The sequence below is a fragment of the Lactuca saligna genome, chromosome 1 (assembly GCF_052625555.1).
Source record: "Lactuca saligna cultivar CGN05327 chromosome 1, ASM5262555v1, whole genome shotgun sequence".
NCBI classification, from domain to species: domain Eukaryota; kingdom Viridiplantae; phylum Streptophyta; class Magnoliopsida; order Asterales; family Asteraceae; genus Lactuca; species Lactuca saligna.
Genome location: NC_136417.1, coordinates 148,487,495 through 148,559,583, shown reverse-complemented (window position 1 = coordinate 148,559,583; position 72,089 = coordinate 148,487,495). Strand labels below are relative to the sequence as shown.

Below are 72,089 nucleotides of genomic sequence, written 5' to 3'. Positions count from 1 at the left end.
TTGAAATGTACTCAGAAATCAGCTGGACTTCTAGAAATCAATACTTTATTGACTTTCTTACCAAAGTTCAGATTTCTGATACTGGATTGTTTTGATAGAATTTTATCAAAATCATACACCTTCCCTTAGATAGAACACTTGTGTGTCTAAACAATTATGAAGAGGGATGCCGTAATCATAATGGTTAGACCTTCTTGCCACTTCTCACAAGTCCAGGTTAGTGTGTCGGTAAACCACACACGCACCACTAACGACTTTGAGAATGCAAATATCACAATTGCTATCTAACTAAAATCTACTTAGTGAAAGTGTTTCCTCACCATCATTTTCATGAATCGGAGAGAAACCTTATGACACTTAGATTTAATGGTGTATGTGTTCTTATCCATGTGATTGTCATAACCATAGTCACAAGACAAGGATAATGACTAATCCAAACTCATATGGATTGAACTCAATCTTAATTTCTTGCCACATGACAGCTCAAGGGCCTGCCATTGCTTCCAAGTTGTTGTGCAACAAACTCAGAACTCTAAGAACTCATATGCAAAGCCAACTTTAACTGGAATGGGCACAGATATGTCAACACGATAGGCTATAAACCTCAAGTCGTGTGCTAGTGAATGACTTCAGGTTTTATTCTTGATTAGTTCTTGAGACTTTCAAGACCTTTAAGACTCCCACTGTCCTCTTGACCTATAAGACTCTCTTGTCAAATATTCAAGGGATAGTGCGGATTCTTTATCAAGACAAACGCTTCACATAGTTGGCCTAAGTTAGTCTTTGTTTTATCCAAAACATCACAACTTACCAACTTCAAATGAACAAGAGTAGGAAACTTTTACTCTTACATTTGACATGTGTTTTAAACCTTCTTAAAGACATGTCACTCAAATTACAATCTTGGAGTATAACTCTAAGACTTGTATTGGAACAAAGTATGACTCATCTTCTTGATTTAACCATTTCAACAATTCAAGATCCCTTCTTCTTAGTCATAAGAATGCACTAAGACTTCCTTAGAGAACTAATTTTGATATGGTTTCTTAATCATTAAGATGATCACAAAACTGATACTAAAGTACTCTCCCATCTTTTCAGATTTGAGGAACTTCTATCCTTCTGCCTAATTTGATTCTTCTTATTCGCTCTGCCATGCATTGGAACCTTTTCCAATGTCTCATAGTTACACTTAAGCTTGTAAGTATAATCATATTTACTGAGCTTTAGTAAACTATGACGAATAGCCTTATATCTTTTGTGGTGGACTTAATCAGTGCACATGACTATGCACTCGATCCTTTAGTCCATTACTTGACTCACACATCCATGTGAATAAGTAGTTAGTATTAATTTTCCAATACTTGAAAGTTCTCATTCATCATGCTATACAACTTGCATGACTCCAAGTTCCAGTCCAATTGAGACTTGGGTGATGAGAATCTTTCCTTATTTGGTAAATTTAGACATTACCACAAATGAAGGAATCAATTTCATATTTCCACTCTTGCTATTAATGGAATCATATAAGCAATAATTTTTCCTCAAATGCCATTGTAAGGATATTTTAAAATAAATAAAATCAAAAAATTTCTTTTATTTTAAAACTTTGCGGAAAAACTTATCCTTACAATCCATATGAAAACTTGTTGTTATCTATTCCTAAGCAATATCTCATAACTCCTAAGAAGTAGCTCAAGAATCCGATCTTCAAACTACGCGATAGAAATCCATCTACGCGATCAGATTTAGCATATTCTTTCTTTAAGTTTCTTCACTTTTCTTTGATTCATAAAACATCACCATGTGACCCAGTCACATCATGTATCAAGAATCTCAGAATAGAAACTTAGTAGAATTAGATAGTGGACTTTACCTGAAGTAGAGTCAAACTTATTGACTTTAACATCCTTAGGTAAATTTGGCAGCTTCACAACTAATGACCCTTTCTTTGGCAATATAAACATATGGACCCTTTGATAATGGTACACGGGACTATCACAGACTTAGTTTTTCTCTTTACCATTTGTTCAACCGAGTTGACTATGGACGATCCCTTTCCATTGGGAAGAGAATGCTTTTCTGGATTTCCTGTGTCACTATTGTCAATGTCCATCAAGTTTTGAGGAAGTTGATCTTAACAAATAGATAAGATCATTAAGGGTCTTGTCATAGTCTGTTTCATAGGTGTTCCAAAAGAACTCACTATGTGACTTAGAAAGTAGTTGAACCACCACCTTTCTCAAGACTTTGACACCCTTCTCTCCCGGCTTGTCAATATGTGACTACATCTCCAAGATGTGATCACACCTAGACCTTGCCTTGCCAATAGGGCTCGAGTGACCTTAAACTTTTTAAGAACTTGTGGGTAGGGAGAATAATTGGAGGAGGTGAAAGAAGTATGATTTCCATGGAACATCATCTTCATTTAGGAAAGCTTGTTTCAAGAGATTTGGGAAGATCATAAATGTCTAAAACAGACATGTTTTGGGAGATATTCAAGATAGTTGATCTTAAAGTCCTTAATATAACACCCAATATGAAATATTAAGGCTAGGACCCAACAAACTATTTTATAACTTAGAAGAGGTATGCCGTAATCCAAGCTATAAAACAATTTGAAGGTAGGTGAATGACGATTCACCAATTTCCACCAAGATAAACGAAATGTATTATTACGTTTTAATTGGTTTTGAAACTCCTAGATCTTTTGAGATTCATTGAACTGTTCAATGGCATGTTTTAATCTCGAGTGTGCCCTTCAGGTTTTGTGACTGGGATGCCGAGGATCACAAAACAAGGTGTGAAGTAACCATGCAAATTACTTGGTACCCTTAAGTGTTTCCCCTCAATCGATGTGCCGGTTAACCACACACACTCCATCGATACTATGATAAATATTAAGTCACCCTTTACCTACCTTGTTAAGTCCAAGTTAGTGTGCCGGTTAACCACACACGCTCCACTAACGACTTAGACAAAGTGTAAAGTGTAATTTCATGGATTAGCACCTTATTCACATTTTTCCTAAGTAACTAAGATTGGGAATTATTAAGATTTTAGTTACTTACTATTTATCATTAATACTTTTAATGAAGGGAGAATTATAGTCCTGTCAAACCCGTTCGGCTAACGACCCTCCACCAGTCAAGCAAGCGGTGGGTGAGAGTGGACACCCATTAAGTTGCCATTTTATAGGCAACAACCTTATACCCACCTTATAGACCGGCTTCGTGAATGAGGCGTACTAGCGGTAAGACTAACTTTACTCTTATACATATATATATTATTAACTTATAATATTATAAAGTATAAGGGTTGAATTTTAACTTTTAAAATTCTAAGGGCTAACTTGGAATTAAAGTATTCATAAGAGAAAACTTTACAAATTCCAAAACTTGAGGGCAAGTTTTGAAACTATTCAAAACTAATTAATTCCATAACTTATGTGTTTAAAGTAGTTTTAATCCAAAAACTCTTCAAGTTCCATAACTTGAGGACAAGTTATGGAAGACTTTAAACTAATAAAAGAATTAACTTTTCTTTATTTTATAACTTATGGAATTAATTAAGGTTACATTTTTATTATTATTATTTTTTATTTAATGAAGAGACTCTTGGTCCTCCATAACTTGAGGACAAATTATGGAGTCATAACTCCAATTAATTAGAACTAGACTCTTCATTTTGTAACCTTTGCCAACTTTTATGAGTTTTATGAAACTTAAATGTGACTTTTCATATAACTTGAGGACAAGTTACAAAAACACATTTTAGAATCAACTCTTAAATTAATTTGGATTGAAAACAACTTTTTCACTCAACTTTCTATTAATCTAAGCAACTCATAAGAACAAGATAATTCAAATCAAACTTTTTCATGTAATTAGTCAAAACCTTAAACTAATACAAAACATGAATCTATTGACAATTATCTTTGAAATTGGATTAGCATGAACATTACCACATCAAAAACAAGTTTATAAGTTCAAAAACCTCTTAGGGTAATGTTCCTAGTCCAATTCCAGCCAAAAGGATCGAATTTATGCTGTCTGGGGGTCCAACTCGTCGAGTGCACTAACCAACTCGGCGAGTTGGATGCTTTTTGCCTTGGACTCGTCGAGTCCATTCATGGACTTGGCGAGTCTGCTGGGTAGACAGCAACAAAACTCGATTTTTCAGCTTCTATTGCAAGTATAACAAGAAAACAAGCCTAGGCTCTGATACCACTGTTGGGTTATGAGCATTCTAACACTCCTAAGTGTACATGCAACCCTAAATACCTTGGATCTATGTTTTCTCTAGTATACATGCAAATAAGAACATCCAAGGTATTATCCTAATCTAGCATACAAAGCTATCAATATAACAAGATAGAATACATACCTCTTTGATGTAGAATGTCTTCATGAAGCTTGAGTGCCTAGTGCCCCAAGTGTGACACCTCAAATGGTTCACACAACACCAAATACACTTGGAGTAACTTGAGAGAATTCTACACTTCATGAAAATCGGCTAGCCCTTTATTACTCTCACTAGTGGCCGATTTTGGTCAAGAATAAGATCTTTATATAGTGTTACAATTAGGGTAAACTCTAATTGTCATGACTTTCCATTTCCTTGGATCCATGGGTTCAAATACACCATGGAGCATCCATGGAGCATCATATGGGTTTTGGCCCAACTAGATAATCCATGGAGCATTAGCCCACTATATAAGTATGGATGATTTGTACAATCAACCCATATATTTAATTAGTCTTCTTTTGATCACTTAATTAATCCTAGATTAATTCTTGATCAATACTAATTAAATAATCTTATTATTCTTATTATTAATATACTAGAACTTATAATATATTAATAACCATAAGTGTCTTATTTCTCTCATTATAGTCTATCCAAGTGCATGATGCCATGCAACCCAAATGGACCATGCCGGGTCGGGTCAAGTCTTACCAATTATAGTTATGGACTTAGACATTAATCCAACAGTATATATAACACAGTCAAACTGATCTAACATATCACAAAGCATAGCTACAATCCTAACCATGATATCGACCAACCGGTCACTAACATAGCACCATCCTATATACCAGGATACTGACCTAAACCAGGTCACTAACATAATACCGTCATAATTTACCGCCGATCTAACATATCAATAAGCATATCAAACAAATACAAGTATATAACCCAAGAAAAGGGCCGACTTCGTGCTTTAGACCCTATTGATATAGTGAGGATAACTCACCTTGCAATGTCAGACTCAACCACGAAATCACGCTCCCGAAACACTACCCCAAACTCCAACACATATAACCATCAAAGATCCAATTCATAAATACCCTCTTACCAATTATCCTCAAATGTCAAAAAGGTCAACCCTTGGTTAAAGTCAAAGTCAACTATCAAGGTCAACAGTCAATGTTGACCTCAACTCGTTGAGTACACTTAGCTACTCGTCGAGTTCCTTGCATAACTTGCCAACTCTCCAAGTCACCATGCCACTCACCGAGCCCAATGCAATCTTCATCGGACTCGTAGAGTTGTTCATCCAACTCGTCGAGTTCATGACCATCTTCATGTGACTCCCCAAGTCTACCATGCGACTCGTTGAGTCCCTTCAGTCCCTCATCCATACAGATGCTTTTTAAGCCATGCTAAGGCTCCATACTATAGATCCAACATCCCAAGGAATGATTATCACGTAAAGTTGCAAATTTTACGTGCATGCAACGCTCTAATGACTCAAAATGCCAAACCAATCTTGAAATGGGCTTTTACACTTAAGGAGGGTTTCATACTTGCTAAAGCTAATAGCTTTATGGACTTACAAATCAAAGAAAATTTAGATCTGAAGTTACAACTTCAGATCTGAGCTCATACCCAAGAATAGCTTCACAACCAAGCCTAGAAGACCTAACTTCATCCAAAGAGATCTAGAAAGGAATAGGCCAAGATCATGAATTGATACCTCAAATGAAGCTAGCTGATATAGACTTCAGACCCAAATATGTTCTTGCCTCTAACTTGTTGATCTTCAAGTTTCTTGCATGAAGGTCTTCTTTCCACTCTTTCAATTTACACTAATATGGAGCACACACTTGAATTAGGGTTTCTGAACTCTCAAGAGGCTGCAAAGGAACTAAGGGAGGCTAATGATCCCTTAAATAGGATGCCAAACCCCAGAAATTAGGGTTTCACCCTCCTGCTCCAACTTGTCGAGTCACTCTTCTGACTCGGCGAGTTGGTCACTTAAACACGTGGCCCAAACCCACTGCTACTCGAAAAGTCAGACAACTAACTCGTCGAGTAGATCTTGAATTCATGAGAATTTATAACCATAAATTGGTATTCGAGAATCGGGGCGTTACAATTCTCCCCCACTTGAACTAGACTTTATCCTCGTAGTTTGATGCGGCGAACATCCTCGGATAGTGCTCCCGCAACTCTGCCTCCGGCTCCCATGACCACTCGGACCCTCTTTGGTGCTCTCACTGCACCCTTACCAAATGTACCTCCTTGTCCCACAGAACCTCCCCCTCTCTTGAAAATGGTTGGATGCCTCTCCACATAATCTAGGCGCTCACCGACCTGAATGTCATCCAACGATAATACCGCCTCCTGATCCATGACGCACTTTCACAAGTGTGAATTGAGAAAGGTGATGTGAATCCCAATCGAACCTTTTCATAAGGTCTACCCTTCATGCCACTTTGCCAACTTGACAAAATCCTGATGATCCAAAGCATCAGATACCCAACTTTCATTTTTTTTTCTGGAGCGAACCCTCGTTGCTGACATGATAATGCATCCCTCAACTCTCAGAATATCATACATAATCAATCCACTAATGAATAAGAACACTCATGCCTGGCCCAAACAGCCTCGGGATGGAATACCAAGCAAGCCTATGATGGCTCCAAGCATCCCTAAGAGGTAATACCCTCATATCCCTCACATGTTTGGCCCAAACAACCCCTGGGTTGGAATACCAACATATCAAATCCAGTCCAACATAGGGTCCAGTCATCCTTAGGATGGAATACCCTAGATTGGAAAACCTCCATGAACATAACTTGGGTCTACTCATAATTAGATATCCAAGGATCTATCCTTGCGTCTCATCCACCATCCTCAGATTCGTCACAACCGAGTGCAACTCCCTCGAATCTTCAACAATACATCCAACCCGAACACTCTCCTACAAAAGACATAACCAACAAAATCTCTATGCCTACAACCTATAATCGGAATACCCTTACGTGGTCCTCAACATAGGTTTGGATTGCCTCTGAGCCCACAGTATGAGTCTGGTATGCCCTCCCCAGCCCTCAGCTCATGACTGGAATGCTCCAGATGGCCGATCGACACTACTATTGTCATTTTAGTTACCCAACAATCCAATCCTACAGATATCCACTTTCCTCCGCCACTCGAAGACCCTAATCGATGCTCCTCTCATCAACGAACAACATAATGATACAAAAACTACTACCACACATGAATCCCGAGTCATAAACCTACTTCAACCCTTCCTGCTACCATGTGACGTTTCTTAAGCGAATTCGTTGGTCCCAACTTGTTTACCCACAACCCGAACATCGGACACCTCACCGATTACTGAACCAAAAAACACACACAAACAACAGTCCCACTCCCTGCCACCAACTCCTGCCAACATAATGAACGTTACATGACCCACGTCAGCCTCACATCCTACCTGGTCTTTAGTGACCCTTCTTCTCCTTACTTCAGACACACTATGGCTCTATCACGGATGAAACCAACCTAAGACACATCACAATAACTCAAACCATCATCAACATACCTACCACTACCGATCAACGAGTACGACACTCATATCTAACCCATATCACATCTTCTGGTTGGAATACCAATCATGTCTCATCAATTCAACTATCGAGCTAAAATTATGAGGGCTTGTTGGCCTACCACCTCAACCCTACCACTCCCTTTGAGCCTCCGTGTCTATGACTTATAGTCGGCCCGCACCGGGTATCTTGGCCTACTACATAGATCAGGACCGCCTCAACCCTATCCAAGTGCCATAGACAATCATGAGAAAGATCTGACCCGATTCCTAGAACCTGAATGACAGGATATTCTAATCCCAAACCTTCCCAAAACTGTCAAATACCCATACGGATCCACTCTTAGTTCCCACTGGAGTATTACCCGATCCCAGAAGATGAGACCTCTGAGACACTCTAAACTGATGAGATCACCAAGACCCTTTTGAGCTCCGTCCGACCACTAATAACAACTTCTGATCAACCAAAAATACACCGGAGTCTTCTTCCTACTCTAGCAACATGTTCAATACTTGGGGACATACCTTCTAATTGATATAGCATAACAGCCTACTCAATACCCAAACATAGATCTACAAACATATACAGAGTCTTCAGTATGACTGGACCGCCCTACCAGGCATTTAGTCTGTCTGGAACGTTCTTCGAGCCTTCGGTCTGACTGGTACGCCCCACTGGCCTTCAATCTATCTAGACCGCTCTAAATCGCTGAGCAACTTCCTAGATCCCCTACTAATTCTCTCTCTCTCATTCATCCTGTTCTCACCCACTTGGGGCTTCGAACTCTGGATCTACTCTGTGGACTATATCCCCAGCCTAACCCTAGGCCTCATGCTGATCATCCACCCTCTCAAAAATCCGTGGTCTGTTCCCTGACCCGCGTGTCTATCACATACGCTAAATAACCCGCACTCCCATGTGGAATACACTGCTGAGCCCTGGCAGCTAATAGAACCCTCAATCTATCAATCCAAAAACCCTCAGAGTCGAGCACTCCCTTGACCAAATACTCGAACCGAACTCAATTCTTGACTAGAACTCCCACTTAGTTCCCTAAGTTTTGCTATTAACCACCTAGAAGACGTGCTTCTTATGTTCGAGAGTTTTGCAGAACCCGCAATCAACACAACCCTCAAACCAAGCAGACACTAGGGACTCCATTCTCCCTTTCGGGTTATGAAACTTATCCATGTTCCAAAACCTCTCTCGCTTCTGCATCTCGGGGTAACACTCCCCTACTTAGATTCGGCTAAGCCTTCCTAATACATGAAAGTTGGAGGATTCTCAATCCTTCTCACTTCTTAACAACCGATCCGATGACAACTAACTCTTTCCCACTAGTGCTCCACATCTAGTTAGTTCCACATGATCATACACTTCTAAGAACCATATGAGCACTTCCTGAATCCCAATGAAACCGCCAGCAACTACTGCTTGAACGACCCCACACTCATGTCCTGAAGACCACAAGGTAAATGCTACAACTAAAACCTTGGCTACGAACCACTTCCCTTGGTGTTTTCGTCCGTTAACCACGAACAGTTGCTAAGACCACTGAGTCCTGACAATGCTGAATAACCATCCTGTGAAACCCTGTTCGTAGACTTCACATGTAATACCCCTTTTTCCAAAGGTGTTCTAATAAACTTCCCGCTCTTGGGCTCTAGAATCAGTTCAAACGTCCACAGCTAAACTGCAGCAGCTGAAACAACCTCTACCCTAAACTGGGCTACAACTACTCCCAATACATAATCTACAATCCCAAAAGTGCAATAGATTGTACAATCAATCCTTACCATCCGATGCAAGAGACCCATGGTGAACCGGACTCCACACTTACTTATGCCACATCGACCCACCTGTGCTCACTGACACTGAAATAATGATGCCAACCTCTACAACCAACTGGCCCCAAGTTAGAAGACAACCTGGCCCTAGGTCACAAGCCTACTCACTCCTTCAATCTCGAAAAACTGAGAGGGCACAATCCTTGCCCTACAAAACGACAATCCAATCCATCAACTAACCATCCCACTTCTAGCTGCAAATCCCCAATTGAACATTACCATTGCTCCCTTCTGGTGTCCATACGTCACACATTCCGGTCTCGAGCAAAACCCCCGAGCCTCAAATATAGATACCCACATATTAGCCTCTCCCGCTCAACCCGCGAAAATATAACGAGTACAGACCATCCTCCTGATCCCAGATAACTGCAGCCCTCTGCTCATCAGAATATGCAATAATAACAAGTCCTGAAAAGCTCGACCAGCTCCTCTCCCTTGCCGTCGTTACAATCGTTTAAGCTGTCGCGACAACTATCTCGGCAATGGCTGCACGACACTCGTCGAAATACTCAACCATGGCGGTCTTAATAGACTCGACATCTCCGGAAATGCCCCTGGACAATCTTGATCACCTAATCCTGAATGATATCACTAACACGATCCCCTGAAAATGCTGGCCTATCATGGCTGCTCACTCCCGATCCTAACCTGGATCCGATCTCAAGACGTCTCGAACATTCCATACCATAACTGGGAGCTGAATCCCCAACCCAACCCTAGGGGTTGTGACTTTCTTGATATGCATATGGGTCATGTGCTTTCAGTAGTACGGGACCATACTACCTTCCACACCTACCCATATTTGTCTCAAGTATCACCACAACACCCTACCATATACATATACATAGCGAGCAATAAATCCTCACTCCTAGAGGAATGCTAAATATCTCATAACTGGCCTCCTAGCCTCTCACTACCTACCCATCCATGAAACTTCCACCAACCCCTGCAGCACTAGTGTATACTAGCCATACATAACGTTGGAACCTATAGACTTTCGAATATCCAATCCTACCGTAAGCCCTAACCAATAAGAACAGAACATAAGGCTAGATCAAACATTCTCAAGCTATAAGATCTTAATTATATACAGTTGTGATGCATACACAAGTAATGATAGTAATGATGTTAATCTCATATAAGGAAAACCCTAGGCTAAGAGGCATCATGTACTCAGGAAATTCTATTATGCAATTCCTGAAGATCCCTAGCCTAGTAGTTGCTTCCTGTTCTAACATATCACAATATCAAATAACTGTATGGTCTTTTGGGGTCTACTTACTGGCTCCGGATGATCGTACACTTCGCATGCTCGTTACTTATTTTGAAAACCACTTAAAATCATTTTGAAAATCTTTCCTTGACTTGAGATTGGATTCACACGAGTATTCCTCCAATTCACTCAAACCAAGGCTCTGATACCAACTTGTAACACCCATAAAAATTCGATCAAATTTAAAAAAATTTAAATCATTTGAAACCATTCAATTATTATAATTTGTTTTCAAAAATAGTTTATACATCAGAGTTCCCAGAAATCATAATCGTCAATCGAGGAAGTGTACAGTCACACCTTCGCCTACCCGCAGCCATCAGCTGAACCTGAAACAATAAACTAAAACTATAAGCACGAAAGCTTAGTGAGTTACCCCCAAAATACCATCCTCATATAACCATAATCATATCATATCAACAAATATAGAACAACATGCATAATGAGCCATTAGCCTGACTGGACCGCTCCCGAGCCTTCGGCATGACTAGACTGCCTCGTAGGGCCTACAACCTATCTGGACTGCTCATCGGGAATGTTGGTCTACAACACAAAGCAGGACGACCTCAACCCAACCCCCAACCAAACAAACATGTGCACATAAGTATGATACTCTAGCTCATGTCATATAACAGTCAAACCGATCTAATGGATCACTAATCATAGCAACATCCCAATAACCGGGGTACAGACCTAACCAGTCACTAACATAGCATCATCCTATAACCAGGACAATCATGTGCACATAGATATCATATGACACTAGCATGTATATATATATATATATATATATATATATATATATATATATATATATATATATATATATATATATATATATATATATATATATGACAGTCAAACTTATCTAAGAGATCACAAAGCATAACAATAATCCTAACCAGGATATCGACCTAACCGGTCACTAACACAGCATCATCCTATATACTAGGATACTGACCTAAATGAGGTCACTAACATAACACCGTCATAATTTACCAAGACCCCAATCTAACAGATCAATAAGCATATCAAACAAATACAAGTATACAATCCAAGAAAAGGGCCGGCCTTGGTGCCTTAGACCCTGTTGATATAGTAAGGATAACTCACATTGCAATGTCAGACTGAACCACGAAATCACGCTACCAAAACATTGCCGCAAACTCCAACACCTATAAACATCAAAGATCCAATTCATAAATACCCGCTTACTAATTATCCTCAAAAGTCAAAACGGTCAACCCTTGGTCAAAGTCAAAGTCAACTATCAAGGTCAATAGTTCAAGTTTACCTCAACTCGTTGAGTACCCTTAGCTACTCACCGAGTTCGTTGCATAACTTGCCAACTCTCTGCGTCACCATGCCACTTGCTGAGCCCATGGCAATCTTCACCGGACTCGTCGAGTTTTTCATCCAACTCGTCGAGTTCATGACCATTTTCATGTGACTCTCTGAGTCTACCATGTGACTCGCCGAGTCCATTTAGTTGTTTATCCATACAGATGCTTTTTAAGCCATGCTAAGGCTCCATACTATAGATCTAACTTCCCAAGGCATGATTATCAGGTAAAGTTGCAAACTTTACGTGAATGCAAGGCTCTAATTACTCAAAATGCCAAAACCAAGCTTGAAATGGGGTTTTACACTTAAGGAGGGGTTCATACTTGCCAGAGGTGATAGCTTTATGGACTTACAAATCAAAGAGAGTTCAAATCTGAAGTTACAACTTCAGATCTGAGCTCATACCCAAGAATAGCTTCACAACCAAGCCAAGAAGAGCTAACTTCATCCAAAGAGATATAACAAGGAATGAGGCCAAGATCATGAACTGATACCTCAAATGAAGCTAGCTGAGATAGACTTTAGACCAAAAAAAGTTCTTGCCTCCAACTTGTTGATCTTTTAGTTTCTTGCATCAAGGTCTTCTTTCCAATCTTGCAATTTACGCTAATATGGAGCACACACATGAATTAGGGTTTCTGGACTCTCAAGAGGCTGCAAAGGAACTAAGGGAGACTAATGATCCCTTAAATAGGGTGCCAAACCCCGGAAATTAGGGTTTAACCTTCCAGCTTCAACTCATTGAGTCACTTTTCCTACTCGGTAAGTTGGTCACTTAAACACGTGGCCTAAACCCGCTGCTACTCGACGAGTCAGGCAACCAACTCATTAAGTGGATCTTGAATTCATGTGAATTTATAACCATAAATTGGTATTCCAGAATCAGGGCATTACATCAGTGTACGCAAGCCTCACATTGGCTGAATACGAGGAAGATGGCTGAGTACACGTGGCGTACTACCTCTTACGCATGGCATACCCTCGCAACTCCATTTTCTGTATTAAGTACTTAATGGCTTCAACATGTAACACCGTAAATTTCCAAAACAATTTTTCGCATTTATAAAAACATATTTCATTTGTAAATCATAAAACATCATTTTTTGAAACTCAATGTATAACATATAACAATATCTCAAGATCTCGTATCATAAAAATCCCGTGTGTGTACTAATCAAGCCGGCGCCTTCCCGCGATCCTCACTAGTACCTGAAACACATAACACAAAACACTGTAAGCACAAAGCTTAGTGAGTTCCCCAAAATACTTCATATAACACATATTAGCCACTCGAGGCTATAACTCTGTGGGTCTGTGCACCCAAACTCTGTGAACCCTCAGGTTCTAACTCTGCAAGCATGCACAGCATAAATCACATAGAAGAATGCAGTACAACAAACAATATATATAAAGCACTGTATCACATGACTCTATTTACCTACTCAAGGTAAAGTATAGTGAGAAGACTCACCTCGCGTATCTCGGTAACTCGTAAATCCCTGAAATCACTAGTGCTCGATCTCCCGAGCTATAGACCTCCTATAACACAATACATCTCTAATTAACACTTTCCCAACTAAGGTTGACTAACCTTATCAAGTCAACATCGGTCAACTCTGGTCAATGATCAATGGTCAACCCCAACTCGCCGAGTCTGGCATGGACTCGCCGAGTCCCTACGAGGACCCCATTTCCTCTGAGTCCCTTCCGACTCACCCAGTGACTCACCCAACTCGGTTACTCAACCCCTGGTTCGAAATCTATGATCAACCCACACCAACTCGTAGAGTCTGTCAATGGACTCGACGAGTGCATTCCATGCATAACCCCAAACGACCTTCTGAGGTCAGACCTGTTCCACTAACTCATAGATCCAGTCCTTCCAAGCTTCTTTATCACGTAAAGTTCATGTCTTAGCGCTCATATCACACTTAATGACTCATAAACGGTGTTTTGACCTCAAGCACAAAGATCCCAAACCAAAACCTCCATGGATTCATAAAAAGCTTGGACAAAGGGACACTCTGGACCTCCAAGGGTCCAGATCCAGAACCTAACTCGCTTAAGGGACCAAATGGGCACTAGATCTAGCCACAAAAGGGCTCAATAAACCCTAAATCAACATGAACATCACCTCAATAGAAAAGGGTTCGAATATGGTACCTCAAATGTGATGTTCTGGACCCCAAATCTTCAGGAAGTTGTTCCTCTTGCTTCCTCTTGGCTAAAACTTTCTTTCCCTTGCTAGACAACACCTCCAAGGTTAATAGTGGCTCCTTCTCTCACTCCACACGCTCAAATGCACTAGGTTTTTGCTTTGGGGATGATGATCACAATGACGGCCATAAGGCCCTTTAAATAGGCCCCAAACCCGAGAAATTAGGGTTTTATTAAACAGCGCTGACTCGCCGAGTCCATCAATGCGACTCGTCGAGTCCGGTCATTAATCCGGAAGAGAAATCGCGCCCCTACTCGGTGAGTCTACGCACCAACTCGCCGAGTTCTTCCTCAAAACTCAAAATAAAAAGAATAAATATAATACCTGAAATTTCGGATGTTACAATTCTCCCCCACTTGAATCCGACTTCGCCCTTGAAGTCTCATCCCTGAAATAGCTTCGGATGCTGCACACGCATCTCACGCTCCGGTTCCTACGTAAGCTCCGACCCCTTCCGATGTTACCACTGGACCTGAACCAGAGGCACCTCCTTGTTCCTCAGAGCCTTGATCTTCCAATCCACAATCGCAACTGGTCTCTCCGCGTAGTTCAGGCTCGCATCCACCTGAATGTCCTCTAACAGCAGTACTTCCGAGTCGTCGGCTATACACTTCCTCAACTAAGATACATGGAAAGTATTATGAATCCGCTCCAATTCCGCAGGTAGCTCCAAGCGATATGCTACCTTGCTCACCCTCGTGATTACTTTGAACGGCTAGATATACCGGGGCCCTAGCTTGCCCCTCTTCCTGAATTGAATCACTCCCTTCCAAGGAGATACCTTTAGGAGAACATAGTCACCGACCTGGAACTCAAGCTCGGATCATCGTCTATCCGCATAACTCTTCTGGCGGCTCTGAGCGGTCAACAATCTCTGTCTAACCCGCTGTATCTGCTCTGTCAACTGCAGTACAATCTCTGTACTTCCCATCACACGATGCCCTAGTTCTCCCCAGCAAATGGGGGTCCGACACCTCCTCCCATACAACAGCTCAAAGGGCGGCATACCAGTGCTCGAATGATGGTTGTTGTTGTAGGAAAACTCTGCTAAGGGCAAATACGTGTTCCAGCTTCCGCCGAAGTCTAGCACACATGCTCGAAGCATGTCCTCGAGCATCTGAATCGTCCACTCACTTTGTTCGTCAGTCTGCGGGTGGTATACGGTACTAAAATGCAACCACGTACCCAAATCCTCATGGAATTTCTTCCAAAATCTGGAAGTGAAACACACATCTCGATCTGAAATAATCAAGATTGGCACCCCATGTCGCGATACCACCTCTCTCACGTATAATTCTGCCAACCTCTCAGCAGAAGAGCTCTCACTAATGGCAAGAAAGTGAGCGCTCTTCGTCAACCTGTCCACAATCACCCAAATTGCATCAACACTCGTAGCAGTCTTCGGCAACTTGGTGATAAAATCCATGGTGATCTGTTCCCATTTCCATTCGGGAACCTCCAACGGCTGCAACTTACCATGCGGTCTCTGGTGCTCGTCCTTAACCCTACGGCAGGTTAAGCACCTCTCAACAAACCACGCAACATCCCTCTTCATACACGGCCACCAATACTCTCTCCTCAGGTATAAATACATCTTAGTGGCCCCAGGATGGATCGAGAATTTCGACCGATGAGCCTCTTCCATCAAAATGTTACGCGTCCCTCCCACAAACAACACCCATATACGCCCCTGAAATGTCAAAAGCCCCCGACCATCGGTAGCGAACTCCGATACCACCCCAACAACTCGCTCTCTCTTCTGGTTCTCCGACCTCACGGACTCAGCCTGTGCTCCACGAATGGTATCCAACACCGGAGCCATCACGGTCAATCGCAAACATACATCTCGCAATGGGGCACTTTCCACCCTACGACTCAGTGCATCGGCTACGACATTAGCCTTGCTCGGATGGTACAAGATCTCACAATCATAATCCTTGACCATATCCAACCACCTCCTCTGCCGCATATTTAGGTTAGGCTGATCCATCAAATACTTCAGGCTCTTATGGTCCGTGTATATCATACACCGAACCCCGTACAGATAGTTATGCCAAATTTTGAGGGGAAACACCACTGCCCCCAACTCTAGATCATGGGTGGGATAACTCGTCTCATGAGGCTTCAGTTGCCTCGATGTCTATGCTATCACATGCCCTCTCTACATTAGCACCGCTCCCAACACCAAGATTGACGCATCACAGTATACCACAAAGTCCTCCATTCCCTCCGGGAGGGCTAACACCGGGGCTTCACATAACTTTTGGCGAAGCGTCTCAAAGGAGGCCTACTGCTTGGGGCCCCATGAAAAAGCGACAACCTTCCGGGTCAACTTGGTGAGTGGCACTACAATCTTAGAGAAATCCCTGATAAATATTCGATAATAACCTGCCAATCCTAAGAAACTCCTGATCTCGGAGCGTGACCTCGGCACCTCCCAACCCATCACTGCCTCAACTTTGGCCGGGTCGACCAATATCCCTTTCTGGTTAACGAGATGCCCTAGGAACTGGACCTCTCGCAACCAGAAATCACACTTGGAGAATTTGGCATAAAGCCTCTCCGATCTCAGAACTCCGAGGATCTCCCTCAAATGCTCCTCATGCTGCTCTCTAGATCTCGAATATACCAAAATGTCATCGATGAATACGATCACCGACCGATCCAACATCGGCCTGCACACTCGATTCATGAGATCTATGAATACTGCCGGGGCATTGGTGAGCCCGAAAGGCATCACCACAAGTTCGTAATTCCCATAACGCATCCTAAACACTGTCTTCTAGATGTCCTCATCTCGCACCCTTACCTGATGATATCCAGACCTCAAATCAATCTTGGAGAACCAAGATGCTCCCTGTAACTGATTGAACAAATCGTCGATCCTCGGCAATAGGTAACGGTTCTTGATCGTCAGCTTGTTCAACTCCCGGTAATCAATGCACATCCAATGTGAACAATCCTTCTTTTTGACAAAAAAGGATAGGCGCTCCCCACGGCGAGCTGCTCGGCCGAATAAATCCCTTTCCCAACAGCTCCTGAAGCTGCGAGGATAACTCTTGCATCTCTGGAGGTGCAAAGCGATAAGGCACCTTGGCGATAGGCGCGGCCCCGGGAACCAAATCGATACTGAACTCTACTTGCCTCACTGGAGGCACACCCGACAACTCCTCTGGAAATACATCGGGGAACTTACGCACTATCGGAACCTCCTCAACTGACCTCGGCCTCTTTGAATCAACCCGCGTATCCATTACGTACGCCACAAATCCCTCACAGCCCTGTTGTAGACACTGCCTCGCTCTAGCGGCCGAACAAAATGCTGACCTAGAATGTGTACCCTCTCCGTACATCGTAAGAACTCCCCCGCTAGGATCTCGTATAGTCACCAGCTGTAGCGCGCAGTCGATAACTGCTCCAAATCTACTCAACCAATCTATGCCTACGATGACACAGACATCCCCCATCGTAATCGGGACCAAATCAATAGGAAGCTATACACCGAAAATCTCGAGTACACATCCTGGAATCACCTCTGTGGCATATACTGCTCTCTCATCGGCGATGGAAACTCTCAGAGGTCGACTCAACACCTCTCGACTAATGCTGATGTGCTGACTGAAAGCCAACGATACAAAAGATTGACTTGTACCCGAGTCAAATAACACCAAAGCAGGTACAGAATTCACAAGAAAAGTACCTACGCATATCAAAATATAAGCATAAAATCTTAAACATTAAATAATTACATGAAAGAATACATACTCCTGAGCTAACCGATCTCGTTCCACCGGAGGAACGTACTCATCATGAAACATGGTGGTGAACCTCTCCCAGGTCACCGCAGCAAGCTCTGCTGGAGAATAGTGTCCTGTCGTGAACTTCCACCAGTCCTTCGCCCCTAGGCGAAGCTGGTTCAGCGCAAACCGAACCCTCAAGTGCTCCGGGCACGAGCATGTGTAGAAACAACCGTCAATATCATACACCCATCTCATCGCTGCAATCGGATCCTGCATCCCATCAAACTCTGGTGGCTTCGTGTTGCTGAACTCTCGGAACAGCAACGCATCACCACCCTGCGGCCTCGCAGCAGCAACAGCTGCGGTGGCCGCTGCAATAGCAGCCTCAGAAAGAGCAACATAACGGTCGTCAAAAGTCTCAATCAGCGTGGTCTTAATAGACCCGAACATCTCTGGTATCTCTTCCCTGATGGCCGCAGCCACCTCCTCATGGATGATCCGGCGGATCTCCTCATCACTAGCCTCGCTACTCCTTGGCATAAGACGTGTCCTCACCATGATCTACCTCTGAAATACAACATACGATATATTAGAAATTCACTCGAGTATACTCGCACTCGATAACTCATCCCTCCTTGATCCCTAGAATTCCAAAGATTCTTACTTGGATTGTACACCGCCCCGGTGTTTTCAGTAGTACGGGCCCAATACTACTGTCCGCACCGTATCAGTATACACCCCAAGTCCTCCTCTTTGGATCCCAAATCCCAAGTACTCTACTATGCATAATCCACTCTCTAACAGATCTCTCATAAGCTCCTCGCTGCTACCTACTCATTCTCAAGTATCTCATAGCAGCTCACCTCTCCCTAGGCTAGGGCATCATAAATCAGTCCACTCTAATCCTAATAGGAATACCTAGCCCACTCTAGCAAGAGAATACATCATATCAATCTCATAAACATATAACATCAGGGTATTTTAGGATATCACCGTTCGGGCGCGGACTGATCGTACACACGTTTCTGTTCTGTCTTTCTGTAAAAATCTTTAACTTCTTTTAGAAAATTTGGTTCTCTTTTGAAAATATTTTCCAAATCCTCAGTTTGAGTTCAAATACTCCCGAAGGTGTACCCGAATCCCTCAAACCAAGGCTCTGATACCAACTTGTAACACCGTAAATTTCAAAAACAATTTTTTGCATTTATAAAAACATATTTCATTTGTAAATCATAAAACATCATTGTTTGAAACTCAATGTATAACATATAACAATATCCCAAAATCTCGTATCATAAAAATCCTGTGTGTGTACTGATCAAGCCGGTGCCTTCCCACGATCCTCACTAGTACCTGAAACACATAACACAAAACACTGTAATCACAAAGCATAGTGAGTTCCCCCACATATAACACATATTAGCCACTCGAGGCTAAAACTCTGTGGGTCCGTGCACCCAAACTCTGTGAACCCTCAGGTTCTAACTCTGCAAGCATGCACAGCATAAATCACATAGAAGAATGCAGTACAACAAACAATATATATAAAGCACTATATCACATAACTTTATTTACCTACTCAAGGTAAAGTATAGTGAGAAGACTCACCTCGCGTATCTCGGTAACTCGTAAATCCCTGAAATCACTAGTGCTCGATCTCCCGAGCTATAGTCCTCCTATAACACAATACATCTCTAATTAACACTTTCCCAACTAAGGTTGACTAACAATATCAAGTCAACACCGGTCAATTCTGGTCAATGGTCAATGGTCAACCCCAACTCGCCGAGTCTGGCATGGACTCGCCGAGTCCCTACGAGGACCCCATTTCCTCTGAGTCCCTTCTGACTCACCGAGTCACTCACCCAACTCGGTTACTCAACCCCTGGTTCGAAATCTATGATCAACACGCACCAACTTGTCGAGTCTGCCAATGGACTCGGTGAGTGCATTCCATGCACAACCCCAAACGACCTTCTGAGGTTAAATATGTTCCACTATGTCATAGATCCAGTCCTTCCAAGCTTATTTATCACGTAAAGTTCATGTCTTAGCGCTCATATCACACTTAATGACTCATAAATGGTGTTTTGACCTCAAACACAAAGATCCCAAACCAAAACCTCCATGGATTCATAAAAAACTTGGACAAAGGGATACTCTGGACCTCCAAGGGTCCAGATCCAGAACCTAACTCGCTTAAGGGACCAAATGGGCACTAGATCTAGCCACAAAAGGGCTCAATAAACCCTAAATCAACATGAACATCACCTCAATAGAAAAGGGTTCGAAAATGGTACCTCAAATGTGATGTTCTAGACCTTAAATCTTCAGGAAGTTGTTCCTCTTGCTTCCTCTTGGCTAAAACTTCCTTTCCCTTGCTAGACAACACCTCCAAGGTTGATAATGGCTCCTTCTCTCACTCCACACGCTCAAATGCACTAGGGTTTCGCTCTGGGGGCTGGTAAGCACAAATGACGGCCATAAGGCCCTTTAAATAGGCCCCAGACCCGAGAAATTAGGGTTTCATTAAACAGCGCTGACTCGCCGAGTCCACCAATGCGACTCGTCGAGTCCGGTCATTAATCTGGATGAGCAATCGCGTCCTTACTCAGCGAGTCTACACAGCAACTCGCCGAGTTCTTCCTCAAAACTCAAAATAAAAAGAATAAATATAATACCTGAAATTTCGTATGTTACACAACACTTGAGCTCATACTTCAGATCTAAGGTCCAAAGGTATACTAGGATCATAAAGTCCCCAACTTTTTGACTTTCCTTCCACACCCAAAAGTCCTTAATGTGAGGTGTTAATCCGTTAAGACCTTCTACAATCCCCTTCATCTTTTGGTTCTTGGGTGGCTTGACCTTACCATGGAGTTGAGACTCCAAATCTGGATAAAATAAGGTCCCATGAGCCGAAAGATCCAAACTTTATTAAGCTATGGGCAAGCTTCCATGCATTAAACCCTATATAAATTTTGTTTTGGCATTCAAGCTCTAGATGTTATGCATGGACGTAAAGCTTGCAGCTTTACATGGTATTTCAGCCTTGGGTGGCTAGATCTAGAGTTTGGTGCATTATTTCTGCTTAGAAACGTCTGAATGAGATTTGGTCTAGAGGGACTCGACGAGTCACTTAGGGTTTTCCCCGATAGACTGGACGCGCTACAATTCGGCGAGTTGATGAGACAACTAGACGAGTTGAGTTGGATTTTCCTGATACTTCTGAGAAAATGAAGGAACTCAACGAGTCGCATAGATGCACTCGACGAGTTTAGTCAACATGGACTGTTGACTTTCGTTGACTTTTAGGGTTTGGTCAACTATGGACCTCGGAGATCATGGAAGGGTAAAATGGTCTTTTCACCCTTTTTAAGATTTAGTGAAGGAGTTAGTTTAACATCTCGAAGAGGTTATTACAAATTGCTTATTAGAGATAATTATATTATGTAGGCAAAATTTTTAATAATTATATTATCCAGAAAAGTCCCGATATTTTGGGCAAATTTTTAATAAAGTCCTAAAGTTTATTTTTCGAATAAAAAAGTCCTGCGTTTTCACCTTTTGAATAGAAAAGCCCAAGAAACCGGCTAATTTATTCACTTTAGCCCTTTTTGACCTGTTCAGCAGGTCATGGGACCAAATTGTTAATCTTTCGAAAATAACAGGACTTTTTTGTAGATTTCATCAAAAATTTTATATAATGCATAAACATATTTTTTTTTACATATCAATATAAAATTTTACGTATTTGTGTATTTATTATGTTTTTATATGTATTTTTTACGTACTTTAATGTATTTTAAATGTATAAACGTATTTGTTTTTACTTATTTATATGTATTTTAAACAATTTTACATATTTTTTTATGTATTTTTATGTGTCATTTTTTATGTATTATGTATTATATATTTTTTAAGCTTTTTTTTTGTATTTTTTAAACTTTTTATATACATGTTTATGTATTTTAAATGTATAAACGTATTTTTTATTTATTTAAATCTATTTTTTAGTATTTTACATATTTTTTATGTATTACGTATTTATGTATTCTTTTAAGTGTTTTATATAGATGTTTTTGTATATTTATGTATTTTAAATGTATAGACATATTGTTTTACGTATTTATATGTATTTTTTTATAAATATTTTACATATTTTTTTGTGTTTTTTTATGTATTATGTATTTATATGTATTTTTGCGTATTTATGTATTCTTTTAGTTTTCTTATATAGATTTTTATGTATTTTTATGTATATTAAATGTTTAATTGTATTATTTTTACGTATTTATATATTTTTTACGTAAAAATAATACACTTTAACATTTAATGTACATAAAAATATATAAACATCTATATAAGAAAACTAAAAGAATACATAACTACGCAAAAAATATATATATAAATAAATAATACATAAAAAAACACATAAAAACACACAAAAAAATATATGTAAAATACTTAAACAAAATACATATAAATACGTAAAACAAAACATTTATACATTTAAAATACATAAATATACAAAAACATATATATAAAAAACTTTAAAAATATATATATAAATACATAATACATAAAAGATATGTAAAATACTTAAAAATAGATATAAATATGTAAAAAATACGTTTATACACTTAAAATACATAAACATCTATATAAAAAGCTTTAAAAATACATAAATACGTAAAAATATATAAAAATACATATAAATACATAATATATATAAAAAAAATAACACATAAAAATACATAAAAAATATGTAAAATGGTTAAAAATACATATAAATAAGTAAAAAATACGTTTATACATTTAAAATACATAAAAATACGTAAATATATACTTATAAAAATATAAAAAATACAAATATACTTAAAAATAGATATAGATATGTAAAAAATATGTTTATACATTATATAAAAATTTTGACGAAATCTGCAAAAAAAGTCAATTTATTTTCAAAAAATTAACAATTTTGTCTCATAACCTGCTGAACAGGTCAAAAGGATTAAAGTGAATAAATTAGCTGGTCTCTTGGTCTTTTCTATTCAAAATGTGAAAAAGTTAGAATTTTTTTATTCAAAAAATAAAATTTATGACTTTTTTAAAAATTTACCCTAAATATTGGGACTTTTCTTGAGATATCCCTAAAATAAAATCAAACTAGGTGTTTTGAATTTTTATTGTCATGTCAAAAAAATAAACTAACAAATCTTATACATTTTAATTATATTGTATTTATATAAAAGAACAAAATATAAAAACTAAATATTTTGTAGACGTTTAATTATAAATAATATTTGAATTATTTATATTATCTTTATTAGATGGATAAAACGGAAAATTAAATTAAATGAAATATCAATAGTTAAATTATAATTAAAAATAATAATAACAATAAATCTAGTTAAATAAGATATTCTAAAAAATATCAAAAAAGTAAACAAAGGGAAAATTGTAAAAAAAAAAAAAAGGAAAAAAAAATATTTACATATTAGCTTTATAAACGATTTAGTTTTTATATATTATTTATTTAATTAAGTCTCCAAAACCGATAATAGTGTTCAATTTAACTATTTTACCCAGCCAACAGGTCATCCAACTTTTAAAAATTACATTTTTTCTCAAATTTCAATTATTTTTAGAAATTTGGTCCAAAGAACTATTTTAGTTTAGATTTTAAATTTTATTATAAATATGCTCTAAATTTTACTATTTTTGCCCAAATTTTAGAATTGTGTTATTTTCATTATAACTTTAGTTTTTTTATAACATTTTTCTCAAAAAATAAAATCAAATATATTTTTCTGTATAAAATCATATTTATACAAAAAAATAAATATTTTCACATAAAAAATCTTATATTTTCTATATAAGAACTTTTTTTTTTTAACTTTTTTTATACGAAATAACTATTTATAAAAATAGGTATTTATTAAGTACATATATATATATATATATATATATATATATATATATATATATATATATATATATAACCATTTTTATAAAAAAAAATATATACAAACACGTATTTTACAAGAAAAAATGTGCACAAACATCTATTATATATATATATATATATATATATATATATATATATATATATATATATATATATATATATATATATATATATATATATATATATATATATATATTTGTAATAACATATTTATATGAACCAAATTGTAACACCCAGTTTCCCAAGTATATTGATTTATGTTGCATTTCTTTAATTATGTAGGGTGACTTAACGAGTTAGTGCTCAGACTCGTTGAGTTTGGTCGCGACTGTATGACGTGGTTAATGAGGGGACTCGACGAGTCAGGGGAGCGACTCTCTGAGTCAAAGCTGACAAAAGAAACACTAATTTCTCGGGTTTGGGACCTATTTAAAGGCCCTTATGGCCTTTATTTGCGGCTATCAGTCCATAGAGAGAAACCCTAGAGTGCTTGAGCGTTTTGAGAGAGAAAGGAAGCCATTCTTGACCTTTGTGGTGTTGTGTAGCAAGAAGAAGGAGGTCCTAACCAAGAGGAAGAAAATGAGGTTGCTATTCTGTGGATTTGAAGCTAAGATCATCGCATTTGAGGTATTAATTTGGCTCATCTCTATTTTATGAAGTATATTTGGATATAGGTTTCTTGTGGCCTTTTTTAGGTTCATTTGATGTCCAAATAGTCCCTTTCTGGTGATGAGGCTTTGGATGTGGATCCATAGAGATCCAGACAGCCTCACTCATCAAGCTTTAAGGAGAGCAATGGAGGTTATAACCTTGGGTTGTGGTATTTGGGGCTAAATCATCATATATGGTCATATAGATGTTGCATGTACATTAAGATAGAGAATTTACGTGATTATTGAGCTTGGAAAGGTTAGATCTAAGGATTAGAGGAATAGATATGACCTCAAAAGGTTGTTTGAGGTTGTGCATGAAACAAACTCGCCGAGTCCATGAGCAGACTTGACGAGTCAGAGCGGGTTGTCCCGTGACTCAGATCAGTGGATAACTCGTCGAGTTTGGTGAGTTACTCGGTGAGTCAGAAGGGATTCAAAGGACTTGAGTTCACGTATGGAATCGACGAGTCTATGCAAGACTCGACGAGTCGGGTCAAAGGTTGACCGTTGACCAGGGTTGACTAGTGTTGACTTAATAGTGTTAGTTAAACTAAGTCAGGAAGGTATTAATTAGAGATGTACTTATGATATATGAGGCTATATGTCGGGGAATCAAGCTCGAGTGATTATCCGACATCAGCAATGTGAGTCTTCTCACTATGCCATACCCGATGGGGTAACTAGGTGTGACCGGAAGGTCTTATGTGTATGATGTTTATGTGATGCATGTTATATATGTGATATGTTATGAGTATGTTCATTTAGACCGGAAGGTCAACAGAGTATGGGCCGAAAGGTCAACAGAATTATGGGATGGAAATCCCCTGAGACACTTGGATCGGAAGATCCTGTAGAGTTATGGCCTGGAAAGGCGTATGTGTTGTATGTGGTATTTTGGGGAACTCACTAAGCATTTATGCTTACCGTTTGTGTGTTATGTGTTTCAAGTACCAGTGATCATCATGGGAAGGCGCTGACATGATCAGTACACACTTGCAGATGACATGTTTTTGAGATCTTGGTATATGGATTTTGTATTGTGTTTTTGGTGAAAATATTGGATATATGATTTTGGGATGATTTGGAAATGAAATGTTTTATTAAAATTAAATGAAAAATGTTAGAAATTTAACGGTGTTACAAGTTGGTATCAGAGCCTTGGTTTGAGGGATTTGGATTTACCTTTGGGTGTATTTGAACTCAAACTGAGGATTTGAGAAAGATTTTCATAAAATAAACAAATTTTCTAAAGAGTAAAAGAATTTGGAAGATGCCCAAGGAAACAGTGTGTACGATTAGCGAGCGCCCGAACGGTGATTTCCCAAATTACCCTTACATTATGTGTTATGATATATATATATATATATATATATATATATATATATATATATATATATATATATATATATATATATATATATATATATTGAAATGTATTATGCATGCTAGAGTAGGCTAGGTATTCATATTAGGACTAGAGTGGCCTGATTTGTGATGCCTTAGCCTAGGAAGATTTCTGCTGCCATGGGATGCTTTAGAATGAGTAGGTAGCAGTAAGGTGCTATGAGAGTCTACCGAAGGGTAGTTTGTGTGTGGCAAGAGATAGAGAACTTGTGACTTGGGATCCTTGGAGGATGACTTAGGATGAATACTGGTGCGGTGTGGAAGGTAGTATTGGGTCCGTACTACTGGAAACACCGGATCAGTGTGCAGTCCAAGTAGGAATCCTTAGGGTACTAGGAATCAAGAAGGGTTGGGTTATCGAGTGTGAGTATACTCGATCGATTCCCTGATATTTTTTATGTTGTATTTCAGATACATCATGGTTGGGACGCCACAGAACAGAGACCAGCGAGGTAGGTGTGAGTGATGAGGAGCTTCGCCAGATGATTCATGAGGAGGTGGTTGCTGTCGTCCGAGCTGAGATTCCAGAGATATTCGGGTCTATTAAGACCACACTGATTGAGGCCTTTGATGGGCGGTACGCTGCTCGTACTTATGTTGTTGTTGCTGCGGCCACTACAGCTATCGCTGCCGCTAGGCCACAGGGGGTGACTCATTGTTGTACCAGGAGTTCAGCAACACGAAGCCACCAGAGTTCGACGGGATGCAGGATCCGATTGATGCGATGAGATAGATATCTAACATTGAGGGATGCTTCTACACCTGTTCGTGTCCAGAGCATCTGAGGGTTCGGTTTGCGCTGAACCAGCTTCGCTTGGGAGCGAAGGACTGGTGGAAGTTTGTGACTGTGCATCTTAGTTCTGCGGAGATTTCAGTGGTGACCTGGGAGAGGTTCACCACCATGTTCAGAGACGAGTACGTTCCCCCGGTGCAAAGGGAACGGTTGGCTCAGGAGTTCTTGACCCTCAAGCAGGGTATCGAGTTAGTTACTGTGATTACTAGGATATTTCATGAGAGGGCGATGTTGTGCCCTGAGCACGTGTCAACCGAGCAGGCATGCATGAGCCGATATCTGAGCGTTTTGAGGAGAGACATTCGTGAGTTCGCGGTGAACTCATCATACTGGACATTTGATGAGCTCTAGACAAATGCTCGGAAGAGGGAGATTAAGCTGGAGACTCAGGATAGGGAGGAGGCCGAGTCTCAGAGCAGGGATCGCCGACGGGCACAGTCTCAGCCGGCGGCCAAGCAGGGAAAGCCTGCCGATTCAAGATCGAGGGGACAGAAAGGCCGCACTTGCGGGAAGTTTGGCAAGGGTCATGATGGGGTTTGTAGCTCTGGTGCTTGTTGCAAGTGTGGCAAGGAGGGTGTAACGCCCGTGTTTCTGGGTTTGCTGTTTTTAGCAATGTAATAGTCTAGGTTAACCTTTGTTACCCAAATTTGAAATAATAAGAATGTATTATTTGTTAATTATGTGAATTATGTGTTTATTTTCTTAATTATTATAATTTAATGAATTAAGAATAAAATAAGCATCAAAATTAAAGTGTGAGATATGCCCGATATCTTTGCATGAAGATGTAGTGGTTGAAACAAAAATTCCGGAGATATAATGAATGCCGAAATCCGAGATATAACGAAGAAGTTATGACCTGTCGAAGTTTTGCGACAAAACCGGTGTGGCACAACGTGATGTAAATAATGAATTTACGAAGGAGTGATATTTAGCCTTAGTGATCAACACGAAGGATGTAGATAATGTTGAACCGAGAGTGTGCATAAAAATAACGCCTAAATCTGACTTCGTATGAGGAAGTTATGATTTTTTGAAGTTTCAGCTTAGCAGTAGACAGCCCAAAAGTTTGAATTAAGATCGAGCGAGTTTTAGCCAAAACTTTCTAAACGTGAATCGAAGATCTCGTCGATATTAGTGCATTGGTGAAAAGACAGACGAAAACGAACGTTAGACGAAGAAGTTATGAATTTCTAACGAAGTTTTTCTATCTCGGCCTACTAAAAATAAACAATAATAAATAAATCAAAATTAGCCGACGGAGTCTAAATGAAAGTTGTAGTGTATGGTCTGAACTATGCGTGGATATAAAGAATGTCGAAAACGGAGGTCGTATGCGAAAGTTACGCAATTTAGAAGTTTGACGAGTCAAATTACGCCGAGCGTAATTTGAGTACGCCCAGCTTACTCAGAGGAGTGCAAGTTGTCTGACCAATACTCGAGTGCCGCCAAATGACGCATGCAGTGACGTCGAAGTACGCCCAATGTAACCAAATTACGCACAACGTACTTGGAAATTACGCCCAGCGTAATCCCAGACCCAACAGCCTATAAATAGAACTCGAAATTAGCCATTTTCTTTGCGATTTTTCTTCCTTTCTCTCTAAGTTTTGCATCGTTTTGCGTGCCAATCATATCCCGAAGCCCCGGTATCATTCCTGAGCCTCGAAGCAAGTTCCGAAGCCCCGAGGATCCCGAGAAGTGAGATTTCCGAGCCGAAGCCCTGCCCGCGAGGAGCCCGGTTTTTGTGAAGATCTTCCAGATCTATCGGAGAATACTACTTCTGCAAGTCGTAGTGTTGTCCGATCATCTTCTGATCAAGTGAGTGTATAGTCCCTTTCAATACACGATATTATACAAGTAATCATTGAATGTATTTAAGAATATGAGTTGTGTGAGGGTATTATTATTACCTTCTAACACATAGACTTATATGACTCTCCTTGAAATTTCTTGTTATGTGTTTACGTATTACTTGCTATTTGGATGGAGTATTGAAAGAGCATGATATACAGTTTTTCTTTTAAAAATTATGTATAAAACATGTATATTTTATCTACTAATATGTTGGGTAGAACATGGGTAGACAGTTGGTGTGCAATGAAATAAATTGATGAGAGGCCTTGTTGTTGGTGTTATTCTAGTCATTCAACAGAGTATGGATGACGACCACAGACTATTCTAGACAGTCCTATGGAACGCTAGCATGCTCATAACCTGTAGGTGTTGTGAACGATGTGTTCACCGGTGTACTCTATCCCCCACATGGTTGCCTTTAGGACAGTTATTGTGAGGAAGCCCCTCTGCAGTAATGTCCGTCCCGATGAAAATCCTAAATTAGATTCCTTATAAAAGATGTTGTTTTTAGGGACGTAAAGTGAGGATAACGGGAATGGGTAATCGGGTTATTGTTGATTGTTGAAATTAAATATAATTATTTATTGTGGGTGAAAACCCTATATGCTCACTAGGCCCACAAGCCTGACCCACTCAGTTTATTTGTATTACAGGAAGTGGCGTAAGGGCATAAGATGGATGAATCATCAAGTTGTTTTGTTTACAAGTTTGTATATGTATATATTTGTTGAATGACTTGTAATGTTATCGTTTATGCTTTATGGTCTGTATCGGAACATGACATCCCGATTTTTTATTATGAAATGAAATTATATTTCTTTATGAAATGTTTTGATAAAAATCTATTTTATCATGTTTTTTTTGGGAACAAATATATTTCGCATCTCTTTTAAAATCAAAATGATTTACTCTGAAAATGTTTAAAAAGCATAAATGAAACTGGTCTTTTTTGGCCGAGATTTTGGGGATGTCACAGAGGGGCATATCGCCAAGGATTGCTCCAGGGGGTTCATGGTTTGCTTTCATTGCAACCAGACCGGACATCGGAAGGCTGAGTGTCCGCACTTGAGGGGGACAGAACAGGGGACGTCGCAGGGGTCTGCCCCTGCTGCTACTCGAGCTATTGAGGGTCGGCCGGTGAAGGCCGATGCGCCGAAGGCGCGAGGGAGAGCGTTCCGACGTCGTGGTTGGTATGTATTCTTTTCATATTTATTTATGTTGTAATAATATCATGTGTTTATATTATGTTATGCATTTGTACCTTTCTTGTGAATTATGTACCTCCTTTGGTGTTATTTGACTCGGGTGCGAGTCGGTCTTTTGTGTCATTAGCATTCAGTAAGCACATCAGCATCCAACGAGAGGTGATGAGTAGACCTATGCATGTTTCTACAGCTAACGAGCGAGCAGTGTATGCCACATATGTGATTCGGGGGTGTGTACTTAAGATCTTCGGCGTTGGGTTTCCGATAGATCTGGTCCTGATTGCAATGGGGGACGTATGTGTTATCGTGGTTATGGATTGGTTGAGCCGATTTGGGGCAGTAATAGACTGCGAGCAGCAGCTGGTGATGATCCGAGATCCTAGTGTGGGAGTGCTGATAGTTTATGGTGAGGGGACTCGTAGTGGGTTAGCATTTTGTTCGGCTGCCAGGGCGAGGCAGAGTTTGCAGCAGGGCTGCAAGGGGTTTTTAGCCTATGTGATGGATACACGGGAGGCCTCTGGGAGGCCAAGTTTGCTTGATGATGTCCCGATAGTGCGAGAGTTCCCGGACGTATTTCCAGAGGAGTTTTCGGGTGTGCCTCCCAAGAGGCCGGTGGAGTTTCGCATCGATTTGATTCCCGGGGCCGCGCCTATCGCTAAGGCGCCTTATCGTCTAGCACCGCCGGAGATGCGGGAGTTTTCCTCACAGCTGCAGGAGATGTTGGGGCATGGGTTTAGTCGTCCGAGCAGCTCGCCTTGGGGAGCACCGATCATGTTCGTTAAGAAGAAGGATGGTTCACGCCGGATGTGTATTGATTACTGGGAGTTGAACAAGTTAACGGTTAAGAAGCGTTATCTGTTGCCGAGGATTGATGACTTATTTGATCAGCTGCAGGGGACATCTTGGTTCTCCAAGATTGATCTGAGGTCCGGATATCATCAGATGAGGGTGCGTGATGAGGATATCCAGAAGACGGCGTTCAATACACGTTATGGGCACTATGAGTTTGTGGTGATGCCTTTCGGGCTCACCAATGCGCCAACATCATTCATGGATCTCATGAACAGAGTATGTAGGCCAATGTTGGATCGATAGGTGATCGTGTTCATTGATGACATTTTGGTGTATTCTAGATCCGAGAGCAGCATGAGGAGCACTTGAGAGAGGTTCTTGAGGTGTTGAGATCGGAGAAGCTTTATGCCAAATTCTCCAAGTGTGATTTCTGGTTACGGGAGGTCCAATTCCTAGGGCATCTCGTTAATCAGAATGGGATATTGGTTGATCCAGCCAATATTGAGGCAGTGATGAGTTGGGAAGTGCCAAAGTCCGCCACCGAGATAAGGAGTTTACTGGGGTTGGCCGGTTATTATCGTAGATTCATTCAGGATTTCTCCAAGATTGCAGTACCACTCACTAGGTTGACCAGGAAAGGTATTTCATTCTCATGGGGTCCAGAGCAGCAGACCTCGTTTGAGGCTCTTCGCCAGAAGTTGTGCGAAGCCCCGGTGTTATCCCTTCCAGAGGGAGTTGATGATTTTGTTGTTTACTGCGATGCATCAATATCTGGGTTAGGCACGGTGCTTAAGCAGAAGGGGCATGTGATAGTGTATGCATCGAGGCAGCTGAAGCCTCATGAGGTGAGGTATCCCACTCATGATCTGGAGTTGGGGGCAGTAGTGTTCGCCCTTAAGATCTGGCGCCACTATCTGTATGGGGTTCGATGTACCGTATTCACGAACCACGAGAGTTTGAAGTGTTTGATGGATCAACCCAACTTGAACATGCGGCAGAGGAGATGGTTGGATGTGTTAAAGGATCATGATTGTGAGATCCTGTACCACCCAGGCAAGGTGAATGTGGTAGCTGATGCCTTGAGTCGGAGGGCAGATAGTGCCCCGATCCGAGGTATGTGTATGAGAATGACTGTGATGACTCCGGTGTTGGATGCCATCCAAGAGGCTCAGACTAAGGCTGTAAGGCTGGAGAACCATAATAAAGAACGGGTGATTGGTCAAGTATCTGAGTTTCTGACTGATAGCCGAGGGCTTATGACATTTCAGGGTTATATTTGGTTGTCGTTTATTAGTGGGGCACGTAGCATCTTGATGGAGGATGCGCATCGATCGAGGTTCTCGATTCTCCCCGGGGATACCAAGATGTACTTGGATATGAAGAAAGATTATTGGTGGCCATGCATGAAGAGGGATGCAGCGTGGGTTGTAGAGAGGTGCTTGACCTGTCGGCAGGTTAAGGTTGAGCACCAACATCCGCATGGTAAATTGCAGCCACTCGAGATTCCCCAGTGGAAGTGGGAATAGATCTCTATGGATTTCATCACCAAGTTACTCAGAACTCCAAGGGGTGTCGATGCGATTTGGGTGATAGTGGATCGACTGACAAAGAGTGCCCACTTTCTTTCTATCTGTGAGAGCTCTTTTGCGGAGAAGTTAGCAGAGATATATGTGAGGGAGATAGTGTCTCGGCATGGGGTACCGATTTGGATTGTGTCGGATCGGTATGTACGTTTTACTTCCATTAGAGGACATCGAGGTGTATCGCCAATGAGTTGGTAGTGGTTCCATTAGAGGACATCGAGGTGGATGCGAGCCTGAATTATGTTGAGAGGCCGATCGCGATTCGGGATAGGAGGATCAAGGTTTTGAGAAACAAGGAGGTGTCATTGGTTCAGGTCAAGTGGCAACATCGGAAGGGGTCCGAGCTAACATGGGAGCCAGAGTTAGAGATGCGTGAGCAGTATCCAGAGTTATTTGTTGAGCGAGACTTCGAGGGTCAGGTCTGATTCAAGTGGGGGAGAATTGTAACACCCAATTTCCCAGGTATATTGATTTATGTTGCATTTCTTTAATTATGTAGGGTGACTCGACGAGTTCGTGCTCAAACTCGTCGAGTCTAGTCGCGACTAGATGACGTGGTTAATGAGGGGACTCGACGAGTCAGGGGAGCAACTCGCCGAGTCAGAGCTGATGAAAGAAACCTTAATTTCTTGAGTTTGGGACCTATTTAAAGGCCCTTATGGCCTTCATTTGCGGCTACCAGTCCATAGAGAGAAACCCTAGAGTGCTTGAGCGTTTTTAGAGAGAAAGGAAGCCATTCTTGACCTTTGTGGTGTTGTTTAGCAAGAAGAAGGAGGTCCTAAGCAAGAGGAAGTAAATGAGGTTTCTATTCTGTGGATTTGAAGCTAAGATCATCGCATTTGAGGTATTAATTTGGCTCATCTCTATTTTATGAAGTATATTTGGATATAGGGTTTCTTGTGGCCTTTTTTAGGTTGATTTGATGTCCAAATAGTCCCTTTCTGGTGATGAGGCTTTGGATGTGGATCCATAGAGATCCAGACAGCCTCACTCATCAAGCTTTAAGGAGAGCAATGGAGGTTATAACCTTGGGTTGTGGTATTTGGGGCTAAATCATCATATATGGTCATATAGATGTTGCATGTACATTAAGATAGAGAATTTACGTGATTATTGAGCTTGGAAAGGTTAGATCTAAGGATTAGAGGAATAGATATGACCTCAAAAGGTTGTTTGAGGTTGTGCATGAAACAAACTCTCCGAGTCCATGAGCAGACTTGACGAGTCGGAGCAGGTTATCCCGTGACTTAGATCAGTGGATGACTCGCCGAGTTGGGTGAGTGACTCGGTGAGTCAGAAGGGATTCAAAGGACTCGAGTTCACGTATGGACTCGACGAGTCTATGCAAGACTCGACAAGTCGGGTCAAAGGTTGACCATTGACCAACGTTGACCAGGGTTAACTAGTGTTGACTTAATAGTGTTAGTCAAACTAAGTCAAGAAGGTATTAATTAGAGATGTACTTATGATATATGAGGTGATATGTCGGGGAATCAAGCTCGAGTGATTATCCGACATCAGCGAGGTGAGTCTTTTCACTATGCCATACCCGATAGGGTAATTAGGTGTGACGGGAAGGTCTTATGTGTATGATGTTTATGTGATGCATGTTATATATGTGATATGTTATGAGTATGATGATATGGACCGAAAGGTCAACAGAGTATGGGCTGGAAGGTCAACAAAGTTATGGGATGGAAATCCCTTGAGACACTTGGATCGGAAGATCCTATAGTGGGGAACTCACTAAGCATTTATGCTTACCGTTTGTGTGTTATGTGTTTCAGGTACCAGTAATGATCGCGGGAAGGTGCTGGCATGATCAGTACATACTTGCAGATGACATGTTTTTCAAATCTTGGCATATGGATTTTGTATTGTGTTTTGGTGAAAATATTAGATATATGATTTTCAGATGATTTGGAAATGAAATGTTTTATTAAAATTAAATGAAAAATTGTTTGAAATTTAACGGTGTTACACAAATAAGTATCCGTATACATTTTTTTTATAAAAACATATTTATATATTGTTTATAAACACCTATTTTATAATAAATGCATTTGTTTTCAAACACGTTTATATATAAAATGTATACAAACACGTATTTTATAAAAATATATTCAAACACATTTTTATAAATAAATATATACAAACATGTTTTATAAAAATATATACATATATACAAACATTTTTTTGATAAAAAAACATCATTTGAGAAAAGTAAATAATCGACAATTAAATTATCCTTTTAAATAAATATCCTAAATAATGGTTATATAAGAATTAATACCATAAAATAATAATTCATATTCAAAATTCAAAAAGAATTTTGATCACTGATAAAATATGTGTGTCTTCAAATTAAAAAATAAAAGTTATTGTTATACAACTTTTTTTTCAACTCACATAACGTTATATTTTTGTTTTAAACCCAAAATAATATATCAAAATGAGTTAATTTCCAAGTTATAAGTCACCATATTTCAAAGTAAATTAGATTTCACTGTTAGAAGTTCACATTTTCATTACAATAGTGTTAAAGTGGGGTATCAAATCATACATGTTATCGAATAAAAATAGGTGTTTGTATACATTTTTTTATAAATATGTGCTTGCATACAAATATATTTATAATAAAATAGGTGTTTGTATAGATTTTTTTTTGTAAAATAAGTGCTTGTATACATTTTTTTTATAAAAGCGAATTTGTATATATTTGTGTACTTAATAAATACCTATTTTTAAAAAATAAGTAAATAGGTATTTATTTAAATAGGTGTTTGTATAGATTTTTTTTGTAAAAAGTTTTTTTTTATTTTTTATATAGAAAATATAAGATTTTTTATGTGAAAATATATTTTCTGTATGAATATGATTTTTTTTTAAAACAAATTAAATTTTTTTTAAGAAAAAAGGTTGTAAAAAAGCTAAAGTTATGATGAATTCATAACAAAATTCTGAAATCTAGACCAAAAGGGTAAATTTTTTTACCAAATTTGTAATAAAATTTAAAATTTAGATCAAAAGCATAAATTTTGGATGAAATTTGTAATAAAATTTGAAATATATGCCAAAAGTGTTATTTTTGAAAGTTAGATGATATCCTGTAAAATTGTTAAATTAAATATGATTACTGATTTTTAAGACTTAATTAAATAAAAAAAAATATAAACACTAAATCGATTATGAGACTAATATGTAAAGACTTTTTTTATAGTTTTTTTCTTTTCAAAAGCATAAAGATAAATAATAATGATAATAATAACCTAATATTTTAAATTTTATAAAAGTGAATTAAATATAAAGAAAACTAATAATTACATTTTTTAAAAAGAAAAAAGAAAATATGATTGTAAGTTTGATAGGACTATGCGTTTTTTTTTTAAGATTAGAAGTGTATTTTAAAAAAATAACTAAGGAAGAATCTCGCGTTGCATGTGTTGGAGTTGCGGGGGTTGGACGGTCCTTCATAGTCTTTTATTAAAAAACAGAAAATAACAACAAACTTAACAATGCGTTACATATATGACTCTAATTTTTCCCATGTTGCTATGAAAATGTACACCACTGAATCAAGAAAAAATATATTAAAAAAAAAATGGAGAGAGCATCACAAATTAGCAAAATACACAACCACATACATCCTACTAACCTAAAAGAATTGAATTACAGCCTCCACATCCATAGACCAAAACTTCTAGTGGATATAGAAGGACTTTCTGGCATCTTGGGCATCAAACTAACCCTACTTTAGTGTTTACCTTAGATTGTTTTAACAAAGTTTCATCTGAACTTTCAGGGTCAAATGGAAGTATATCATGAGTATAAATTTTTGCCTTTTTAGCAAAATCCATGTGTGCTACCAATATCTATGTATACACAAACATAAATAATTTAAGAAAACCGTGTCAACAAATATAAGCAGGCTTCAAATTTTTCCCTTCATGTTCTTCCTGCATGATAGGTGATAAATGCACCAATGGAACCTGAGAAAAAAAATAGAATAAGCATTTTAATAATAATTTATATTAGCAGCAAGTCAATGAAGTGAGGAAAAATATTAATTTTACCTTACCATTTAAATTGAAATTCATGGTTATATGGACAGCTAACGTTGCCAACAAAACACTCCCTAAACTTAGATTTAGGTACGGGACAACATAAATCACTACATGTGAGTCTGATGTACAAAAAGATTGATTTTAGAATAATTGAATGAAGTATAAAAAATTGGTGTGAAGTGAAATAAAAATCGACCTACATGTTACACTTGAGGAAAATAGGGAAAATAAAAATGTAAAATATGACTCTTATAACTTGGCTTACCGTTTATCTAGAGTCATTTTTAAGGAAATGGAAGATTGTTTGTTTTCCTTTGCGGTGGAGTTCCATGACTCTATTCCAAAACCCAATAAAAATTAATCAAGTTCATTTAATAGTATACTACCTTTTTTTTAAATAGCTGCCTAAAGAAAGGGTAGTCATGTAATTTCACAAATTGAAATAGGTAATAACATGGATTAACTTACATTGAGTAGCTTTTTTGGGATGTTAATTCTTGAAACATGGTAACATTTCTTTTCACTCACAGCTTTGTCTGTATTGCACTTCATGAGCTTTAATTGCGGATTTAGTGAGTTGTTCATTAGTTAATACTCCTCTAATAATGACCACCACTATGACACCTGCTAAAATACTGTATGGTTTAGAAATATTAAGTTAAGATGACGGTACCATTTCAAGCGGACACACATGATAATAAAATCAATAATAGAATAAGATAAGTAATATATAAATAGGAGATAATAAAATCATGATAACTAAAATGAAATCAAATAACCTTGTGAATTTCTACAAAACATAAAATAAAATTTTGGCATTTAAAATACTATATGGGGGGCTGTAATTCACATTTGTTTGAGTATTTCAAGGAAAGACAACCGGCACATTGCTACTTGTATCAACGAAAGATAATAATAAAGAGTAGTAACGAATTTTTTTTAGATGAAATTTGGTCTTTCTTACCCTGGAATCAGGAATGATGGGATTCAAAATGGAATATAAGTTATGGGGGAGTGGTGAGAAGTTACTTGGAAGGAATATGCCTGCATAGGTTTGAAGGCACATTTCAGCAGAGCAACGGGAATCACACACAAAATCCAAACCTTATTTATAGATAGAATCATAGAACGATAGAAAGTATGAAATTTGTCTGAGCGATAGCAAATAAATAAAGGGGAATATGTAACATCCCGAAATATCAAGAGTAGAGTTGAAGGGCTAAAAGTGAAAATGTATAAGGGCAACTCGGCGAGTCCATGGGAGGACTCGGCGAGTAGGGTCGCGACTCAGGTCGCGTGTTAAGTGGCCAACTCGACGAGTCCAAGGCTAGACTCGACGAGTAGGTTTTGTGTGAGGAAAACCCTAAATTCAGGGGATGAGCCCTATATAAGGACATTATACCCTCTCCCCAGCCTCCTTACCTTCCCTTGAAGTCCAGAAACCCTAAATACGCGTTTGTGAAGGTTTTTAGTGCATTTGAGCCTTGGAGAAGAAAGTTGGAGGAAGATCTTGGAGAGTTAGGAGGCTTGGAGCAAGGGGCTTTGCTTAGATTCGGATTCCTTGCTGTTGGGGGCTTCATTTTGAGGTAATATCTCGTTCTTGGGTTGTGTTCTTCTAGAGTCATCATTTTGGGGTTGTCTGGGAAGCTTAGATTGTGGTATCTTGAGTTTGAAGGATAGATCTGAGGTTGCTACCTCAGATCTAAAGTGGAGAAGGTCTAGAGTGCATTAAAGTCCCTGTTATTGAGTGATTGGTGAAGCTATCTTGTCCCAAACCCTAGCCCTAGAGTGTAAAATGCCTAGATCTCTTTGGGTTTACGTAAAGTTTGCCACTTTATGTGATGGATGGGTTGTATAAGGGTAGATCTATGTTTTGGATCATCTGCATGGCCTGGAAAGCTTCTGCATGGGTTAAGATCTAGTGGTACTCGGCGAGTCACAAAGGTGTACTCGGCGAGTTGCTTGAAGATGGACTGGAACTCGGTGAGTTGGAAGAACAACTCAGCGAGTAGGTTGAAGATAGCCTCGGACTCGGCGAGTCTGGTCGTGAGGTCCTAATATTCTTTTGGTTGAGTCATGAATCGGCGAGTCAAGGGAGGACTCGGTAAGTTAAGTGCGACGGGACTCAGAGTTGTGAGACTTGGCGAGTTGAATCGCGGTTTGGGGAAGTTCTGAGCATGGGGACTCGACGAGTCATTAGGTTGACTCGGCGAGTAGAGTCAATCAGGAGGATGAGTTTGACTTTGACTTTGACCAAGGGTTGCCAGTTGACTTCCAGGGGTAATTTGGTATTTATTGGTATTTATTGGATTCAGTCTTTTTGGGTATTGACAGTGGTGGAGTTCCGGTCGGAGGTTGCAGCAACGTGATCTTATCCTTTTCAGTCAACAGTTGCGAGGTAGGTTATCCTCACTATATCGACAGGGTCTAAGGCACCAAGGCTGGCCCTTTATCGGATTGAGATCCGGGTAATTGTTGCTATGTTATTGCTTTGATATGTCTGCATCCTGGTAGCTAGGATGATATATGTTAGATACCTGGTTAAGGTCGGTTTCCATCAGATATATAGGGTGATACTATGCTAGTGACCGGTTAGGTCGGTATCCTGGTTAGGATGATGATATGTTATGTGATCTGTTTGATCGGCTTGTTGACTGTGAACTCTTATATGATTGTATGTTTATGTGCACATGGTTGTTTGGACTGGAGTTGGGTTGAGGCGTGTCCTGCTTTGTGCTGTAGGCCAAGATACCCAGGGAGGACCGGTTGTTCCGAAGGCCTAGCGAGTGGTCCGGATAGGCTGTAGGCCCCATGAGGGTGGACCAGACGTGACGAGGCTCGGAGAGTGGACCAAGCCGACTGAAGGCCCGATGCGGGCGGACCAGTCATACTGTAGACTCAGAGAGTGGACCAGGTGGGTTGAAGGCCCGGTGCGGGCGGACCAACCACACTGCAAACTCGAGGGACATGACTAGACGCGGAGGGTGGACCCGATGGACTATTGGCCGGTGCGACGGACCAGTCACACAGCAGACCCGATATGCATGGCTGTTCTGTGATTCGATATGATATAGCATGTTATGTGTATGGTATATGTGGTTGGTATTTTGGGGGTATCTCACTAAGCTTTCGGGCTTATAGTTGTGGTTTAATGTTTTTCAGGTTCTTCAGGAGACCGTGGCAAGGCAAAGGCGTGATCGTACCGCTCCTCGTGTTTATGTTTTATAATATGGACCTGGGAATACTTTGATAATAAATGTATTGAAAACCTTTTTGTAATAACTTAATGAATTGGAATGTTTTTGAAAAGTTTAAATTTTGATGAAATTTTTGGTCATTACAAGTTCGTATCAGAGCCTTGGTTTGAGTGAATTGGAGGAACACTCGTGTGAGTCCAGTCTCAAATCGAGGAGGGCTTTCAAAAGAGAATTTAAAATGGTTTTCAAAATAAGTAAAGGAGGACGCAGAGGTACGATCAGCCAGAGCCAGTAAGTAACACCAAAATACCATACATGATATTTGTTTTTATTGAGATTTGATAGAACAACATGCTAGTGCTAGGCTAGGGATCTTCAGGATTTCATGATATGTTGCCTGTTTTATGATGCCTACTAGCCTAGGGTTCCCTTCTGTATGAGATTTTCAGTGTTCCTCTAGGAGTGAGGATTGAGCGCCTGCTATGTATATTTGTCTCTAGGGTGTTGTGGTAGTACTTCATACAAATATGGGTAGGTGTGGAAGGTAGTATGGGCCCGTACTACTGAAAGCATAGGACCCATACGCGTATCAGGGAAACCATGACCTCTAGGGTTGGGTTGGGAGTTGGTCCCCGGGTTAGTGGGAAGTATCTGAGATTTTGTGATGTTTTTCAGTATGGTGGTTACGAGGCATACTGGGAGTGGATCCGGGTCAGGATCGGGAGCAGGAGAGGGAGGTCAGGGCGGGTCTATACCACCCGAGGTTATTGGTCAGACGAGCACAGGCGAGTTGGATGTCAGGATTCGTGAGATCTTGCACGATGAGGTTGTTGCGTTGTTCCAGGCTGAGCTGCCGAAACTGTTTGGGTCGATTAAGACCGCCATGGTGGAGTATTTCGATGAGCGTTATGCAGCTCTCATAGAGACGGCTGCCGCGGCAGCTACAACAGTTGTAGCAGCGGCAGGGGGAGGAGTTGGTCGGGGTTTTCAGTATCGGGACTTCGTTAATACGAAGCCTCCCACCTTTGATGGAGTTCAGGACCCGATTGTTGCTATGAGATGGTTATCGGATGTGGAAGGGTGTTTCTTCACGTGTTCATGCCCTGCTGATCAGAGGGTGAAATGTGCTCTGAACCTGTTGAGGCTCGGGGCGAAGGATTGGTGGAGATTGACCACAAAGTCGTATTCGGATGCGCAGAGGGCTGCGGTTTCATGGGATCAGTTCAGAGAGATGTTCAGCACTCGTTATGTTGCGCGAGTTGAGAGAGAGAGAGAGAGAGATTGGCTCAGGAGTTCTTGGAGCTGAAGCAGGGTTCGGATTCGGTGACCGAGATCACCCGGATGTTCACTGAGAGGGCGATGTTCTGCCCTGAGTTCGCTTCGGAGCAGGCTCAGATGTCCCGATATCTGAGTATGCTCAAGAGGGATATCAGACAGTTCGTGTCTACGCAGAGGTGTGAGACCTTGTTAGAGTTGCAGGAGGCCTCCAGGCGGCGTGAGTTGGAGATTGAGTTGCAGTTGCGAGAGCAGAGGCAGGCTCCGATGCAGTCGCAGCCGACACCGAAACGGTCTAAGACCGTCGATTCTAGATTGGGAGATTAGAGCAGCCACACTTGTGGGAAGTGTGGGAAGGGTCACACCGGAGTTTGTCGGTCCGATGGTGCATGCCGCAAGTGCGGAAAAGAGGGGCACTATGCGAGGGATTTTCGGCAGGCAGTCTTGAGTCGGGATTTGAGGATCTGCTATCATTGTCATCAGGTTGGGCACTTGAGGGTCAACTGTCCACAGCTTACTGCAGGACCGATGCAGGCTCCAGCACCGGCCACATTGAGGATCACGGGTGGAGGTCAGGGTGGAGCGGAGCCCCTAAGGGCTCAGGGTCGTGCTTTTCAGCTTACAGCAGAGGAGATCAGGGCAGTGCCAGATGCAGCTGTGGGTAAGTTCTTCTTGATGTCTTATTATTTTATGATTATTGTGGAGTATTGTTTATCTGGTAGTCTCGTTGCATGGTTTTAGGTATTGTATTCTTTGATTTTGAGGGTTATGGCATGGTTATGGGCTTAGTGTTAGAAATTTCGTTGGTTATCATTATTGAGGGTTGTTCGTGGGAATCAGGTGTTGGTCTGGATATTGAGAAACATTTTCAGTCTGAGGAGTGGTTAGCTGAGGATCGAGTTCTTTCGTGCCGGGATCATCAGTATTGTTATGCGATTGGTGAAGGTTGTTCGTGTTAGTGGGAAACGGTTCGCGTGAAAGGCGACCGGTGGTTGATAGTCAGTGCACTAAGTGGGGGAGAATTGGAGAATTCTCCAGAAAAATCGATGAGTATGAAGGGTCATTTAGCTGCATGGGATTCAGTAGTGTCTCGGTCAGCCAAAAGCGTGAGCTGGTATGAGTAAGTGGCAGACGTGCGGGGCGGGATACAGACCAAGAGCGATTGATTGCGGAAGGCCTAGGATCGGGCCGGGACTGAGTATATGGGATGGAGGTAGAGTTCGGAACCCCTAGAGGGCTAGAACAATATGCATGGGAGGAGTTTCCCGAAGGAGTAACTCGGAATGTTGATTGCTAGTCGAGCGGTCCGGATAGACTGAAGGCCAGTAGGCATACCAGTCAGGCCGAAGGCTCGGAGGACGGTCCATCTAGACTGAAGACCCTGGAGGGCGGTCCAGGTCTGCTGAAGGTTATGAGAGTGGTCCAGTCTGGCTGAAGGCCTGGTAAGGTGGTTATTGTTAGACCGGTTCGAGGAAATAGGTTGAGTATATCGCGATATGTTAGCATTAGAAGGTCTGGCCCCGGGTATTGATCTTGATTAGTGGAGGTAGTGCATAAACTTGAGAGTCTTCGCGAGTGGATTCAGAGTATGTATGGTGCATGGGATAACGGCTGTGCCATAAGGAAATGGTGTAGTATTGGGTGAGCATCGTGGCACTTGTGGTAGTGTCAGGGCAGCCAAGTGGATCTCCTTGGTAAGGAAAAAGGGAAAGGAATGTAGCTCCGAGAGGGAGTGTAAGTCACGGAAGTGAAATCAGTAGTGCGAAGTTATGACTGAAGTGTTACAATTATGGTAATTGCACAGTGTGTGCGGCGGTGATATGGGATCACATCCGGCTTGGATGTCTGCCGATGTCGGAAGGAAATTCCGAGGGTGTAAAGTCAAGAGGCTCGTAAGGGATGCAGAGATGGAGTCCTGGATTCCCAACTCAATTTTTGGTTAAGAAATTGTGTATGCAGTGGTAATTCATCCTGGGGGATGTTTGGAGGTGTTGTTAGTGTATCGGGCTTTCCAACCCGAGGATGCTAGAGTCAGTTCAACATGGGTATGAGATTGTGGAGAGGGACTCATGAGAGTTGCTATGAGATTAAGGGATGTATCATCCTGTCAGCATAGAGTGGGTAAAGTTGAATTCAGAATGGGATTCTGGTGGTTCAGGGATTATCTCTAGCTCGTATGAGTCAAGTGAGTGTTGTGACTTGGATTGAGCGAAGTATCATGGAGGGGTACTCAGTTGTTAGGTGTGGTTATCAGAGGGTAAAGCCGGTGGCCGGCTTGTGACGGTGGTCAAGACACCGCGAGAAAGGAGAAAGTGAGTTTCTGGTTTCTATGGTTGTGCTTTGTGGAACCTGGTTGGGTTAATGCCAGGAGTTGTAATTCGAGAGAATTTCTAGAGTTGAGTTGCCGCAGGCTTCGAGGACGAAGCCTACTTTAAGTGGGGGATATTTGTAACATCCTGGAATATCAAGAGTAGAGTTGAAGGGCTAAAAGTGAAAATGTATAAGGGCAACTCGGCGAGTCCATGGGAGGACTCGGCGAGTAGGGTCGCGACTCAGGTCGCGTGTTAAGTGGCCAACTCGACGAGTCCAAGGCTAGACTCGGCGAGTAGGTTTTGTGTGAGGAAAACCCTAAATTCGGGGGATGAGCCCTATATAAGGACATTATACCCTCTCCCCAGCCTCCTTACCTTCCCTTGAAGTCCAAAAACCCTAAATACGCGTTTGTGAAGGTTTTTAGTGCATTTGAGCCTTGGAGAAGAAAGTTGGAGGAAGATCTTGGAGAGTTAGGAGGCTTGGAGCAAGGGGCTTTGCTTAGATTCGGATTCCTTGCTGTTGGGGGCTTCATTTTGAGGTAATATCTCGTTCTTGGGTTGTGTTCTTCTAGAGTCATCATTTTGGGGTTGTCTGGGAAGCTTAGATTGTGTTATCTTGAGTTTGAAGGATAGATCTGAGGTTGTTACCTCAGATATGAAGTGGAGAAGGTCTAGAGTGCATTAAAGTCCCTGTTATTGAGTGATTGGTGAAGCTATCTTTTCCCAAACCCTAGCCCTAGAGTGTAAAATGCCTAGATCTCTTTGGATTCACGTAAAGTTTGCCACTTTACGTGATGGATGGGTTGTATAAGGGTAGATCTATGTTTTGGATCATCTGCATGGCTTGGAAAGCTTCTGCATGGGTTAAGATCTAGTGGTACTCGGCGAGTCACAAAGGTGTACTCGGCAAGTTGCTTGAAGATGGACTGGAACTCAGCGAGTTGGAAGAACAACTCGGCGAGTAGGTTAAAGATAGCCTCGGACTCGGCGAGTCTGTTCTTGGGAGTCTGGTCGTGAGGTCCTAATATTCTTTTGGTTGAGTCATGAATCGGCGAGTCAAGGGAGGACTCGGTAAGTTGAGTGCGAGGGGACTCAGAGTTGTGAGACTCAGCGAGTCTCGGTGTGACTCGGTGAGTTGAATCGTGGTTTAGGGAAGTTCTGAGCATGGGGACTCGACGAGTCATTAGGTTGACTCGACGAGTAGAGTCAATCAGGAGGATGAGTTTGACTTTGACTTTGACCAAGGGTTGACCAGTTGACTTCCAGGGGTAATTTGGTATTTATTGGTATTTATTGGATTCAGTCTTTTTGGGTATTGACAGTGGTGGAGTTCCGGTCGGAGGTTGCAGCAGCGTGATCTTATCCTTTTCAGTCAACAGTTGCGAGGTGAGTCATCCTCACTATATCGACAGGGTCTAAGGCACCAAGGCTGGCCCTTTATCGGATTGAGATCCGGGTAATTGTTGTTATGTTATTGCTTTGATATGTCTGCATCCTGGTAGCTAGGATGATATATGTTAGATACCTGGTTAAGGTCGGTTTCCATCAGATATATAGGGTGATACTATGCTAGTGACCGGTTAGGTCGGTATCCTGGTTAGGATGATGATATGTTATGTGATCTGTTTGATCGGCTTGTTGACTGTGAACTCTTATATGATTGTATGTTTATGTGCACATGGTTGTTTGGACTGGAGTTGGGTTGAGGCGTGTCCTGCTTTGTGCTGTAGGCCAAGATACCTAGGGCGGACCGGTTGTTCCGAAGGCCTAGCGAGCGGTCCGGATAGGCTGTAGGCCCCACGAGGGCGGATCAGACGTGCCGAGGCTCGGAGAGTGGACCAAGCCAACTGAAGGCCTGATGCGGGCGGACCAGTCATACTGTAGACTCAGAGAGTGGACCAGGTGGGTTGAAGGCCCGGTGCGGGCGGACCAACCACACTGCAGACTCGAGGGACATGACTAGACACGAAGGGTGGATCCGGTGGACTGTTGGCCGGTGCGACGGACCAGTCACACAGCAGACCCGATATGCATGGCTGTTCTGTGATTCGATATGATATAGCATGTTATGTGTATGGTATATGTGGTTGGTATTTTAGGGGTATCTCACTAAGCTTTCGGGCTTACAGTTGTGGTTTAATATTTTTCAGGTTCTTCAGGAGACCGTGGCAAGGCAAAGGCGTGATCGTACCGCTCATCGTGTTTATGTTTTATGATATGGACCTGGGAATACTCTGATAATAAATGTATTGAAAACCTTTTTGTAATAACTTATGAATTAGGATTTTTTTGAAAAGTTTAAATTTTGTTGAAATTTTTGGTCGTTACAGAATACCTTGAAACCGTTATTGGTGAACCCCACTACCTCCATATAGGACGTCACTGATTGAATCGTAGCATAAAGAAGGTCGACGATCTTCAAAAGGAAAGAGTGCAGATGAGCAAATTGTTGACGACGATACCTGGTTGGGATAACGATGGTGTCGTCTCTTCTCTTAAGCACAAACAGTGGAGAAAGAGAATAGAGCCTGAATGTTAGAGAGTCATTGAATACAATGAAACAGTGAGAATAAAACTTTATATAAGAAACAGGATTCGACCTTAGCCGAAAGAAATCAAAAAAATCGCAAGTAGATGACGAATTAGTGACCTTGTCGATGAGTTATGGTTGTGGTGGTTGAGATTGGTGCTGCCGACGCCGTTGATTTTCCTCCATGTCTAACATGAATGCTCGTAGGGTTGTGGTTGCTGGCATTCATAGCGACTGAAGAGAGAAGGTGGAGGAAGAAGCAAGCGGTGGAGACATCGATTAGAGGATGGAAAGATCAGAAAATATGAAAGCTCGTAGGGTTGTGGTTGTCGGCATTCACAACAATTGAAGAGAGAAGGTGGATTAAGAAGCAAGTGGTGGAGACATCGATTAGAGGATGGAAGGACCGGAAACTAAAATGTTAACTGTAAGGTGATGGAGGAATAAGGCAAAGAAGAAGTAGTAGATTAGAGTATAAAGATAAGGCGGTGAAAGATTCTAGAAGTTGAAATAAAGCGATGGAGAAGACACTAATCTCATTTTCATTGGTTAGACAGGGGGGTGGAATCATCGGAAAAAAAATCTCCATCACAACAAAAGATTAAAAAAGAATAATAAAAATGTTCAATATGTGAGTAGGTTTCCGATTAATAAAAAAAAAAGTGGTTCAATATTGTTACGTAGGACTTCTAAATTAATCTGTGTCTAATATGAATGCTCGTAGGGTTGTGGTTGTCGGCATTCACAGCGACTGAAGAGAGAAAGTGGAGGAAGAAGCAAACGGTGGAGACATCGATTAGAGGATGGAAGGATCAGAAACTAAAAGTGTTAACTATAAGGCGATGGAGGAATAAGGTAAAGAAGAAGCGGTAGATTAGAATATAAAGATGAGGCGGTGAAAAATTCTAAAAGTTGAAGTGAAACGGTGGAGAAGACATTGATCTCATTTTCATTGGTTAGACAAAGCGGTAGTGGAATTAAAAAGAAAAAAAAAATCCCCATTACAACAAAAGATTAAAAAAAAATAGTAAAGTGGAGAATACTGTTACCTAGGAATTTCTAAATTAATCTATTATTATAATAATAATAATAATAATAATAATAAGCTTTGCCAAACACGTTTCCCAAACCCCATCGAAATAATAATAATAATAATAATAATAATAATACCAAACACGTTTCTCAAACCACATCGAACTATCATGTAATCTAGTTAAAAAAAAAAAAAAAAAAAGATTATAAATAAATAAATCAATAAAACCAATAAAATAATGCCGTGTAAAACGCAATTATGGTGAATGCATATGAAGTATTTTGATAGAGAAGAAGGATCAGAGCCCTATGAAATCATCTTCTATTCCCCATTCTACAGGTAATTAATTGGTCCTTAAAAAATGCACAATCTCTTCTTCTTCTTCCTCCTACCTTTTCTCTTCTGTAATTCCTCCGCCGCGTTAGGAGAAGCACCTCTCACCGGCGGTTGGAGGCCAATTCCGAACGTAGCCGCGCCTACAGTCGTCGACATCGGGAAGTTTGCGGTTGATGAGCACAACAAGAATGACCATACGTCTCTCAAGTTCGAAAAAGTGACGAAGGGAGAAAGCCAAGTGGTCGCCGGAATGAACTACAAATTGACAATCACGGCGGAGGACGGCAGCGTAAACAACAATTACGAGGCGGTTGTTTGGGTTAAGCCTTGGCAGAAATTCAGGCAACTTGTGTCCTTTAAGGGACCCGTTTGAGGAAAGAATTTAGGTTTTCTTAATAGTTTTGCAATATGCATTTTGTGTGTTTTTAAATGGCGATTTCGATCTGTATAACCAAATTAAATAAACAGAAATCGAAGGATGCATCAGGTCTGTATTTAATTTCATGAGTTTTTCTTTTGATCATGGTGATATTGGAAGTTTAGAATCCACACCATGGTTGCAAATTGGAAGAGAAACGTGAAGACCACCAAAACCATAGCCATGAATAACAGGAAATTGATCTGTATAACCTAATATTTCCAATAATATGACTTGATCCAACTACACAATTTTTTTTACACATAATGTCAGTGTATCTATGTTTGTTCACCCGCAATAGAAATGTGCTTTTATATTTTACTGATAATAATTTGTTCATCCACAATAGCAATGTGTTTGTATATTTTACTGATATCAACACATGACAAATATTAAATTTTTCTTTACTTATAATACACATGACAAATGAAGTACAATGCTCATATTGGTTGTGAGCATGAATAAACCAACAATAGCAATGTATTTGTATATTTTACTGATATCAACACATGACAAATATTAAATTTTTCTTTACTTATAATACACGTGACAAATGAAGTACAATGCTCATATTGGTTGTGAGCATGAATAAACCAACAATAGCAATGTATTTGTATATTTTACTGATATCAACACATGAATAAACCAACAATAGCAATGTATTTGACAAATGAAGTACAATGCTCATATTGGTTGTGAGCATGAATAAACCAACAATAGCAATGTATTTGTATATTTTACTGATATCAACACATGACAAATATTCAATTCCATTTCCAACAAACCAACAATTAACAATCATCTACATAAATAAATACTACAATGAAAAAAACATATATAAATACGTTGCTATTAATTGTCATTCAACTAATGAAATTATTTTACAACATATGTCGGTATATAAACGATATATCACTATAATTGATGAACCACATTGAACCAGAAACACATAGAAGTGCGTGCATAAATGACACGGACTTGCTGCAATGCGAGTGTGCCGCTAGTCAAAACAGCTTTCGCACCGCCCATGATTCGAGTTTGGGAAACCGATACACTATCGCCGCCAGTTATCTTGGCGGCAGAAGGCGGTGGTAGTGGTGGTTCACAGCCACTACCGGCAGTGGTGATAATGGCATAGGAGAGATAGTCTAAAGGGTTGGACTCGCATTGGAGATTACAGTCTTCGATTATCAGTCTACCGCTTCTGTGAAGCAAACAGCAGCCAAGTTCTGCTTTTACGGTTAGGTTTGCCAATTTGCACGTTGATAGAAACTCCAAAGCGCTGTAAATAAATGCAAGAAATAGCAATGTACTTTCAGTTATCATATTCCTTTTTTTTTTTTTGTTACATCTACCTAATTATAACATTATACTTTTCCATGTTTTTTTTTTTTTTTTTTTTTTTTTTTTTTTTTTTTTGCTTTACTGTTTAGGAATCATATTTTCAATTTAGTCTTGGAGATTAAGAAATTACCTTAAAATTAAATTTCGGCTAGAAAAAAAAAAAGATTAAATATACAAACCTGTCAGATCCTCGAGAGCATAGGAGAGTGGTGTCATCAGGGAGGTCACCTCCTCCAATCTGAAGGATTGAATTATGCAAAAATGGTAATGTTTTATGGTGGAAAGATAGAAGGGGCAGATATAATACAAATACAAATCTATATCTATACATAATCCTACTTTCATTTCTTCCTATTACAACTTTGTACTTTAAAATATCTACCGACAAATAAAAATGTTGTCTGAATACAAAGCAATTTTTTCTGCTAAATGTGAGTAGATTTTTCAAAGTATGATAAATAAAGTGGAAGTAAAATGATATATATGGTTGAACTTTCAAAGTACAATCACTTGCTAAGAACTTTTTTTTTTTTTTTTTTTTTTTTTTTTTTTTGTATAATGATGTGAAATAAATAAATGAAAGAAAGATGCTAGAATAAAAATATAAATGAAAGAACGTTGTTGTTTCTTGCATTTACCCCTATAAGGTTTATAATAAGGTACATACGTCATAACTACAAATAAATTAAAATAATTAAAAAAGTGAAAGCCTATGTCTCTTTTAATTTGGAATACATGGATTTTATATGCATGGGACTTTTTGAGTTCATCAATTGTATATATATTGTGCATATGATAACAGATGTAGATATAAGATATTTGTTAAAAGAGGAAAGGGGAAAGATTCCTAATGAAAGTTTGAAAAATTACATAACATACCAAGCACAGTGGTTTTTTTATTTGAATATTTGAAGCAGAATGAAACCCTCCTGCTCCAATCAATATCGTGTCCCCTGGCCTGAGTGGTTATGACAAGTCTGAATTAATATTTATGAAAATAAAAACCCTATTTGTTACAAGGGACTGAGATCGATCTCTCATATGCGCAAAAGACATGAATGCCCTCCATATCTTCATTGTCAGTAATAACCCTAGAAAGCTTGTCAAGTCCCATTGAGTTCCATCTTGTGTAACAAATGCAACATACATGAGACAAGACTGGACCGGACAAGCTTTTTAAGGCCATTTTCGATGATGAGGATGAAGAGGGCGTTCTCATCTTTTGCACATAAGAGAGATCGAGAGCGAGTCTCTGTCCCCCACCTTGATTCACCTTTTTTGGATGTGACAAAAAATTGTAATTTGTCATATTGACATCAGTCTTAGTCTCAGTCTCAGTCTCGGTTCCAATCGAATGCATGTCAAACACAGTAATCAACAAACTACAAACCTTGCAGCAGAAACAGCTTCTTCGATGCTTGGAAAGACGCCAGGTTCTTTTAACCCTTTGACCGCCCGGTCAACTCGCAACCAAAGGCCAGGATGACACGCCAAGAAAAGCCATCTGTGGCAAACGAGGGCTGTGTTATACCGATCTGCAAACTCAACATCAATATGTGACACCATATGAAATCATATTTCTGCATATATTCAGCAAAAAATCTAACATTATATATTAAGCCTACTTTTATTTACTTTCATTATACTTTTTATTAAGGCATTGTACATTGAAAAGTCTATATGTACCTTCACATTTTTCTTAATAGGATATTATACCTATGTAATTGTAGCAAGTGAGAATTGCTTTGTATTTAGGTGACATTGCTATAATTGGGTATGTTTTGAAAGTACAAAGTTGTAATAGAAAGAAATGAAAGTAAGATGATTTATAAACAAGTCAATGAAAGTATGTTGCTATGTTTGTCATTTAACACTATTAATTATTATACTTAAGAGTGTGAATGTCACACAGGTACTGTTTTCAGTATATATATATATATATATATATATATATTCATGATTAATAAAGTTAAAGGTCTAAAGCCTATATATGACTTAGTTGTGCAATGGAATGATTAATAAAGTTAAAGGTCTAAAGCCTATATATGACTTAGTTGTGCAATGGAAAAGCATAAACAACTGTTAAGAACAATTAGGAAATGGTTGTCATAGAAAAAATGCTAGAAGTTTTAATTATCAAGAAAACTAAAACCAAGTAAGCAAGCACACAAGTAACTTACAAATGTTTACATCATGTTGATTAAGGTGCTTACAATAGGTGTAACATTCTTATGGATGTGCCATGTCTAAAGTCTATAGGACAAAGGATGTAATGCACATAATTCATCTATAAATAACAGCCATGTTAATCATTTTTCTTCATCCCAAAACTAAAATCATTCTCAAATAATTAGTAGTAAGTTGAATGTTTTAGAAGCATAAAAGTTCAAGCCAAAGCAAAATGAGCACTTATGTGATTTAATGGGATGCATACATGCTATATTTGTTGTATACTACTTTGTGTGTTTTATTGCTAAATGTTTTAAAGACATGTTTTAGTATGTTATCAAGATAGCATGAAAGTTTTATATATGTTAAGTTTGGTCATTTAAATTACCCATCGTATGGGGTATTGTATGAAGGGTCATCTTGCAAACGGACCTTATAGGACAACTTTATATGGACCCAAGGTTAGCTAATTTCTCAACAGTTTTGCCTACTTACATGTAGCTATGATATCTCGAAAGAATATTTTTAAGCATGTTTCAAGAAAGGATGCATTGATTGTTATTTTTGCATTAAATGTTTATGCTAAATAATCAAAACCATAACTACTCAGTAAGCTTAAAGCTTACTTATTCTTATATGTATCTCAGGACACGAGTAAGGGACCACATGAAGTAGTTTCTATTTTAAATGAATAAAACTGGGTGTAGTATAACATGTTAAAATAGTACTTTATGTTTTTCCACTTGTCAAGTTTTCTTGTATGAACCTTTGATGAAATAATGATGTATCACTTAAAAGATATTCATTAAGGGGCATAATAAAGTTAAATGACGGTACCCACAGGATCGGGGCGTCACACGAATCAACCGATGTCAATGGGACAAAATTGTAGGACGGGACACCCTCTCGACCTCGTCTGTGCGAAAGACGTTAATGCCCTCCTTATTCACATCATCGAAAATAACCATAAAAAATTTGTCAAGTCATGTCTAATGTAACAAACACAACGTAATTGCCACTTTGAAAAGGCATGTTAGTAATCTCTAGAATTAATTGTTTCAAACAAAAATACTATTTTGATAACTTATGCTATACCCAAATTTTATTCTTTTGAAATAGAAACTACTTCATGTGGTCCCTTATTCCTTCTATCCTGAGATACATACAAGAATACATAAGCTCTAAGTTTAGTGAGTAATTATGGTTTTTGTTATTTAGCATAAAATATTTAATGCAAGAATAACAATTAATGCATTCTTTCTTGAAACATACTTGAAAACATTCCTTTAAGATTTGATAGCTACATATAAGTAGGCAAAACTAATAAGAGGTTAGCTAACCTCGGGGTTCTTAGAAGTTGTCCCATAAGGTCTGTTTGCAAGACAACCCTTCATCCTATACCCCGTATAGCAACTAAGCATGACAAAATAGTATATAACAAACATAGCATGTATACATCCCATTAAATCACATAAATACTCACTTTGCTTTAAGTTTGAACTTTTGTGCTTCCAAAATATTCAACTTACTACTAATTAATTGAGAGTGATTTTAACTTTGGAATGAAGAAAAATGCTTAATATAGCTGGTTATTTATAGGTGAATTATGTGCATTACATTCCTTGTCCTCTAAGCTTTAAACATGATATATTCATAAGAAGGTAACACCTATTGTACTTGCTTTATCTTATCTCTTAAGAAGGTTGCACATCATTTCCTTTAGCCTTAACTAGTCATCTTATAGCTTAACGAAAATCTGGACAGCTTGTACATCTACTTATAGAATCTAGTTATAGGTTTACTTGGACACCAAGCTATGGATTCTATACTTAAATGACTTGTTCTTATGTTGTCAAATCTTGCAAACACCTTAATAAACATGATGTAAGATCTTGACAGCTTGTATGTCTATGTATAGATACTATGTATAGGGTAACTTGGGAACTAATTTTTGTAATGCTATGCTTGGGTGACTTGTTCCAATGCTATAGAACTTATAAAAACCTTAATAAACATGATGCAAGCATTTGTAAGCTACTTGTGTGCTTGCTTACTTAGTTTTAAATTTTCTTATCTAAAAGACATGCATATTTTAATCAATATATTAACAAAAAAATATGTAGAGAATCGATTGGCTGGTGACACAAATTCTCTGGTCTCCACCTATATAGAGATTTATACTGATTTGAAAAGATTAACACGGACTTTAGTGTCTTTATGGAGTTAAGATACATTTCTTGGTAAGTACTATCAAACTTACTTATCTGCACAACATTTTTGATGTGGCTGATAGGAATCATACACCAAATACATGCTCAAATGTTGTTGATAGCATGGAAACGAACCCTTACCAATAATGAGTTTAGGTTTCAAGATAGTTGGTTTATTATAGTTATCGAATATGTGTGTCAGTATTAACTATTAAGTGCCAAATCATTACAAATGGAGAAGTAAGCATCAAAATTGCATTTATTACACATACAAAAAACTCAAATTCTTAAACTTCCAAAAAAACTGAAAACTCTTGTTAAAAACTCCCAATTTACCAAGATGCACAGCCATTAACAGAGATCTATAATATAAACTTTAACATGACTAGCATAACAAAATCTTCTGCCAATTCCATACAACTAATTCAGGTTAAAACTCATTAATTATCGATATGACAAGTGAAGAATGCGCGCTAAATTTGTCAATTAAGAAGTTGCAAAAGGGGAAATTGTTGCAACAGAAGCAGCAGATGGGTGAATTAACTAGTCGCGTAGGGAACAATTTGTTACAACAACAATAATGATGATAGATAATGAAAAATTAGGGTTTGTAACTGTAATAGAAAAGAAAGTGTACCTGGGATTGGAGATAAGAAGCTGAAGATATGCATCAAACAACCATCATCCAGATTGTTTACATGAGATAAACGAGAAGAGGAGTGCGTTGAGGAGCGGCTGCACTTTTGCTTGTTCTCGTCCATGTAAATCGGGTTTCCTCTTGGAGCGGTGGCGAAGAAGAAGCAACCACCGCCTTAAACAGTTTCCTTACGCCTGTAGTATTTTAGTGTATAACTAAAAAAATTTACAAATGACATCACTGTTTTTAATATTAGATTGATAACAATATAAGAAAATATTTACTTCAAATTAATAAATAAAATAGTTTAAATAAAAGGAAAACATAACTTCTATAATACTCAAGGTTCTAAATAACGTAAGGCGTGACTTGACGGCAATATCAAGCCTCAAGCTTTTCCGAGTCTTGGCGAACCACGTCATTTGTAAGGCGTGACTTAAGGTGACAATTTTGTATATAATTCATATTTTTATATGTATTTTTAACTATTATTTATTTTTATACACATATATAAGTCAAGGCGGCATTTTGGTAAAGTTTGGCGGCGCATACAAGCTTTGGAACCATGGCGCGCCATGGCGGAGCCTTGACGAGCTTTTTAGAACATTGGTAATACTATATGATCTTGCTTTTAATAAGTATTCTTCTTTTTATACTTTTAAAACGATATATTTATTAGTTTTTTTTATAAATTTGATATACACTTTTTCTTATAATAATTTTATAAATTATATTAACAGATAAATATAAACCAAAATAAATTACTTCTATATAATTAATTATTGTATTATTCAACAACCATTTTATTAAATAAAACACAATTATAAACATTGTAAAGCTTGTTTTGCACGATAGTTTATTTATTAATTTGAAGGAAATACGAAAAAGAGTTTAAAAAAGGAATTGACTTCAAGAGGGGTGCCAACACAATAAGCCGCAACACATCCTCAAATGATTCATGGCGTGTCGCCGCCACAACCTAAAACCATGGGTCTCGATTTTTAAACCATATTTAAAGACACTAACTCTTAAGGATTTCTCTCTTATCAGCTTTCATCCTCCTCAGAACCTAGGCTCCTTTCATTTTCATTTTCCATGTGTTCTTAGTGTCTTTGGTGTGAAGCTTGAAGAAGAAGCAAGTAGTTTTGGTGCAAAGGAAGTTAGATCCATAGAGTAACAACCTTTTTATCATCTCATATTGCATCTTTATGGTTTTTGGCTATTAGAGCTAGTGTTTAAGCATATTTGGCCCCTATTGTTATCATATTCTTGGAGTTTGGAAAACTCTAGGTTTGTGGATTATTTTGGATGGCTTTTTGGACTCAATAAGGTGAAAAGAGTGCATCTTAAGCTCTCTTTGAACAATGCAAGATAGCCTTAGCCTTTTGGCCTCGTTTTGTATCTAGGGTTAGTGTTTGATATGTTAGTAAAGTTTGTATTTTATCTATTAGACACATCCCAAGACGATGTCTCGAAAGTTATAGTTCCTAATTTATCGGATTAAGCACTTAATAAAAGTGGTCGTTGTTCTGCCTAGGAAGCGCAACATGACCAACCCTTGGTCATGACACGAACCTAGGACTGATTAGCGACAATATTGGACTGTCGACTTTTTGATCGATTTAAATTTTGGTCAACTTTGATGGATATGGAGTTTTAGACTAAGGTTTGATCTCTATATAATAGTGATTGTTGAGATGTGTCTAATGGTGAGTTTAAGTGGTTTGTGCTAGTTGGTTTATTTTGATGAGTCTTGCGTGTGAGACTTGGGTTGCTAGCTTTATGTGAGTTTTCTCATTATACTATATGTGACATTATATGTCCTTTGTTTGGTAGGATGTATGTGTATTGTTAATGTACAAATGTATGATTAGACTAGATTAATCTCTTGTACATTCTAGGAATTACAACTGTTCTCAGAATAGTATAGCAACAAAATGTATGTACATATATGGTCATTTATAAAAAATTCATATAGTCAACTTATTACTAAACTTAAGTGAATATCACACCGAAGTTTCCATCTTTGCTACTCTGGACCGGTTTGATCTTCAAGATTCACCAAGCTTCAGGGTCACATTAGCTTCGAGGTTCCTTTAACTGTGTGATCACTTTCTTGTATCAACAATCTCCTCATAAGTTACTTGATGACCTCTACTGTAACGTCCGGTTCCTGGTATGTATTTAATTAAAAATTTAATCGTTTTTGTATAGAAAATCGACGAGTTGGAGGCCCTAAACTCGTCGAGTGGGGATGGATTTGGATGCGGGTTATGAAGTCTACTCGATGAATTGGGAGCCTCAACTCGATGAGTAGGAATGGTAGAATGAAACCCTAATTTTCAAGGTTTTGCACCCTATTTAAACCCTTAACCCCCATAAGTCGGCCTCATTTGCAGCCTCCATTGTTCCAAACCCTAGTCACAAAACCCTAATTCACCTTTGAGAGTTTTGAGCCATTTTTATGCATTCTTTGTGATTTTGAAGAAGAATATACTTGAAGAAGGAGCAAGGACGTGTAAGAGGAGAGTAGATCTAGAAGTTGAGCTTCATTTATGGTTCATCTAAGGTATAAAGCTCCTATCCTATTTATAGTATGCTTAGATATGCTTTTAGGACATTTTCTCCATATTTTGGTCCAAGAATGTTAGCTTTTGGGATTTGGATGTCCTTTGTGGATAAACCCTTTAGATCTAGGGTCTTTAGGGGACTTCATGGAATAAAGGTGCCAACTTTATGGCCATGGAAGCCCCATGCAACTTATGGACCATCCTTTTGCCCTTTTGAGCCAAATAGACCATGCATGCAAGTAAAGATAGGAACTTTACGTGGCCAAACTATCCCTAGAGTCCAGATTTATGACCCATTGGCTTATCTTGAAGTTCTGAGGGATTTTGGAGTTGAATCTAAGCCATTTTGAGTTAGGGTTAGGGTTCATTTCTTCTAGGATGGGTCTTAATGGGTAAAGTCGGAAAATTTACCCTCCTAGATGTGTATTCGACCTAGATCTGGGATATGGGACTCAGATTCGTAGAATAATGGCTTAATACTTTGAGAAAGCTTAACAGACTGAAGAACTCGACGAGTCATAGAGGAACTCGACGAGTTAGGTCGAAATGTCCCGATTCTGTAAAAGGAAGAACTCAACAAGTTCAAGGATGGCTCGATGAGTTGATTGGAGAAGTCTCGATTCTGTTGATAGGAAGAACTCGATGAGTTCGTGAAAAAATAGACGAGTTGGGTCGCGATTTTAGGGTTTTATGATTTATGGAACTCGGCGAGTTGAGTCAACCCAGAATGTTGACTTTGACCAGGGTGTTGACTTTGACTTTGACCTTGACCAAAGTTGACCCTTAAGGGGGTTATGAGTATGAAAAAGGGAATTAAAGGAAATCTTTTATGTGTAGGAGTTTGAGTGGGGTGATTTCAGAGCCGAGGACAGTTCTGCTATTTTATAGCATTTGAGGTGAGTTACCTTCCAGTAGAAGTGGGTCGAAGGCACCAATGTTGGCCCTCTAGTAGCTGATTACAGTAGAGATTATTGTCTTTGTGATAATTGTCTGGTATTCCACCATCTGTTATGCTTTATGTGCTAGTATGCTATGATATTATGTGATAGTGGTAAGAGGGGTGAAATAGTCCCCGTAATCGGTTGAGATAAACCGGAGGATAGGTCGGGCACCCAGATATGCCTGGCAGTATGTTTATGCTATGTATTATATTAGTGGTAGGGGTGAAATAGTCCACGTAACCGGTTGAGATAAACCGGGTGGTAGGTCGGGCACCCAGATATGCCTGGCAAGGTAGGTCGAACACCCAGATATGCCTGACAGGGTAGGTTGAACACCCAGATATGCTTGACAGGGTAGGTCGGGCACCCATATATGCTTGACAGGGTGATATGTCTGACACTATGTGATTATGTGGTATGATGGGGAACTCACTAAGCTTTGAGCTTACGGTTTTCAGTTTTGGTTTCAGGTACATCCTCTTCGAAAAGAAAGGAGCCGACATGATTGCAGCGCATCACACCAGGATTTTTGCACATAAGATCTTTGGGATTTATACTCTGATGTTGTTTTATCATGACATGTTTTGACTATTGATGCTTTGGTTTTGTTAGGAGTTGATACTATGGTTGTTTCAGACAAATGGTTTTATAATATATATATATATATATATATATATATATATATATATATATATATATATATATATATATATATATATATATATATATATATATATTAAAAATGAAATTTTTGTTCGAGAATTTTGGGATGTTATAAGTTGGTATCAGAGCCTTGTTTTGAGGGATTTGGACACACGTTCGGGGGTGTCTGGACTCAAATCGAGGGTTTGAGAAATTTATAATGAATTTTTTTTTCCAAAAATTAAAATTAATGGTTTTGAGAAATAACAAGAAGTATGATGCGCGCAATCGGCCGAGCTCAAGTAAGTTTTCCCCAAGATACCCATACATGTTTGTTATGATATATGTTATGATTCTGAGAACTGAATGCTAGATTAGGGCTAAGGATCTAGGAAGGATGCCTTATATGCCTACTGTGTGTGTGTGAGAACTGCATGCTATATTAGGGCTAAGGATCTAGGAAGATGCCTTATGTGCCTGTTGTATGTGCTTATTGAACTGCATGATAGTACTGACTAGTCAGTGATATTATGGTCTGATTAGGATATGCTTGGTTTTGGTTACTCAATTCCCGAATGTTGCTTGCTTTGTGCTTTTAGGAGTTCTAGTTACCTTTAATTAACTAGTAAATGAATATGTTAAGTTACATATTACGAGGACTAAATAATTTTAGAAGGTTAGGTTTAGCCCTATTTCGCAGCTCTCGTTTGAGTCTAACCGTTGTAGGGAGAGACCCCTCATTTGAAGAGTTATTTGATCTTAGTAATATGTAATGGTATTCGCGAGCTAGTAGGGAAAGCTAGCAGGGACTTCTTATGCAGCTGATGACAGAGAGTGGGTCGGAGATTACCCTAGGGTAAGCCTAGGATGAGATTAGCACGGAGAGCAGTAGTAGTGAAAGGGACTTGGTGAGGTCAAAGCAATCCATGAGGAAAGTACAGATAGATGTGGAAGGTAGTATGGGCCTGTACTACTGAAAGCAGAGGATCCGTACTCAAATCAAGGAGAGCTGAGATTAAACCAAGGAACTTGTAGCGAGCATGAGGCCTCTCGATATTATGTATGACTCTGATGATTGTGTGGTTTGTTTCAGAATGGTGGTGACACATCATGGAGCAGGAGGTTCAGGGTCTGGGTCAGGTTCGGGTACAGGTTCCGAGCTAGTTGATGACAGATTGTGTGATTTCATTGCATCCGAGATGACGATAGGCATCCTTGAGGCGACCCTGGTGATTTTCAGGTCGATCACGGAGGGTATCATTGAGCTGATGGAGGATCGCCTTAGGGCATTCACGAGTGAAATGGCACCTGGCCAGTCAGGGACTCACAAGCTCTCCTTCAAGGATTTCATGGGATGTGGAGTGTCAAACTTCAGCGGGTTGAAGGACCTCACTATGGCGAGACGGTGGATCACATACATTGAGTCTGCGCAGGTGACGAGCTTCTGCCATGAGGGGTCGAAGGCCAGGTTTGTTGTTGGTTGTTTGAGGGAGTGGGCCAGAAACTAGTGGGAGGCAGACAATGATATCTTGGGAGCCCCCGCCATTGAGGCTATGACCTGGTCGGACTTTGTGACCATTCAGGCCAAGTTCGTGCCAGTTATGGAGATTCAGCAGCTAGCCAGGGAGTTTCTAGATATGAGATAGACTACTGAGTTAGTAGCAGAGATTACCACCAAGTTCAGGGAGAGGGCCTTATTGGTGCCTCAGTATTTGGGTGATGAGGAGAAAAACCCGGTGCCATGATATGTTAAGAGCTGACATTCGGAAATATGTCAGCTACTCAGCATGCTCAACTTTGGATCATATGATAGCGAGGGCGAGGGAGAGGGGGAGGGAGATTGATATAAAGCACACTAGGAAGAGGAAGGCAGAGACTGGGTGGATGACTGGGGTTTTTTGGAAGAAACCCAAGGGATTCGACTCGAGGTCGAAGGGCCAGCAGGGTCGGAGCCGCTGTGTGAAATGCGGCAGACCACACGAGGGAGTTTGCAGAGCTAGGGGATCGGGCTGCTACAAGTGCAACAAGGCTGGGAACTTTAGCAAGGATTGCACAGCCCATACCTCCACCATTCAAACATCAGACCTGGTTTGATTTCATTGCAATCAGAGGGGCCATAAAAATGCCAACTGCCTGAGATTGACATCAGGAGGGCTAGTGGCGGCGCCAACTCTAGCAAACATGCGGATCACAGATAGCCAACAGGGCAAGTTAGATGTTCCAGTGGTGAGGAGCCGAGCCTTCCAGCTGATCGCCAAGGAGCCGCATGCCACACCGTATGTGGTGATGGGTATGTTTTTTTTCCCTAACTTTTATTACATGTCAGTTTTGATATGTATATTCTATGTGTTTTTTTAGGATCACTCCATGTGAACGACATCCTAGTACAAGTATTATTTGACTCAGGGGCTACCCGATCATTCGTGTCTCTTCCACTCAACAAGAGGTTTGTTGAGTCTTCAGACATGTTGGATTGTCCTCTTGAGGTTGAGATTGCTGACGACCGATCCGTCCGGGCATCGAAAATACACCACTCTTGAACATCCAATTATCAAACACCTCTGCATCTAACACCTGTATCTTTCTGTTACAGCTCCTCTCTCAGTGCCAGTGGTGCTAGAACCCAGAAGTTCTCTCATAGGCTACCGTCGATCATACCAGAACAGATGATGAAACCACAATGCCCCATCGATACAGGGGGACTGGCCTGATGAAGCTAACCCCATACCTTCTACATAACACCCCTGACCGATCTCTACTACAAACCGAGAGAACACTGAACACCCCGATCTAGCAAAAAGGGAACGACCTTTTACTAACTACTCAGTAATTCACGGTATGCAATTGGCATATGACGATATTTGATGATCTAACCCAACAGGAGCAAAGAAATAAACTAGGAATAGAATTACCTAACCCGCTACAATATTCCAAACTAAAGAAAAATTCTCACAACAATGTGCTGATAAAACTGAAAGAAGGCATGGTCACATACCCGCAACATTGCCTGCTGGAGTTCTAACTTCTCCTGTCTGACATTGTAGGGCCTGACTCCTATTTGTTCGGGCTCCTATGCCACCCTCTCAGCCATCAGAGATTTGCAAAATAGCCAAAGCAGGCTCCTTCACTGTTTCTCCCCTCCTCCTCGGACAATCGGCCTTCTTATGGCCCACCTGATCACAATGGAAACATAATGGGCTTACCCCCTGAGAACAATTTCTGTTGAGATGACCAACCCCGCCACACTTGTTGCAGCCTCAACCCATGGAGCGAAAAACTCCCTTATGCAGTTTCCCGTACTTGCTGCACTAACTCCGGCCCTGCTAGCCTTTCACCCGATGATTAGAAGTCTTGGGTCTCTTCCCATAACCCTATACTATATGCACATGGCACGACCCTTTCTTCTCAAAGTGTTCAATCTCGCATCCTCGGACTTTGGAAGTCATATCCTCCTGGGTCTGACACCCGGTCATTATCACTAGCTCACTTGCCAATGGCTGAGCTGCAACAGCTGGAACATCCTCTGACCCTAAACCGGGTCACAAACTGCTCCACAAAGCTTATCAGATTCTCCAATACTCTCACCGATTCGAGTATGGATGTTGTGCATTCAGTAGTACGGGCCCAATACTACCTTCCACACCTATTCATAATTTCCTCAGCAATCCTCCTGAATCCTCTAAGTCACTTCCTCAAACTGATGCACCCAAGTCTCACTAAACCTCACTACTAACCCACTGAAGCATATCCTAGGCTTTCCTAGGTTCCTGAACCCACCCAGTCGTCAGCTGCTGAAAGACTCCTACCAATGTCGACTAACTACCTCATGAATAGAGTCGCATGAAACAGAGATAAGATAATTATTCGAGTAAAAGACTCAATCCTAGAACGGTTGGACTCAAACAAGAGTTGTGCAATAAGTCCAAGTCCTTCACTCTGAGATTATTCAACCTGTCCCACATGACTTTGCATATCCGCTTAGTAGTCAATTCACATCACCAAGAGCCCCACAGAGCACAAAGCAAGAAACATTCAGAAAATGGGGAAAATTTAACTAGCATAGCACTATTCATACCATTCTATCCCCTAATCAGGAATATGTACTAGCATGTAATTCAAAGGCTCATACAATCAGGCATAACCTAAACAGGTTATCCTATCACTGGCTAATCAGTACTAGCATGCAGATCTACAAACACATACAATAGGAATACAAGACATCCTTCCTAGATCCTTAGCCCTAATCTAGCATGCAGTTCACATATTCTCAAGTCATATCATAACATAACATGTATGGGTATCTGTCACACCCTCGAACCAGACGGAGGAAACGTCTGAGGGCTCGTGTGACTATAAATTGAAATATCATCACAATGAATATACATGAAACATAACACAATCATCACCAAACATTACATAGTACAACTGGTATTGTTCACATCAAGTACATTGTATTAGGTTACATATTCCAAAATATTAATTGTACGATGATTTACATTACACAAAATAAATTCCTACACTTGAAGATTTTCCCACTTAACGATTACCTGAGAATACAAGTTATTTTGAAAACGGTCAACATATATAATGTCGGTGAGTTCATAAGCATGTTTGAATGAAAGTCTTTGTATTATTTGTAAAAACCCAAAAAATCCGATATTTTCTGTAAAAAGTCTGAAAATGATGTGAAAAATCGAGTATAGATGCATGTGTGAATTTCATAGTAAAAACATGTATAAGTATGCAGTCCAATTTCTTTGTATTCTTTCTGTTGTAAGTAGAAGGTAATTGAATAATAGTATTTCCCTAGAAAATCCGATATTTTCTGATTATAAATGTTTTGTGGTCTTAAACCCTAAGACCATGTATTGATGTAAGTATGATTTGTATTGACATGATTAATGTTCTGATTTCCGTAATGTTATGATGATAATGATCTCTACGTGAGTCATTACAATCATGCTTTATAATGACTAATTCTCCTGTCTTGGCATTTTCAGGCGCCGGTTTTGATGTAGGTAAGGTTTGTCACCCTAGACTGGCCTAGTCTAGCTGTTGTGAACAACTAAGGCGTGAGGGGTCACCCCGTATAGATCTATACACAAACTCCCACTCTCCCTGCAGGAGACTCTGGTTATAACTACAGGCTACGATCATACACTCGGTGGTGTCAACCGACATGTCTCACTAGATCCCAATTATTAATGTATAATTATTCGAATTTCACGATATAAGATTTAATATGAATTTAGATTCTTGCACATACGAATTAAGAATTTATATGAATAGACAAAGCCCAACTAACATGGAAAAGGGACAATTGTGGTCCATTAGGCATGTAAGTTATTTCCAGGCTTGATAAGTATGCGAAAGGACACTTTAAGGCCCATTAAGCATATAATGAATAGTCTAGGCCGAATCAGCATGTAAATGGGCCACCAAGGCCTAATAAACATGTAAAAGATGATTTCGGCCCATTAAGCATGTAATTTGGTCACTAGGGCCCAATAGACATATAAAGAATGAATTGGGCCCAATAAACATGCAATTTGGACCATGAAGGCCCAATAAGCATGTATTATGGTTATTAGGCCCAATAGTTGTACAGTTGTTGTATTTTGTTTGTTCATTATAACATGGTTCTTTTTATTTGAATTGTTTAACGAAGATGATGTAAATAGTCCAATATTTTATTATAATGACATTTTTAGTCCATTACGTCAAAACTTTACAATTTGGACTTATTTTTATAAAACTTACACTTTAGGTCCCTTAAACCTAAATATATTTTTAATGACTTATCTCCCATAAAATGACATTTTTGGCCCATTTTGGTTAAAAATAACATTTTAGCCCACTAATTTATAAGACTTTGTATTTTCGGCCCAATTTTGTAATAATTTGCAATTTCGGCCCAAAAATACATTCATTGACCTTTTCAGCCCATTTATATAAGATTTTACAATTTCAGCCCTTATTTGATAAAAATGGCATTTTTAGCCCTTATTTTATAAAAATGACATTTTCAGCCCAAATTCTGTGAAATTTACATTTTAGGCCCAATTTAGAAATAAGTGTCAATTTTAGCCCTTAAACCTTGAGTTTATCTTTTTTTAACTCAAATTTATGTTTAATAACATTTTAGTCCATGAAAATTGATATTTTTGCATTTTAGGCCCATGAAACCGCAAGAGTCCATAATAAGGCCCATTAAGCAAAAATTTTACATTTATGGTCCTTTTAACACCAAAAACATCATAAATGTTCATTTTTAAAAGAAAACGACTCTTTTTGTCCCATGAAAACCGTCTATGTCATAAAAGTCCCAACATTTTTGTTTATTTCACAGATATAGTCCTTAAACATGATTTATTGTTAGTTTATTCAACAAGCATGCATGTTTAACACTTTATTCCATAAAGTAGGTTGTTTAGAGTGTTTTAGTTTAATAATCTCAACTATTTTTGCTATAACTTTCGAGATCTAGTATGTAGGGCTGCAAACAAGCCAAGCTACTCGTGAGCTACTCAAGATCGGATCGTTAAAAGCTCGACTCAAAATCGATTTTAAACGAGCCCGAGCCAAGCTCGAGCTTAATATTAAGCTCATTTATTAAACGAGCTCGAGCTCAAGCCTATGTCATTAAGCTTGATTAGGCTCGCAAGCCTAAACGAGCCTTTATATAATATAATTTAATATTATTTATATTTATTAAAATATAAACATATTAGGGGAATTATGGATTTAGGGTATTAGTAAACGAGCTCGAGCCGAGCTTAAGCTTATTTAGACACATCGGATAAAAAACGAGTCGAGCTCGAGCCTGAGCCGAGCTTGTATAATTCTTTACGAGCTCGAGCCGAGCTCAGTAAAAGGAAGCTCGAATCGAGTCTTATCAACTTAAACGAGCCCGAGCCGAGCCTGGCCAGGATCGGGCTCAGCTCGGCTCGTTTGCACCCTACTAGTATGTATAGCCATATTTTTACAATAAACACACACATAACATGCACAATACTTAGATCTATCACATAGTACTTGTATTCTCCCCTAAAAACATATGAAAACCAAAAACAAGGGGGTATGAACTCACAATGGGTTAATGATCTCGGTTGTGAAGAAGAAAATGGAGAGATCTCAGCCTTTAGTAAGCTTTCTTGAAAGGATTTCGAACTTAGGAAGTTCTAAGAAGCAAAATCACAAAAACATGTGTTGATAAGGAGTGATTTAGCTAAAGAATGAAGTAAACCAACTTACGTTTACAAGATCTTACCAAGGATTGATGATATTAGTGAAGGATCCTCTTGAAAGCACTTTAGATCTTTGAAAATTTTGGAAGAGGAAGGGGATATTCTTGAGAGTGTTTGAGAGAGATTTTTGAAAGTGTGTGTGTGTGTGTGTATTTTGGGCTTGCTCTCGGCCGAGAGTGATAAAGAGAAGGAAGAAAAGGTTTTGCATGGAGGGTAATGATCTCATGGATGTATGTGATTTCTAGATGTTTGATATGTAATTGTGAGTTATCATTAGCTTAATCCATGCTCTTTTCATTTCTTTTTTTACATATGGGTCAGAAATTTGGGCTAGAAAAAAAAAGTGGAGTAATTTGGGCCATTACTTGCCTTGGCTCGAAATTATGAGGCCCAAATAAATACTTTTCAGCCCATTGGACCCTTAGGATGGTTCAAGGCCCAATAAAAGTCCATTAGGGTAAATGGAATCCTTTATGGCCCAACAAGGCCCAATAGAAGTAAAACAATCCATTTTAGGCCCATTATTGCCCAAAATGTTAAGTTTTTTGAATGTGGGTCTAAATAGATCCCATTTAAGGGTTCTAAGCCCAAGTTAGTAAAATTAAATGCTTATTGGTCTATTAGGCCCAATAAGAAAATCCTAGTCCATAATGAACTTGAACCAGGATTTTTAGGGTTTTCAACTCCCAATTGATTTTCTGAAATGTTTTGTATAGAGTTTTGAACTTTACCGGGTGAACCTTGATTGAATTTGTTGTCATTAAAATGAACATAATACATATCATCAAGTTAGAGTTACAAGTATCATTAAAGATAGTGTTTACATGAGAACAGGAATTTCCTAGCAAATTGCTAGTTGTGACAGTATCTTAGGGAAAACTTGGTTGAGTTCGGTTGATTGCACGCATCACACACCTTGTTCTTTTCAAAGTTCTTTTTATCTTTTCAAATTCTTTTTATAAAATGATTTTTCTTTTGAAAATTTTCATAACAAGTCCTTAGTTTGAGTCCAGACACACTCGAGAGTGTGCCCAAATCCCTCAAGCCAAGGCTCTGATACCAACTTGTAACATCCCAAAATTTAAGGCCAAAATTTTCATTTTTAGTTAAGTAAGTATAAAACTAGTAGTCTGAAACATCCATAGTGTTAACTCATTTCATAGTCAAAAACTAGTATTTTAAATAACTAAAACTTATCATAGAAAAGTATTCTCAGAGTACAACTCCCAAAGATCTCATAACGCGGAAATCATAGTGTGATGTGTTGCGATCCTGTCGGCTCCGTTCCTTTTGAAAAAGATGTACCTGAAACAAAAACTGTAAACCGTAAGCACGAAGCTTAGTGAGTTCCCCCATCATACTACATACAATACAATACACGTTCTGTCTAACATATCCGAGTACTGGACTACTCGTTCAGTCTCTTTCAACCGGTAACTGCCTAGCATATCAGGGTGCTGGCCTACCCCTTTCGGTCTCTTTAAACCAGTAACTTGCTTAGCATATCAATGTGCTGGCCTACCACTTCGGTCCTTTTGACTGGTATCTCGCCTAGCATATCAGGGTGCTGGCCTACCCCTTCGGTCCTTTCGACCGGTACCTCGCCTAGCATATCAGGGTGCTGGCCTACACCTTCGGTCCTTTCAACCGGTACTGGGGACTATTTCACCCCTACCTCTACCATATAACATACTAGCTTATAAACACATAATTCATATACTACCTAGCTTATCAGGGTGCTGGTATACCCATTCGGTCCTTTCGATCGGTACTGGGGCCTATCCTACCCCTCATACCACTACCACATAATATCATAACATACTAGCACATAAAGAATAATAGATAGTGTAACAGCCCGGAGTTTCTAGGTATTTATTTTGCCTTAATTTTGGAAATTGTGAGTGGACTCGGCGAGTTGGAGCTCAAACTCGCCGAGTAGGATCGCGGTTTTGGGCACGGGTTCGCGTCCGGACTCGGCGAGTCCAAGAGTGGACTCGGCGAGTCCACGCTGTGTGAAGAAACCATAATTCCCGGGGTTTGAGACCTATTTAAAGGGCCTTATGGCCGTCATTTGTGCTCACCAATCCATAGAGAGAAACCCTAGAGTGCTTGAGCGTTTTGAGAGAGAAAGGAAGCCATTCTTGACCTTTGTGGTGTTATTTAGCAAGGAGAAGGAGGTCATAACCAAGAGAAAGCTTAGGAGATTGCTATACTGTGGATTTGAAGCTCAGATCTTCGAACTTGAGGTATTATTTCAGCTCATCTTTATGTCTTATGAAGTATATATGAATTTAGGGTTTCTTGTGACCCTTATGTGGTTGAATTGATGCCAAATAGTCCCTATTTAATGTTGAGGCTTTGGATCTGGATCCATAGAGGTCCAGAGAGCCTCCCTCATCAAGCTTTATGAAGAGCAATGGAGATTATGACCTTGAGTTGTGGTATTTGGGACTAAATCATCATAAATGGTCATATAGATGTTGTATGTGCATCAAGATAGTGACTTTACGTGCTATATAAGCTTGGAAGGACTGGATCTATGAGTTAATGGACCGGATCTGACCTTAGATGCGAGTTTGAATCATTGCATGGCATGGACTCGCCGAGTCCGAAGAACAAACTCGTCGAGTAGCATGAATATTGCCCAGCACCACACAGCGAGTGGTCTTGCCGAGTTGAGGGTTGACTCAGTGAGTCAGGGAGAGTCAGAGTGGGTTGACAGGTGGACTGAGTCAAGCTGGGACTCGCCGAGTTGTTCTTGAGACTCAACGAGTTGAGTCGTGGTGGCCCCACAACTCATGCCAGGTGGAACTCGTCGAGTTAGGAGAATACTCGACGTGTCAAGAGAGGATCCCAGGGAAATCAGTGTATATGATTAGACTCACCGAGTCGCTATAGTGCACTCGTCGAGTCCGGTCAAAGTTGACCGTTGACCGTTGACCAGTGTTGACCTATGTTGACTTGTTAAGGGATAGTCAACCTTAGTTGGGAATTGTTAATTAGAGATGTATTGTGTTATAAGAGGACTATAGCTCGGGACATCGAGCACTAGTGATTTCAGGGATTTACAAATTACCGAGACACGCGAGGTGAGTCTTCTCACTATACTTTACCTTGAGTAGGTAACCATAGTTATGTGACAGAGTATTTGTATGCTATGTATGTTATGTGTTGTACTGCATTATTTCTATGTGATTTATGTTGTGCATGTTTACAGAGTTAGAACCGGAAGGTTCACAGAGTTAGAACCTGGGGGTTTGTAGTGTTTGGGTGCACAGACCCACAGAGTTATAGCCTCGAGTGGCTAATATGTGTTATATGTGGTATTTTGGGGAACTCACTAAGCTTTGTGCTTACAATGTTTGATGTTATTTGTTTCAGGTACTAGTGACGACCGCGGGAAGGCGCCAACTTGATCCGTACACATGCATGGGGTTTATGATTTTGGAGATCTTGGGATTTTGTATTACTTGAATTGAATGATTAAATATGGTTGTTTTCTGAATATTAAATGAATTATGTTTTATAAAAATTTGAAAATTTTGTTTTGAAATTTACGGTGTTACAATTTGGTATCAGAGCCTTGGTTTGAGGGATTCGGGTACACCTTCGGGAGTATTTGAACTCAAACTGAGGATTTGGAAAATATTTTCAAAAGAGAACCAAATTTGTCTAAAAGTAAAAGATTTTTAGAAAAATTCAAAGAAGAAACGTGTGTATGATCAGTCAGCGCCCGAACGGTGATTTCCCAAAATACCCTTATATTATGTGTTTATGAAAATTGATATGATGTATTCTCTTGCTAGAGTAGGCTAGGTATTCTTATTAGGACTAGAGTACCCTGATTTGTGATGCCTTAGCCTAGGGAGATGTGAGCTGCTATGAGATGCTTGAGAGTGAATAGGTAGCAGCGAGGAGCTTATGAGAGATCTGTTAGAGAGTGATAGAGTACTTGGAAATTGGGATCCGAAAAGGAGGATTTGGGGTGTGTACTGAAACGGTGTGGACATTAGTATTGGGCCCGTACTACTGAAAGCACCGGGGCGGTGTACGGTCCAAGTAAGAATCTTCGGAATGCCAAGGATCAAGGAGGAGTGAGTTGTCGAGTGTGAGTATGCTCGAGCGGATTCTAATTTATAATATGTTGTATTTCAGAGGTTGATCATGGCGAGGAAACGTCATATGCCGGAGGGTGTCGGGGCTAGTGATGAGGAGATCCGACATATCATTCATGAGGAGGTGGCTGCGGTTATCAGGGCAGAGATACCAGAGATGTTCGGGTCTATTAAGACCGCGCTGATTGTGACTTTCGACTAGCGTTATGCTGCTCTTTCTGAGGCTGCTGTTGCGGCGGCCACCGTAGCTGTTGTTGCTGCTAGGCCGCAGGGTGGTGAAGCATTGCTGTTCTGGGAGTTCAGCAACACGAAACCACCGGAGTTTGATGGGACCCAGGACCCGATGGCGGCTATGAGATGGATTCCTGACATAGAGGGGTGTTTCTTCACTTGCTCATCTTTTGAGCATTTGAGAGTACGGTTCACACTGAACCAGCTTCGCTTGGGAGCGAAGGACTGGTGGACGTTTGTCACAGCACACTTTTCGCCTGCTGAGCTTGCGGCAGTGACCTCGGAGAGGTTCACTGCCATGTTCCGAGATTAGTATGTTCCCCAAGTAGAGAGGGAGTGTTTGGCCCAGGAGTTTCTGACCCTTAAGCGGGGCACTAAGTCTGTTACGGTGATTACCAGGATGTTTCATGAGAGGTCGATGTTCTGCCTAGAGCACGTGTCCACTGAGCAGGCACGTATGAGTCGGTATTTGAGTATCTTGAGACGAGACATTCAGGAGTTCGTGGCAAACTCCTCATACCGGACATTTGCTGAGCTTTAGGCAAATACCCGGAAGAGGGAGATCGAGCTGGAGACTCAGGCTAGGGAGGAGGCTGAGTCTCATGGGAGGGATCGGTGACCGACACAATTCCAGCCGGCAGCCAAGCGGGCCAAGCCCGCTGATCCCAAATCAGGGAGCCAGAAGGGCCGCACTTGTGGAAAGCACGGCAAGGGTCATGATGGAGTGTGTAGAGCGGGATCTTGCTACAAATGTGGCAAGGAGGGGCATATGGCCAAGGACTGCCCCAAGTGGTTTGCAGTATGTTTTCACTGCAACCAGACCGGACATCGGAAAGCGGAGTGTCCGCAGTTGCGGGGATCAGCTCAGGGAGCACCTCAGGGATCTACCCCTGCCGCCATCAGAGCTACCGGGAGTGGGCCAGTGAAGGCCGAGGTGCCAAGGGCACGTGGGAGAGCGTTTCAGTTGACCGCGGAGGAGGTCCGCGCAGCGCCCGATGTCGTGGCTGGTATGTATTCTTTCTTGTATTTATTGTAATGTTGAAATATTATGCTTATATTATGTTATGCGTAGGTACTTTTCTTGTGAATTTTGTACCTGCCTTGGTATTATTTGACTCGGATGCGAGTCGGTCTTTTGTATCTTTGGCTTTTAATCAGCACATCAGTGTTACTCGCGAGGCATTGAGTCGGCCTCTGAGAGTTTCCATAGCTGACGAGAAGGCGATATATGCCACGGAGGTGATCCGTGGGTGCGTACTCGAGATTTTTGGTGTTGAGTTCCCGATTGATTTGGTTCCTATTTCCATGGGGGATGTTTGTGTCATTGTGGGCATGGACTGGTTGAGCAGGTTCGGTGCGGTTATCGACTGCAAGCGACAACTAGTGACCATACGAGACCCTAGTGGGGGAGTTCTTACAATGTATGGCGAGGGTACCCATTCTGGATCAGCGTTTTGTTCGGCCGCTAGGGTGAGACAATGTCTACAGTAGGGCTATAAGGGTTTTGTGGCGTACGTGTCGGATACGCGGGTTGATTCCATGAGGCCTAGGTCAGTGGAGGAGGTTCCTATAGTGCGAGAGTTCCCGGATGTCTTTCCAAAGGAGTTGCCGAGTGTGCCTCCCGTGAGGCAATTAGAGTTCGGTATTGATTTGGTCCCGGGGGCCACACCTATCGCTAAGGTGCCTTATCGTCTTGCACCTCCAGAGATGCAAGAGTTATCCTCGCAGCTTCAGGAACTGCTGGGGAAAGGGTTTATTCGGCCGAGCAGCTCGCCGTGGGGAGCGCCTATTTTGTTTGTAAAGAAGAAGGATGGTTCACACCGGATGTGCATTGATTACCGGGAGTTGAACAAGCTGACGGTCAAGAACCGTTGCCTGTTGCCGAGGATCGATGATTTGTTCGACCAGTTGCAGGGAGCATCTTGGTTCTCCAAGATCGATTTGAGGTCTGTATACCATCAGGTGAGGGTGCGAGATGAGGACGTCCAGAAGATAGCGTTTAGGACGCGTTATGGGCATTATGAGTTTGTGGTGATGCCTTTCGGACTCACCAATGCTCCGGCAGTGTTCATGGATCTCATGAACCGAGTGTGCAGGCCGATGTTGGATCGGTCGGTGATCGTATTTATTGATGACATTATGGTATATTCGAGATCTAGGGAGCAGCATGAGGAGCATTTGAGGGAGATCCTCGGAGTTCTGAGATCGGAGAGGCTTTATGCCAAATTCTCCAAGTGTGATTTCTGGTTGCGAGAGGTCTAGTTCCTAGGACATCTTGTTAACCAGGATGGGATATT

General features: G+C 40.0%; 2 protein-coding genes across 3 annotated transcripts; one reads left to right on the top strand and one right to left on the bottom strand.

Annotated features, from left to right (window-relative positions):
• Positions 1 to 47,149: 47,149 nt before the first annotated feature.
• On the top strand, positions 47,150 to 47,767 carry LOC145045353 (cysteine proteinase inhibitor 5-like). 2 transcript variants are annotated; one of them, XM_078993697.1, is made up of 2 exons: positions 47,150 to 47,271; positions 47,358 to 47,767. In XM_078993697.1, the coding sequence occupies exons 1-2, from the start codon at positions 47,241 to 47,243 to the stop codon at positions 47,639 to 47,641; spliced, it is 315 nt and encodes a 104-aa protein (XP_078849823.1). In that variant the 5' UTR covers positions 47,150 to 47,240; the 3' UTR covers positions 47,642 to 47,767. The 2 variants fall into 2 exon arrangements, with proteins under 2 accessions (XP_078849823.1, XP_078849818.1); XM_078993692.1 differs by having other exon boundaries at positions 47,166 to 47,767.
• Positions 47,768 to 48,440: 673 nt separating this feature from the next.
• Positions 48,441 to 54,257, bottom strand: SKIP5 (SKP1/ASK-interacting protein 5). Its single transcript, XM_078993687.1, has 5 exons — positions 54,047 to 54,257; positions 50,421 to 50,565; positions 49,910 to 49,988; positions 49,210 to 49,268; positions 48,441 to 48,968 (listed from the first exon to the last, which is right to left on the bottom strand). Exons 1-5 carry the CDS (start codon positions 54,168 to 54,170, stop codon positions 48,602 to 48,604), a joined length of 774 nt encoding a protein of 257 aa, XP_078849813.1. The 5' UTR covers positions 54,171 to 54,257; the 3' UTR covers positions 48,441 to 48,601.
• Between the last annotated feature and the right edge of the window lie 17,832 nt (positions 54,258 to 72,089).

Bases quoted from the DNA above. Each gene is read 5' to 3' on its own strand.
- SKIP5 (XM_078993687.1), bottom strand. From the start codon at position 54,170: ATGGACGAGAACAAGCAAAAGTGCAGCCGCTCCTCAACGCACTCCTCT. The intron at 50,566-54,046 runs GTACACTTTCTT...TTGAGTTTGCAG, and splicing joins CTTCTTATCTCCAATCCCAG to ATCGGTATAACACAGCCCTC. The intron at 49,269-49,909 runs GTATGTTATGTA...TCAATCCTTCAG, and splicing joins TAAAAAAACCACTGTGCTTG to ATTGGAGGAGGTGACCTCCC.
- LOC145045353 (XM_078993692.1), top strand. From the start codon at position 47,294: ATGCACAATCTCTTCTTCTTCTTCCTCCTACCTTTTCTCTTCTGTAAT.